The following is a 72,089-nucleotide window of genomic DNA, read 5'->3' on the forward strand; positions in this document are numbered from 1 at the left end:
CTGTCCCATTTACCATTTTGTTTTCCATTGATACAGTTATGTCATCTGACATTGCTAACAAGGCCCGCAGTTTTTTATTGTCCATCTCTAATTGTCCCCTTTTGGAACATTGTGAGCAAGTTTGGGCCCCATACCTAAGGAAGGATGTGCTGGCCTTGGACGGGATCCAGAGGAGGTTCACAAGAATGACCCCAGGAATGAAGGGTTTGTCATATGAGGAGTGGTTGAAGAGTCTGGGTCTATACACATAGAACATAGAACATAGAACATAGAACACTACAGCACAAACAGGCCCTTCGGCCCACAAGTTGCGCCGATCACATCAACACCTACCAATCCATAGACCTATCTATAACCCCCAATCCCATTAGATCCCATATACTCATCCAGAAGTCTTTTAAAAGACCCCAGCAAGTTCGCCTCCACCACCACTGATGGCAACTGATTCCATTCACTCACCACCCTCTGAGTGAAAAACTTACCCCTAACATCACTTCTGTACTTGCCTCCCCGCACCTTAAATCTGTGTCCTCTTGTAGCGACCATTTCAACCCGGGGAAATAGCCTCTGAGAATCCACCCTATCTATTCCTCTCAACATTTTATAAACTTCTATCAGGATAGAGTTTAGAAGGCAGATCTAATTGAAAGTTATAGAATACTGAGGGGCCTATACACAGTGGATATGGACAGGATGTTTCCGCTCGTGGGAGAAACTAGAACTCGAGGGCACAATCTCAGAGTGAAGGGACACTCCTTTAAAACTGAGATGAGGAGGAATTTCTTCAGCCAAAGGGTGGTGAATTTGTGGAACGCATTGCCACAGAGGGCTGTTGATGTCAGATCATTGAGTGTCTTTAAGACAGAGATGGATAGGATCCTGATCAATTAGGGGATCAAGGGTTCGGGAGGGAAGGCAAGAGAACGGAGGTGAGAATCACATCAGCCATGTTCGAATGGCGAAACAGACTTGATGGGCCAAATGGCCTAATTCTGCACCTATATCTTATGATTTTATTGTCCTTGAGAAGGTGGTAATGAGCCACCTTTTTGGATCACTGCAGTCCATCTGGTATTGGTATAGTCGTGGTTCTGTCGGGGAGAGAGTTCCAGGCTTTTTACCCAGTGATAATGAAGGAATATATTTCCATGTCAGGATGTTGACTTCACAGAATCACAGAATCCCTACAGTGCAGAAGGAAGCCATTCAGCCCATCGAGCCTGCACCAACCACAATCCCACCCAGGTTCTACTCCCATAACCCCACATATTTACCCTGCCAATCCCTCTGACATTAGGCTCAATTTAGCATGGTCAATCTCCCTAACCCACGCATCTTTGGACTGTGAAAGAAAACCAGAGCACCTGGGTGAAACCCACGCAGACGCAGGGAGAATGTGCAAACTCCACACAGACTTAGAGAGGAACTTGCTGGTGTTGATGTTCCCATGTGCCAGCTGCCCTTGTCCTTCGAGAAGATTTGGAAGATGCTGTTGAAGGAGTTTCAGCCAATTGCTGTGGTGCATGTTGCGTATGATACACATTGTTGCCACAGTGCCCCAGAAGGAGAGGGAGGTGTTGGTTCAGGAGCCAATAAAGTGGACTAATTTGACCTACAATGCTTGGGCACACACTTGGGCAGCATGGTGCCACAGTGATTAGCACAGTGCCAGGGACCCAGGTTCAATACTAGTCTTGGGTGACAGTGTGTCATAGAATCATGGAGTCCTAGAGGTTTACAGCATGAAAGCAGGCCCTTCGGCCCAACTTGCCCATGCTGCCTTTTTTTTAAAACCCCAAAACTAATCCCAATTGCCTGCAATTGGCCCATATCCCTCGAGACCCATCTTACTCATGTAACTGCCTAAGTGCTTTTTAAAAGACAAAATAGTACCTGCCTCTACTATTACCTCTGGCAGCTTGTTCCAGGCACTCATCACTCTCAGTGTGAAAGAATTGCCCCTCTGAACCCTTTTATATCTCTCGCCTTTCAGCTTAAACCTATGCCCTCTCGTTTTCAAATCCCCTACCTTTGGAAAAAAATATTGATTATCTAGCTAATCTGTACCCCTCATTATTTTATAGACCTCTATAAGATCACCCCTCAGCCTTCTATGCTCCAGAGTAGTGGCGTTTGCATGTTCTCCCCATGTCTGCGTGGGTTTTCTCTAAATAGTCCGGTTTCCTCCCAAGTATCAAAGACTTGTGGCTAGGTGAATTGGCCGTGCTAAATTTCCCTTCAGGGTGGAATTTTCTCATTCCGCTCGCCACAGGAATCAGAGCGAGCAGGATACAAACCTTGTCCATTGGCCTTGGGTAGAATATTCCAGTGTCGGGATGAGCGAGGCCAGAAAATCCCAATCTTAGGAGGTGACTTTATCTTCATGTTCCGCCCATTTTTGGGCGTGATGCGGTGGTAAAGTGGGGGTTAAAGCGATTTGCGCGATTGGAGGGAGACAGGTTAATATATGGAAATTTATTACAATGCTGTTTGACGTCTGCTTAGTGAGCCCGGTGCTCTGATCCCACACCCTTTATAACCTCACCTGGAAAGGTTCGCGCCGGTGAGGAATAAACATGCTCCACGTGAACAGGGAGTGGTCGACTTGGCCTCACTGATGGAACTGGAGGCCATTGACAGCAAGATGGTGTGTGCCTTTGGCAGTGCCAGGCTGGCAGGGCCACCCTGGCACCTGGGCAATGCCCACCAGGCAGTGCCTAGGAGCGGGGCTAATGGGAGAAGTGGTAGTGGTGGGCGGGGTTAATGGGGGAGGTGGCAGTGGGGAGCAGGGCTAATGGTGGGGGTGGCTAATAAGAACATAAGAACATAAGAAATAGGAGCAGGAGCAGGCCATCCAGCCCTTCGAGCCTGCCCCGCCATTCAATAAGATCATGGCTGATCTGTCGTGGCTCAGTTCCACATTCCCGCCCTCTCCCCATAACCCTTAATCCCCTCTCTTATCAAAAACCCATCAACCCGCGTCTTAAAAATATTTAGCGAGGTAGCCTCCACCACTTCAACGGGCAGAGAATTCCAGAGATTCACCACCCTTTGAATGAAGAAGTTCCTCCTCAACTCCGTTCTAAACCGCCTCCCCTTTATCTTGAGGCTGTGCCCCCTAGTCCTACTGCCCTTTCTGAGCGGGAAGAGTCTCTCCACCTCTATCCTATCCATCCCATTCATCATCTTATACGTCTCAATGAGATCTCCCCTCATTCTTTTAAACGCTAACGAGTACAAGCCTAATTTATTCAGCCTCTCCTCATAGCTCAACCCCCTCAACTCCGGCATCAGCCTAGTAAACCTCCTCTGCACTCCCTCCAAGGCCAAAATATCCTTGCGTAAGTGCGGCGACCAAAACTGCACACAGTACTCCAGCTGTGGCCTCACCAATGCCCTATACAGCTAATGGGGGAGGGACTGATGGCAGGACGATCCAATTGGGGAGGGGGGTGCTGGCTGCCACTCTGCAGGGATCAGTAAGCATAGGTCTTGAGGCAGAGACCACCCCCGCATTCTCCGCGACCCCCCCCCCCACCCCCCAGCAAGATCCTTCCGGAAGATTACCTGAGCGGCTTATCAGATGGAACATGTGTGGTGTCATATGCAAAACCAAATTCTATAGTGGCAGCAGAGTTTCGATTTTGGTTGCGAGTCTCGCATCCTTTTGAAGGGAGTGGGAGCTGATTTTCCAGTCTCGCTGTACCTGCTGCAGATCGCACCAGTCCTGGAAAATTGCGTGCAGGCTTAAAAACGGGACAGAATTAGGAGCAGAAGTAGACAAATTCAGCCCTTCGAGCCCATTCCACTATTCAATTGGATCATGGCTGATCTCTCCCTGGTCTCAAAGCTACAAGTCTTAGAATCATGAAGTCACAGAATCATGCAGTGTGGAAGAGGCCCTTCAGCCCATCTAGACTGTAACAATGCGCAAGAAACACCTGACCTCCCACTTAAACCCATTTACCACCACTTGGCCCAAAGCCCTGAATGCTCTGATGTTCCAAGTGCCCATCCAGGTGCTTCTTAAAGGAAGTGAGGCAATTTGCCTCCACCACCCTCCAAGACACCCCATTCTGGACTGTCACCACCCTCTGGATAAAAAAGTTTTTCCTCACAACCTGCCCCTCACCTTGAGCCTAAGTCCCTTCATGACTGACCCTTCAACTAAGGGGAACTGCTGCTCCTTATCCACTCTGTCCAGGCCCCTCATAATCTGATACACCTCAATCAGGTCAACCCTTAGTCCTCTCTGCTCCAGAGAAAACAACTGACAAAGGGGCAAACCCCGAAAGCTTGCGAGTTTACTATCAAATAAATTGGTTGGGCTTAAACCTGGTGTTGTCAGACTTCTTACTGTGTTTACACCAGTCCAATGCCGGCATCTCTACATCCAGAGAAAACAACCCAAGCCGAGCCAAACTCTTCCAGTGGAAACATTCAAGTAAAGGAAACGTGCCATAGTTAAATAAAATAATTTGCATTCATTAAAGAAAGTCTGAATTTGGATATTGGATATAAGCAAATTGTTTCAATTCCATCTGTGCTGAAGTCTTTTTAAAGGAGATCCCGTGAGAACATCACAGCTCAATTATGTTCTATTTTTAAGTTAGTGCACACCTCCACAAAACCAAATTGTGTCACTTAACATTCAGACTCAAAGCAGGACGTTGCTACATAGTCGAGAGATTAGCTTAATCAGCGCTACGTTTGTAAAGTAAAACCCCCCCAATCCTTCCTGGGTTGCTGAATATATTATTTGCTCCACAGGTAATATAGTCACAAAACATCCCCAGTTCTGATGTGAAACAATGTCCTTTATTGACTCCCAGAGACAGCTGATTTTAACTTGGCCCAATGCGGTTGGCACAATGGCTTAGTGGTTAGCACTGCTGGCTCATTGTGTCAAGGACCTAGGTTCAATTCCCAGCTCGGGTCACTTTCCCTGTGTGGAGTTTGCACGTTCTGCCCATCTCTGTGTGGGTTTCTTCCGGGTGCTCTTGTTTCCTCCTAAAGATGTGCTGGTTAGGTGCATTTGCCCTGCTAAATTCTCACTCGGTATTCCTCAACAGGCATCCGACCTTTTGACTGCCTAGACTCAAAATTCAACAGGTCATCTTCCTAAAAGTGGCCCCTGGTTACTAAGCAACATCTCACTCTTATCCCAATCACTTATTTACATTGCATGTCATAAACTCCCTCAGTACAATAGAGACACAGTTTGAACTGCAACCAGAAACCTCCACACACACAATCACCATTGCCTAACATGAATCTAACAAGAGGTTTCCGACACAAAATATTAAATGGAACCCACTTACATCCATTCCTTATTCCTAATATTTAAGAATACAAATAAAGATCATTGAAACCCACCCCTGTTTCCTGACAACTGTCAAATATCCTCTCAAACCTCTTCCCTATGGAGCATAGCTTCCATCTAATTAAATAATCCCTCATCCCTGGAGCCATGCTAGTGATCTTTTTCTGCACTCTCTCAAATGCCTTCAAATCCTTTACAATATGCGATAGGCAGCATGGTGGCACAGTGATTAGCACTGCTGCCTCACAACTTCAGAGATCCGTGTTCGATTCCTGGCTTGGGTCACTGTCTGTACTAAGTCTCCCTGTTTCCACATGAGTTTCCTCTGAGTGCTCCGGCTTCCGCCACAGTCCGAAAGACGTGCTGGTTAGATGCATTAGAAATGCTAAATTCTCCCTCAGTGTACCCGAACAGGCGCTGGAATGTGGCGATGAGGGCATTTTCACAGTAACTTCATTGCAGTGTAAGCCGACTTGTGACACTAATAAATAAACTTCAATTGTCGGAATCAGTGCTCAGTAATAGAATCAACAGTGTAGAAGGAGGCCATTCGACCCAACAAGTATGTACTGACCACAATCCACCCAGGTTCTATTCCTGTAACCTCTCATATTTGCCCTGTAAATCTCCTGACAGTCAATTTAACCTGCACATCTTTTGGACTCTGGGAGGAAACCAGAATGCATGGAGGAAACCAACGCAGATACAAGGAAAACGGACAGGCAGTGACCCAAGCCAGGAATTGAACCCAGGTCCCTGGCGCTGTGATGCTACCATGCAGTCCTCATCGGGGTGGAAAGTTGAGGAGCTGTTCCTGGGACTGAAATTGATCGGAATATTGAAGAAGGCCTAAGGGCGGAGAGCTGGGGGTGAGTGAGCTGGCAGTTGGGTGTGTCTCTGTCGATACCCACCTTACTGATTAACGTAGCCCAGCCAATGCATTAGTCTCCCACTTTATCACGGGTTTGCAGCAATTCTGCAGGATTTCCATCACCTTTAACTCCAATTAGATGCTGCCTCTGGGGTTCTCACTCCTTCTTTCTCTGTGATGGATGAAGGTTCTGCTGTGCTCCTTGAGCACGCTTCATCAGTGCGGATAGAAAATGCCTCAGGAATTGCTTCGCACGGTTTGTTCTTATTTCCAATTTGGAAGTTGCGAAATGAAATAGCAAACCAGACACGTTGATCAAAAGGTGCCATTTATTGTCAAATGGTGTCATGGAATTGGTTCTAAGCTTCTAACATTCTGATTAGCTCAGGTTGTTCAGTGGACTGTACTGCAGTTAGTCGAGGTTTGATTGTCTCCTGTAAATTAGAGCGCTCAGATTAAATTAACTGGGCCAGTCAATATCTTTTTGCTATGTCTTGACAACGGCAGTTCGAAAGGAGAATCTTTTGACACTACATTGCTCTGAAAACAATCTGCTGGTCCCCAAGCTATCAATCTCACAGGGCAGGGCCAATAGTTGCTCTGTCGCAAATTTATGAGGTTATTGTTGGAATTGAATTTTTGGAACATTTTGACTTTTGAACCCGAGGCCTGGGAAATGGGGGTGAAGTCAGTGTTAATCACTGGACCCCGTTCCCCCAGGGTCCATGGAGTCCTGAGATATAACACATGCTGAGTCAGCATACTGTCATAGAGTCTAGAGGTTTACACATGGAGAAAGGCCCTTCGGCCCAACTTGTCCATGCCACCCTTGTTTTTAAATCCCTAAGCTAGTTCCAATTGTCTGCATTTGGCTCATATCCCTCTACATCCATCTTACCCGCGGAACTGTCCAAATGCTTTTTAAAGAAAAAATTGTACCTGCCTCTATTCTACCTCTGGCAACTTGTTCCAGGCACTCATCACTGTCTGCGTGAAAAAATTGCCCCTCTGGACTCTTTTATATCTCTCCCCTCTATGCCCTCTAGTTTTAGATTCCACTACGTTTGGGAAAAGATATTGACTATCTAGCTGATCTGCGCTCTTCATTATTTTATGGACCTCTATAAGATAACCCCTTAGCCTCCTATGCTCCAGAGAAAAAAGTCCCAGTCTATCCAGCCTCTCCTTGTAACTCAAACCATCAAGTCCTGGTAGCATCCTAGTAAATCTTTTCTGCACTCTTTCTAGTTTAATAATATCCTTTCTGTAATAGGGTGACCAGAATTGCACACAGTATTCCAAGTGTGGCCTTACCAATGTCTTGTACAACTTCAACAAGACATCCCAACTCCTGTATTCAATGTTCTGACCAATGAAACCAAGCATAATAAATGCCTTCTTCACCACCCTGTCCATCTGTGACTCCACTTCCAAGGAGCTATGAGCATGTACCTCTGGATCTCTTTGTTCTATAACTCTCCCCAACGCCCTACCCTTAACTGAGTAAGTCCTGTCCTGGCTTAATCACCAAAATGCATCACCTCACATTTATCTCAGTTAAACGCCGTCTGCCATTCTTCAGCCCACTGGCTCAATTGATTGGCTCAAGATCCCATTGCAATCTGAGATAACCTTCTTCACTGTCCACTATACCACCAATCTTGGTGTCATCTGCAGGTGGCGGGGATAGAGATTTTACCGCAGGGTCCTCAGGAACATCCTCCTTCAATACGATCTCAGACTTTGCTTCCTTCGCTAGTAGCTCTGGTGCCTGGTTCTGAGTTGTTCTTCCAATGGTTTTATATTTCTATGTCCCGCTCCTAACTCAGTCCTCCCTCGATGGTGAGCGCAGGTGCACGAGTGTGTGTGTGTGTGTGTGTGTGTGTGTGTGTGTGTGTGTGTGTGTGTGTGTGTGTGTGTGTGTGTGCGCGCGCGCGCTAGGGTGAGGGAGAGAGTGTATAATGAATGGCTGGGGAAAGTCACAATTTGCTGGAAGCTGGTTGTAAATCCCACCAGAACCCCTTCCCTGCCCGCTCAAGTAAATCGCGGGCCCAGATATCAGGCACCTGTTGACGGGGATGAAAGGCTCAGAAGACGGGCTGGTTGGCTTTCTTGTGGGTTGGGGTGGTGGGGGGTGGGGGGGGTAATGGTGTGGGACCCTATTGGCGAGGGGTGCATTCAATGGAAAATCCCATTGAAGATGGCGGAACCATAAGGTTTCCCACCAGCGCCACCTCACGCCATTGTGAAACACACCTCGGAGAGGGCAACAAATCCCACCATGTGTGTTTTCAAGAGGCAATTAGATATACTTCTTGGGATGACGGGGTTCTGAGGACATGGGGTGGGGGAGACGGGATCAGGTGACTGAGCTGGAGGGTTGACCATGATCATAATGAGTGGCGACGGACCAGTCCTGAAGGGCTGAATGGCCTCCTCCTGTTTCTATTTTCTATGAATTGCTGCTTGAGCTGATTTTCCCAAGTTGGAAATGTTGATGAGGTCTGGGATTCTCCAGTCCCGCTGCAGTGAACGGAGATTTGGCTGAGCGCCTGTAATAAGTCCACAGAGGCAGAAATCCCTTCCTTTATTTACAAGTCTCTCAGCAGCATATGGTGTGCTTTCAGTTAGCACAGTACGCTAGGAGTCCCAGAGGAACCGACACGCCTGATTACATACAAATCCCTGATTGGCCCATCAATTTGGCCCTTAATCAGGGAGTTCATATTCTAACAGGCCTTCTTCAATTGCTGGAATAAAGTCATTGCCATGCCTAGTTCTCCATGCCCGCTGGTAGCGTAGCAGGGCGGCGCGAGACTGGAGAATTGCGCCCATTGAGTCCTCAGAGTGGGACAATCACACTGGAATACCGTTGTATCCTCAGAGTGGGAGGACTATTGTTCGCAGCAGTGGTTCTGCTGCAGTGTGTTCCTGCTTCCAATCCCTCTGACAAGAAAGAGGCCGTAAGTATTGACTGACTCACCGAGTAACACTCAAGCAACTCCTAGGGGCTGGCCGCGGAGGAATTAAATGAGTGCGGGCACATGGCCCACCCACCCGCATGATTGAAAAGAAGAGGCGGAGGGGAGGAGGGGAGTGGGAGGGTTGCGGTGGGGGGGTAAAGAAAGATAGCGGGAGAAAATATAAATGAGTTTCGTGGGACTCAGAGTCACAGAACAATTGCTTGCAGCCACAAACATTGTTTTGATGCAATGGTTTGAGGGAAGGCTACAGTAATTCGACCTGGCATAGCTCCAGGCAAAATTATGGTTTCAACATTTGATTTAACGTCATGCAGTTTGATCCCAGAACATTGATCTCAAATGTGACATTTCACAGTGACGCGACAGGAAAAGGTTTTATAAATGGAATATTGTTCAACATGGAACAGAACTTTAAACTTACAGAAGTCCTTTACAGAATACGCGCCCCTTAAGCTGCAAATAAAATTCTCAAATATAAAAGCAAATCACTGTGAATGCTGGAAGCTGAAACAATAAATAGCAACAAACGCTGGAAAATCTCAGCAGGTCTGACAGCATCTGTGGAGAGAGAATAGAGCCAACGTTTCGAGTCTGGATGACCCTGCGTCAGAATCTCATGTTGCCTCAAGTATATTGTTTGACTTTATTCTGTGTGATGTTCACCACAACTACAATAACTTGCATTTATACTTAAATGTAGGAAAATGTGCCAAGGCGCCGTGATCAAACAGAAATAAAAATGGAAATTGCCGGAACAATTAGCAGGTCAGTCAGCGTCTATAGAGGGAGAGACCACGTTAATGTTTTGAGTCTGCATAACCCTTCCTCAGAGAATTTTAGTTATGGGAAAAGGTTGGATAGTCTAGTGTTGATTACTTTATGTGGCGTGGTGGCACAGTGCTTAGCACTGCTGCCTCACAGCTCCAGGGACCCAGGGACAATTCCAGTTTTGTTTGACTGTAAATGGAGATTGCACATTCTCCCCATGTCTGCACGGGTGCTCCGATTTCCTCCCCCACTCCAAAGATGTGCAGGTAAGGTGGATTGGCCATGCTGAATTGTCTCTTAATGTCTGAAGACGGGTATTATAGATGGATTAGCTATGGTAAATGTGTGGGATTACAGGGATAAGGTGGGTGAGAGGGCCTGGGTAAGATACTCTGTCAGAGAGACAGTGTAGACTTGATTGGCTGAAGGCCTCTTCTACACTGTAGGGATTCTATGATTCTATGATCAGAGGAGGGAACTAGTTCAAATCCATCCAAACGTTAACTCTATCCTCTCTCCACAGCTGCTGCTGGACCTGCTGAGTTTTCCAGCATTTCAAACCTCCAGGGTCTGCTTTGATTATTCTTACCATCCAACAGAATCTGGAACACAAGTCAACTTTGGCAATGTGGTGGGAAACCCACCCTGGAATCAAGGTGGGGGGCAGTTTGGTTTGGCCTCAGGTGCTTCCCAGGGAGTGGGGGAGGGCTGCTGAACTGTAGCAAAGTTGAAAAACAATGTCGGTCAGTCTTCTCAACGTCGGAGGAACATTCTGTCCCTTTGGTTTAGGATTCTCGGGAGTTGTCTGACCATTAGATCTGCCCCCAGCTGGGGTGAGAATGGAGCCCGGGGGTTTCATCATGCCAGCCAGTGTCCTGGTTTGCTGACACTGATTTGATTTTGATTTGATTTGTTATTGTCACATAAATTAGTTATAGTGAAAAATATTATATCTTGTGCACTATAGAGACAAAGCATACTGTTCATAGAGGAGAAAATGAGAGAGTACAGAATGTAGTGGTACAGTCATAGCTAGAGTGTAGAGAAAGATCATAGCTAGAGTGTAGAGGAAGATCATAGCTAGAGTGTAGAGGAAGATCATAGCTAGAGTGTAGAGAAAGAAAATAGCTGGGGTGCCGAGGAAGAACATAGCTAGAGTGTAGGGAAAGATTATAGCTAGAGTATAAAGAAACATCAAAACTAGAGTGTAGAGAAAGATCTTAGCTGGGGTGCGGAGAAAGATCATAGCTAGAGTTAGAGAAAGATCACAGCTAGACATAGAGAAGGATCATAACTACATAGCTAGAGTGTAGAGAAAGATGTTAGTTACAGTGTGGAGAAAGATCATAACTAGAGTATAGCGAAAGATCATAGCTAGAGTGTAGAGGAAGATGATAGCTAGAGTGTAGAGGAAGATCGTTGCTGGGATGTAGAGGAAGATCATAGCTAGAATGTACAGAAAGATCATAGCTGGGGTGTAGAGGAAGGTCATAGCTAGAGTGTAGATAATGATCTTAGCTAGTGTGTAGGGGAAGATGATAGCTAGAGTGTAGAGGAAGATCGTTGCTGGGATGTAGAGGAAGATCATAGCTACAGTGTAGAGAAAGATCGTAGCTGGAGTGTAGAGAAAGATCATAGCTAGAGTGTAGATAATGATCTTAGCTAGTGTGTAGGGGAAGATGATAGCTACAGTGTAGAGAAAGATCATAGCTGGGATGTTGAGGAAGATCATAGCTACAGTGTAGAGAAAGATCATAAGTGTAAAGAAGGATCATAGCTAGGGTATAGAGAAAGATTATAGCTGGTATGTAGAAGAAGAACATAGGATCTTGTAGCGATCTTGTAGATCATGTAGAGAAAAATCATAACCGTTTTTGTCAGCAGGAGATTATGTCAAACACACTTGATTGAATTTTTTGAGGAGGTAACTGGGGGTGTAGTGAGGGCAGTGCAGTTGATGTAGACTACCTGGGCGTCAGTAAGACTTTTGACAAGGGGAGACTGTTCAAGAAGGTGAGAGTCCATGGGGCTCAGAGCAATTTGGTAAATTGGGCTTAATGACAGGAAGCAGAAAATGGAGGTCGAAGGGTCGTTTTTGTGACTGTGTTTCTCACCCTAGACAGAGAAAGTTCATAGTTGGAGTGCAGAGAAAGATTAACTTCACCCCCAGAAAAAGTTTGTGGAACTTGTATTGAAACAGATCAATGATAACACTCCTGACTTGCATCAGTCAAGATCTTTTTGGTATTTTACTTTTGAGGAATAGTACATTTTCACCCCCTGGGGTAAATTAGTTCCTCATTTCCCCTTCATTTCACAAGTTCAGCCAATTTACTTCCAGATATATCAGTCTCAGCGAGCTCCCTTGACTTCCAATTCCCTCAGGTCCTGCTTCACAGATACTCAGTCAACCCTCTCACAAGATACAATGCACACAGAGTGATTTAACTATCTGATTTTATTCAGTAGAGAGAAGCACACTCTTCTCCCAATTGCTTTGATTATTATTCCGATGATCTCAGACCTCAATCGGCTGCATTGCGCTATTTTGCACCTTTTATTTTTTGCTGCTTTTGTTCAATCCAGATGTAATTTCAAAAATGCACCAAGAAGTATACAAGAAAAATAATTTTTCTATTTCAATTCTGGTGTGTTCTTGACTGCACAGATACACACGAGCAGCACGGCACATTTCCATCATTGCGTTTCCCTTTCAGTCTCTTGGTCAAGGAAAGAAGAAAGAAAAAGGTGCATTTATATAGCACCGTTCACAACCTGTGTGCTTTCCAGCCAGTGAAGGACCTTTGAAGAGTATTCACTGTCGTGAAACTTGAGTCATGGTGGGGTTTTTGTCAGCGGGGAGTTATGTCTAACGTATTTGTTTGAATTTTTAGAGGAGGTAACTAGGAGTGTAGTGAGCGTAGTGCAGTTGCTGTAGTCTATCTGGACTTCAGTAAGGCTTCTGACAAGGGGAGACAGTTCAAGAAGGTAAAAACCCATAGGACCCAGGGCAATTTGGTAAATTGGATCCAAAATTGGCTTAATGACAGGAGGCAGAGAATGATGGTTGAAAGGTTGCTTTTGTAACTGGAAGCCTGTGTCCAGAGGTGTAGCACAGAGATCAGTGCTGGACCCCTTGTTGGTTTTAGTGTTTGATATGATGTGATATTAATGATATGATGTGAATGTGGGGGCTATGATCAGCAAGTTCTCAGATGATACCAAAATTGGTGATTTGGTATATAGTGAGGAGAAATGCCTTACATTACAGGATGATGTAGATAGGTTGGTCTGATGGGTAGAACAGTAGCAAATGGAACTTAACCCTGAAAAGTGCGAGGTGTTGCATTTTGGAAGGGCTAACAAGACAAGGGAATATGCAATGATCTTGGGGTGCATGTCCAAAGATGCTTGAAGGCAACAGGACAGGTAGATAAGGAAGTTCAGAAGGCATATGGATTATGAACCTTTATTTGTCAAGGCGTAGAATGTAAGTGCAGGGAGGTTATGATGGAGCTGTATAAAAAGCTTGTTAGGCCACAGCTAAAGTACTGTGTACAATTCTGGTCACCACACACAATAGGAAGGATTTTGGGTGGCACGGTAGCACAATGGTTAGCACTGCTGCTTCACAGCTTCAGGGTCCAGGGTTCGATTCTCGGCTCGGGTCACTGTCTGTGTGGAGTTTGCACATTCTCCTAGTGTCTGCGTGGGTTTCCTCTGGGTACTTTGGTTTCCTCCCACAGTCCAAAGATGTGCGGGTTAGGTTGATTGGCCCTGCTAAGAAATTACCCCTTAATGTCCAGGGATGCGTAGGTTAGAGGGATTAGTTGGTATAATATGTAGGGATATGGGGGCAGGGCCTGGGTGGGATTGTGTTCGGTACAGACTCGATGGGCCTCTTTCTGCACTGCAGGGTTTCTATGATTCTGTGATGTGATTACACTGGAGAGGGGACAGAGGAGATTTACTGGGATGTTGCCTGGGCTGGAGCGCTTCAGTTATGAAGAGGGGTTGGTTCGGCTGGGGTTGTTTCCCTTTGAGCAGAGAAGACTGAGGGGGGTAATAGGGTCCATTCATTCCTTTGAATAGACGAAGACAGCACCAGTAGGATGAATTTATTTTATTGAACGGAATAAAATTAAATCATTACAAAAGTGAACAGAAAGAGATAAAGGCTAAAGAGAGAAAAAAAGAGTGACTTTTCCTTCCAGTCTTGTGCTGATCAAAACAGAACTCCAAAAGAGATTGAACCGGTCTCGCAAACAGACTGCTAGCTGAACACACAGTTCCACAATATATCCATCCTTATCTCGCAGTCTTGCAGATATTGTTTATGAAAATCGTTGTTTGCCTGATAAAAAGGCCTGTTTTTGCTTGCATTGTACTTTCAAAAATGCAGTCAATTTTCTAGCTAACCCAGCATGCCTTCCCAGTTTTAAATTGTAGTCAAGTTGAAGCTGAGTCAGCTATTTCTTTAAGCTTAGCATCTAAATATAATTGCATAGGCAGAAATAGCTTAAAATGAAGCCTCTGCATCAATGAAGCAAATCATAGTAGGCCAAACAGGGGACCTGATTGAGGTGTACAAAATTGTGAGAGGCTTAGATAGAGTAGATAGGAAGATTTTGTTTTTCCCTTTAGCAGAGGGATTTAAGGCAAGGAGCAGGGGATTTAGAAGCGATTGGAAGAAATACTTCTTCACCCAAAAGTTTGTGGGAATCTGGAACTCACTGTCTGAAAGGGTGGTGGAGGCAAAGACTCTCAACATTTAAGAAGCATTAAGATGTGCATTTGAAACACAATAGCACACAAGGCTGTGGACCAAGTGCTGGAAAATGGGATTAGAATAGATAAGCAATTGAGGGCCTGTGCAGACGCAATAGGCTGAAGTGCATCTTGCTGTGCTGTAAATTTTTATTGTAGAATTCCATGGCAGTTCATGCCCTCTCATCACCACCAGCAGGAACGCAGTATTTGGCACTCAGCCAAGTCTCCATTCACTGCAGCGGGATCAGAGAATTCCAAGGTTGGGGAATCCAGCCCAATGACTCCAAGAAAAGCTGCAATGCAGTAATAAAAAGGTAATCTCCGGTTGTTGAATAAATATTGGCAGCGACACCAGGGGTAACTCTCCTGCTCTTCTAGGAATAGTTTTTTCCTTCTGAAGATAAGAACATAACATTAGAAATAGGAGCAGGAGTAGGCCATCTAGCCCTTCGAGCCTGCCCCACCTTTCAATAATACCATGGCTGATCTGAAGTGGATCGGTTCCACTTTGGATGTGGACAGTTTCCACTTTGGAAGATGGGTGTGGATGTTGCTGACTGGCCAGCATTTATTGCCCATCCCTAGTTGTCCTTGAGAAGGTGGTGGTGAGCTGCATTCTTGAAACGCTGTAGTCCATGGGGCGTGGGTACACCCACAGTGCTGTAAGGGGGGTGTTCCTGGATTTTGACCCAATGACAGTGAAGGAACGGCAATATATTTCCAAGTCAGGATAGAGAATGGCTTAGATGAAAACTTGTAGGTGGTGGTGTTCCCAAGGATCTGCTGCCCTTGTCCTTCCGGGTGGTAGGAGTCACATGTTCGGAGGGTGCTGCTGAAGAAACCTTGGTAAGTTTCTGTGGTACGTCTTGTAGACAGTCCACAGAGCTGCCACTGTGTGTGTGGAGGGAGTGAATGTTTAAAGTGATAAACAGGATCCTTTTCAAGCGGGGCTGCTTTGTCTTAGATGATGTCAAATTTCTTGCACATTGTTGGAGCTGCACCCATTCAGGCAAGTGGAGCGTATTCCAACACACTCCTGACTTGTGCCTTGTAGATGGTGGGCAGGCGTCGGGAGGTCAGGAAGTAAGCTACTGACTGTTGAATTTCTAGTATTTCTATGGTCAGTCCAGCTCAGTTCCTGATCAATGGTAACTCTAAAGATGTAGAGAGCGAGAACTCCAGTGATGGCAATGCCATTGAGTATCAAGGCTAGGTGAGTAGATTCTCTCTTGTTGGAGACAGACTTTGCCTGGCACTTTTATTATTCCTTCATGGGGTGTGAACATCACTGGCAAGGCCAGAATTTGTTGCCCAGACCTAAATTGCCCTTGAACTGAACGGTTATTTCAGGGGGTAGTTAAGAGTCAAACACCTTGCTATGGGTCTGGAGTCACATATAGGCCAGACCGGGTAAGGATGGCAGGTCTTCTTCCTTAAAGGACGTTAGTGAACCAGATGGGTTTTTCCAACAATCGACAATGGTTTCATGGCCATCAGTAGATTCTTAATTCCAGATTTTTTAAATTGGCCTCAAATTTCACCACCTGCCGTGACAGGATTCGAACCTGAGTCCTCCTGGGTCACAGGATGACAGGATTGTTACAGCGGAGAAGAAGGCCATTTGGCCCATCATGTCTGCACTGGCTTTCCAAATGAGCATCATGACCTAATGCCATTTCCATGTCTTTTCCACATACCCCTAGACATAATCATCCAATGTCCTCCCGAATGCCTTGATGTCTCTAGATTACTAGTCCAGTGACAATATCACTCCACCATCACATTTCCTTACCTGGTCTGGTCTACATATGACTCCAGAGCCACTGTAATGTTGTTGGCACTCAACTGCCCCCCAAGTGGCAACTAGGGTTGGGCAATAAATGCTGACCAACTAGTGATGCCATGATCCATGACCGAATAAAAAAGTAACCCTAAATTCTAACTTACCCCTATTTCAGTTCCAAATAAGTGACATTCTTCTTACAAACTTAAAACACACTTAAAATATAGTTAGCATTCACAAATACACTTGCTATAATGCATGTAGACAGCTTTGGAGATTTTAGAGAGATATAGCACTTTCAGAAACCTGCAGAATTCTTCTAATATCAGCTAAGACAGCAAAGCTCCAACTCATTTCTTTGCAAAAGCCTATTTCTCTCTTCAGATGCGATCTAGGACTTTCACATGATCATGCCAATCAACCTGGTCTGAAATTCTAGGAGAACTTCTTGGACAAACACCAGCTCTTTAGCTGTACAAAGTGGCACATTCCTAGCTGAAATGAGTTATTAACTTGCTTTCACAACACTTGGGCTGAATGTTTTCCAGATGTCCCAGCTGCCTGCAGAATAAGCTGAATTTTAAACATTCCCCTTAAACATAAACTATATCAATAACACTGGATCATCACGGTGTCTTGCACCAGGAACTGCATGACCTGCAGCAGTAGAATACAGCGGGCTTGTACCACTGTATCTATGACAGCTGCCACCCTCGCTGCCTTGACTTGATGGTGTCTTTTCAGACAGAAGACAGCATCTCATTGAGGTGTACAAGATGATAAGGGGAATTGACAAAGAAGACATTAGACAGGATGTTTCCTCTTGTGGGGCAACCCAGAACAAGAGGTTATTGCTTTAGGATAAGGGGTGACAGATTTAAAACGGAGATGAGGAGAAATTACAGAGTGGTGATTCTGTGGAATTCACTACCCAATAGCATGGTGGATGCCAGGTCTCTGAGGAAGTTTGAGGAAGAACAGGAGAGATTTTTAATTAGTAAGCTTTTGAAGCATTATGGGGTGAAGGGGCAGGAAAGTGAAATTGAGGCCAAGATGATATAAGCCATGCATTATATGGGAGAGTAGGCTTGAGGGGCTGAATGACCTGCTCCTGCTCTGAGTTCTTATGTTCTTATGATTCCTCCATTCCACCTTGCAATCTGCGGAGTGTAGCTGACATCACTTCCCGATACTCCCACGTTTGCCTTTGGAATTCCAGCAAATGAGGCAGGACCGAGTCTGGAGGCGTCTCATCTGACTGGGCCTCAGCAGACCAGTGGCCTCCAGCCATCCTCTGAGCACTGGCAACCCAGGCCATCCCTGCCTCCTCCCGTGCGGTTTAAGACAGTGCGATGCGCTCGCCAGATTGTGACCTCCGAGGCTGCTCCAGAACTAGAGCCCACTGCAGTGTGTGTCTCTGCACTTGGGGGTGGGGGGAGGGGTGTGTGTGTGTGTGGGGGGTGGGGTGGCGGAGGCAATGGGTGAGCGCTGTGATGCTTCTTCAACATTCACAACAGAGAAGCCATTGGCACTGGTCTCGAATCTTTCTTGGATCTGGCTGGTGGACTGCTCCCTGGATGAGCCTGAGAGAGGGAAGGGAGATTACATTACTGCATGGTAGAGGCCCGCTGATACAGGAGCCTTGATTCATGTTAGTTTTGTGTGGTGGATGTTGCTATGCCGGATCATCACTTGGTTTATTGACGCCCACCTCACCATCGGCACAGGGACAATCGAATTCCTCCCTAGCCAGCTGGAGGGCACTTTCCTCGAAGCCTGTGAGAATTTTCATCTCTGGCATCCCTCCCTCAGTAAGTCTGCTGTTGTTATATTGAATGATGTGGAACAGTGGCACAGTGGTTAGCACTGCTGCCTCACAGCACCTGGGACCGGGGTTCAGTTCCCAGCTTGGGTCACTGTCTGTGTGGAGTCAGCACATTCTCCCCATGTCTGTGTGGGTTTTTTTCCGGGTGCTCCAGTTTCCTCCTATAGTCCAAAGTTGTGCAGGTTTGGTGGATTGGCCACAATAAATTGTCCTTTTGTGTCAGGGGGACTAACTAGGGTAAATGCATGGGGTTATGGGGATAGGGCCTTGGTGGAATTGTGGTCAGTGCAGACTTGACGAGCAGAATGGCCTCCTCTGTGACTCTATAATTCTATACCAGTGTTGGATTAGGGTGGGCACAGTAAGAAGTCACACTATACCAGATTAAAGTCTAACAGGTCTATTTGGTATCACGAGCTTTCAGAGCGCTGCTCCTTCATCAGGTGAGTGGAGAGGTAGGTTTCACAAACACAGCATATATTGGCAAAGACTCAATTGCAAGGTAATGGTTGGAATGCGAGCCTTTACAGGTAATCAAGTCTTTACAGGTACAAACAGTGCAAGCGGAGAGAGGAATAATCACAGGTTAAAGAGGAGTGAATTGTCTCTCGCCAGGATAGTTAGAGAGATTTTGCAAGCCCAGGCAAGTTGTGGGAGTTACAGATAATGTGATGTGAATCCAAGATCGCGGTTGAGGCTGTCCTCATGCGTGCGGAACTTGGTTATCAGTCTCTGCTTGACAGTTCTGCGATGTTGTGTGTCTTGAAGGCCGCTTTGAAGAACTCTTACCCGAAGATCGGAGGCTGAATGCCCGTGGCTGCTGAAATGTTCTCTGACAGGAAGGGAGCGCTCCTGCCTGGTGAACACTCCTTTTTGCTTAAAACTCACAACATAGTTAGGACACTACATTCCCACAAGGTCTCTCATAGCTCTGAAAACGCTGAACAAAAGAGACATTTTGTCATCTTCCAATTTGGGCTCCAACTTAGGGTACTGAGTTTAAAAATTGGTAAGTCATGTTGCAGCTTCATAGAACCTTAGTTAGGCCACACCTGGAATGTTGCATTCAATTCTGGTCGCCACACAACCAGAAGGATGTGGATACTTTGGAGAGGGTGCAGAAAAGATTTACCTGGATGTTGCCTGGTATGGAGGGCATTAGCTATGAGGAGAGGTTGGAGAAATCGATTTGTTCCCACTGGAGCGACGGAGGTTGAGGGGTGACCTGATAGAAGTCTACAAGGTTATGAGAGGCGTGGACAGAGTGGATAGTCAGAAGCTTTCTCCCAGGGTGGAAGAGTCAATTACTAGGGGGCACAGGTTTAAGGTGTGAGGGGCAAGGTTTAAAGGAAATATATGAGGCAAGTTTTTTACACAGAGGGTGGAGGGTCCCTTGAACTCGTTGCCGGGGGAGGTAGTGGAAGCAGGTACGATAGTGACTTTTAAGGGACGTCTTGACAAATACATGAATAGAATGAGAATGGAGGGATATGATCCCCAGAAGGGTAGGGGGTTTTAGTTCAGTCGGGCAGCATGGTTGGTGCAGGCTTGGAGGGCCAAAGGGCCTGTTCCTGTGCTGTAATTTTCTTTGTTCTTTATATAACTGCTGACTGATTGCCAGCAGTTGGCTTGCACTGTAGGCTTGTAGTCGTTAACAGAGAGAGAAAAAAAAAATCAATGTCCCCGAGGGGAGTTGAAACACTGCAGGATTTACAGTCACAGCAGAATTCACTTACTGCCTTGGTACATCTAGTTAAAGTTCAGCTTTCAACTCTTTCCCTCTTCAACACTTTGTTCAGAAAAAAAAACAATGGCACTGAACCAATTCTGAAAACTCCAGAAGCACACTCAGCAGATTAGGGAACTTCAGCGGAGAGGGAAGCAGAGGTGAAGTGTGAAGCCCGTGGCCCTTCAGGAGAAGCGGGAGGATGAAGAGCTCCTGCGGCCCATAAAGCAGGGGGATAGGATGCCGGGGGGAGGCGAATAGAATAAAATAAAAAGGCTGCGGAAGTGTGAAGGGAATGAAGGATTAAATGTCAATAGGGATGATTGGGAAAGATAGCATGGAACGAGTAAAAAAATAAAGGATGGGTTGAGAGGAGGCTTAGTGGGCTTAAAATCACAAGAGCTAGGAGCAGGAGGGCCACTCAGCCCATCAGCCTGCTCCACCATTCGGTACGATCATGGCCAATCTCATCTCAGCTTCAAGTCCACCTTCCTGTCTGTTCTCCATAACCCTTCAACTCCATTACTAATTAAAACTCTGTCTCCTCCTTAAATTTACTCAACATGTTCGAGAGGTGGCTGGATGCAGCATTTGGGGCGAATGGGGTCAAAGGTTATGGGGAGAAAGCAGGATTAGGCTATCGAGTTGGATGATCAGCCGTGACTGTAATGAATAGTGGAGCAGGCTCGAAGGGCCAAATGGCCTCCTCCTGCCTCTATCTTTTATGTTTCTGTGCCCTGGTATCCTCCGCACTCTGAGGTAGTGAATTCCATAGATTCATTCCCCCACTTGGAGATGAAATTTCTTCTCATCTCTGTTTTAAATCTGCCTCCCCTTTTTCTAACACCATGACCACTCCTTCCAGATTGCCCCACAAGAGGAAACATCGTCTCTATGTCGTCTTCATCAATCCCCTTTCACATCTTATATATTTCAATTAGATCTTCTCTCATTCTTCTAAACTCTAGAAAGTATAGGCCTAAATTGCTCAAATGTCTCTTCATATAAATCAATCCAGTGAAGCTTCTGTGACTGCTTCTAATGCCATTACATCCATCCACATGTAAGGGGACAAGTATCCCAGGTGCGGTCTCACGAATACCTTGGGTTGGCATGGTGGCACAGTGGTTAGCACTGCTGCCTCTCAGCACCAGGGATCTGGGTTCAATTCTGGCCTCAGGTGACTGTCTGTGTAGAGTTTGCACGTTGTCCCCGTGCCTGCGTGGGTTTCCTCCGGGTGCTCCAGTTTCCTCCCACACTCCAAAGATGTGCGGGTTAGGCTGATTGACTGTGACAAATTGTCCCCTAATATCAGGGGGATTAAAAGGGTAAATATGTGGGGTTACGGGGATAGGACAGGACCTGGGTGGAATAGTTATCTGTGCAGGGTCAATGGGCCAAATGGCCTCCTTCTGCCCTATAGATTCTGTGAGTGTACAGATGCAGCAACACTTCCCGACTGTTACAATCTATTTCTTTAGCAATAAATGCCAAGATTCTATATGCCTTCCTTATTACCTGCTGCACCCGCAATACTAGCTTTTTGCGATTCATGCACAAGGACACCCAGATCCCTCTGCACTGAGACATTGCAAAGTTTCTCTGCACTTAGATAAACTTTGCCTTTCAGTTTCTCTGACCAAAATAGATAAGCTCACATTCATCCGCATTAAACTCCATCTGTCACATTTTGACCTACTTATCTAATCTATCCATACCCTTCGTAAATCGTTCATTTTTTAAATCACAATTATCCCCCTGTTTTAGTGGCTTCTGCAAATTTGGCTTTGGGACCAACTGTCCCAGCATCCATGTCATTCATATAGATTGTGAATCGCAGAATCAATACTTGTAGCGGTTGTCCCCACTGATCATAACCCTGTGATCAGCCTGGAAGATGGCAAAATGCCCAAGGGAAAGACGAGGTGTCTTCTTTGAGTTGCTGTTGAGCTTCATTAGAGTGCTATAGGAGGCCAAGAACAGAGAGGTCAGATTGGGAGTGGAATGGAGTATTTCCATTGACGGGGCGACCACTCAGAAGCTCAGGGACACATTTGCACGCTGAACAAAGAAATATCGTACATGGAAACACAGGAATGAGGAGCATGAGTAGGCCACTCGGCCCCTCGAGCTTTCTCTGCCATTTAATGAAATCATGACTGATCTCGTTGAAACCTCAACCTCACTGTCCCAACCCAGCGCCAATAACCTTTCACCCCTTTGTCCAGCAAGAGATTATCCAACGCCGCCTTGAATTTATTCAAAGTCAGCGATTTGTGTCAGCGAGGTGTCACAATGGTGAGAAAACAGGAGCGAGCCGTATTGATCTGATAGGCAATCATCCCACATCTAGGCAGCATTTTTAACATTGCGCATGTTTTCGGGCAGTAGACAATGGTAAAGTCAGGCGTAAAGTGCTGGGTGTGATTGGCACTGGTTTTCACAGTCGTTGCCATTCTATAAGCACCAGATTTCCAGCACGATCAGTCTCTCTCTGGGAATGGGTGGGAGACAGGTTAATACATGCAAATTTATTACAATGCTGTTTTACATCTGCTTAGCGAGCCCGGTGCTCAATCGCCCAGGCCCACCCCCCCTTTATGACCTCACCGGGAAAGGTTCGCGCAGGACCAACGGGATGCAGGAATACAATATCAAGGGTAGGAGTCTTAGTTGGGTTGAAGAGCAGAGGGACCTTGGAGTCCGGGTCCACAGGACTCTTAAATCGGCCTCGCAGGTGGACAATGTGGTCAAGAAGGCGTATGGTGTACTGGCCTTCATTAATCGAGGGATTGAGTTTAGGAGTCGGGAGGTAATGCTGCAACTTTATAAGACCCTTGTCAGACCCCACTTGGAGTACTGTGCGCAGTTCTGGTCGCCTCACTACAGGAAGGATGTGGAAGCTGTTGAGAGGGTGCAGAGGAGATTTACAAGGATGTTGCCTGGATTGGGAGGCATGCCTTATGAATTTAGGTTGAGGGAGCTAGGTCTCTTCTCCCTGGAGAGATGAAGGTTGAGAGGCGACCTGATAGAGGTTTATAAAATGTTGAGAGGAATAGGTAGAGTGGATTCTCGGAGGCTATTTCCCAGGGCTGAAATGGTCACTACGAGAGAACACAGGTTTAAGGTGCTGGGAAGCAAATACAGAGGAGATGTTAGGGGGAAGTTTTTCACTCAGAGGGTAGTGAGTGAGTGGAATTGGCTGCCGTTGGCGGTGGTAGAGGCGAACTCGCCTCTAAAAGAAGTCTTTTAAAAGACTTCTGGATGAGTATATGGGATCTAATGGGATTGGGAGTTACAGATAGTTCTATGGCCTGGTAGGCATAGATGTGATCGGCGCAACTTGTGGACCGAAGGGCCTGTTTGTGCTGTAGTGTTCTATGCTCTATGTTCTATGTAAAAGGAAAGGTGAGGAATTGACACGCTCCTCATGAACAGGAAGCAGTCGACTTGGCCTCGCCAGTGGATCCGGAGGCCATTGAGGCCCCCAGGAAGGCAGAGGGTAAGGGGACGGTGCTATTTGGGCAGTGCTAGATTGGCAGTATCCACCCTGGCAGCTGGGCTATGTCCACCGAACAGTGCCAGTGGAGGGGCTAATGGGACAGGGCCAGTGGAAGGTAGGGCCAGTGGGAGTAGGGCCAATGGAGGAGGGGCTAATGAGGGATGGGGCCTGCTGGGTCTGCGATCGGGAGGTGGGGGGAGGGCGCTGGGTCTGCGATCGGGAGGTGGGGGGGGTGAGCAATCAGCCTGGTCAGTGGGGGAGTGGGGGGGAGAGGGTGAGTCAGCAATGGCTATATCTTAGACTGTGGACCCCCGCAATTGCTGTCTCTCCTCTGTCAGACCCCTGCTGCTGCTAATACACAAGTGCAGCATTACAGGCCTGCACAGGGGCACTGCTTCCCTCTGAAGGCATTTGGGCAAGTTAGGCCCCACCCATCTCAACATTCCCCCCTTCACACCCAACCTTTCATGCCTCATTTCGTCATGGCCACCGTTTCATGACATCCCCCTGAATAGTCCTCCTGTCATAACCCCCCCACCACCTCCCCCCCCACATCATAGCTCCACTCAGACCCCACTCTCTCCAGGCCCCACAACCTCAGCACTGACCCTGGCCACAAAGTGGATGGATGAACCAATGGCTCTATGTAATTTACAAATAAATTTGTCAACTTAAGTATCAAATATTTATGATGTCTGTGACGGTAGAATAACAGTTGCCAGATCAGTAACCCAGAAAGCAGGAGAAATGCGCCAGAGACATGGGTTCAAATCCAAACAATGGAAGCTGGTGGAATTTAAATTCAATTAATTAATAAATCCAGACCGTAAAGCTAGTTTCAGTCATAGACTTGCTACAGTGCAGGAGGCCATTCAGCCCTTTGAACCTGCACCAACAACAATCCCACCAAGGCCCTATCCCTATAGTCCCATTGACATTGAGGGGCAATTTAACACGGCCAATCTACCTAACCCGCACATCTTTGGACTGTCGGAAGAAACCGGAGCACCCGGGAAACCTACACAGGCAAGGGGAGAACTCTGATATCTGGCATTCTTCTTTGATCTGATTTGATTTATTATTGTTGTAATAATAATTATGATGCAGACAGCACACAGGCAGTGACCCAGGCCAGGAATTGAACCCAGGTCCCTGATGTTATGAGAACATAAAGAACATAAGAAATAGGAGCAGGAGTAGGCCATCCAGCCCTTCGAGCCTGCCCCGCCATTCAATAAGATCATGGCTGATCTGTCGCTGCTCAGTTCCACTTTCCCGCCCTCTCCCCATAACCCTTAATCCCCTCGCTTATCAAAAACCCATCAACCCGCGTCTTAAAAATATTTAGCGAGGCAGCCTCCACCACTTCAACGGGCAGAGAATTCCAGAGATTCACCACCCTTTGAGTGAAGAAGTTCCTCCTCAACTCCGTTCTAAACCGCCCCCCTTTTATCTTGAGGCTGTGCCCCCTATTTGACAACCAATCCTCTATCCACGCTAACACCCTACCCCCAACTCCATGTCCCTCGACCTTCTGCAATAACCTCTTGTGAGGCACTTTGTCAAACGCCTTCTGAAAATCTAGAAAGACCACATCCACCGGCTCTCCTCTATCCACCGCCCTAGACACATCCTCATAGAACTCCAGTAAATTTGTCAGACACGACTTCCCTTTAATGAAACCGTGCTGCGTCTGCTCTATCAAGCAATTCCCTTCAAGATGCCTCGCAATTTCCTCCTTAATGACAGATTCTAACATTTTACCTACCACAGACAACAGTGTTAACCACTGTGCCATTGACAGTGGCTGGACCAGAGAATCCCGCTGGTAGCAAACAGTACAACATCTCCTGCCAGCAGGAAAAACTCAGCTGGGAATCCAGAGAATCTCACCCAATGTATCTGTAGCAGAACAGCAGTTGGATTCAGTTTATGTATGGAAATGTACAGAGGCAGACCAAAAGTAAAATGTCTTCAACTGATTAATATTCAATTTTACCGAGCTTTAGATGCGGTTTGGCAAAAGCGCACTGGAAACAGAGACTTGAAGGCAAACAGTTATCAAAGGTATTCAAAGAAAAAGATAGCGACAGCTCAGAACAAATATCCTTCCACAGAAAGAAAGGGCAGAGCTTTCAAATCTGGAAACCACCCGCTGCCTTAGAAAAACAGCCAGTATAATTAAGGACCTCACACACCCCGGGCATTCTCCCTTCCACCTTCTTCTGTCGGGAAAAAGATACAACAGTCTGAGGTCACGTACCAACTAATTCAAGAACAGCTTCTTCCCTGTTGCCATCAGATTTTTGAATGGACCTACCTTGCATTAAGTTGATCTTTCTCCACACCCTAGCTATGACTGTAACACTACATTCTGCACTCTCTCTCCTTTCTTTCTCTATGAACGGTATGCTTGGTCTGAAGAACGCAAGAAGCAATACTTTTCACTGTATGTTAATCCATGTGATAATAATAAATCAAATCAGAAAAGAACCCCCGATATCAGAGTTTCCAGGGTAGACTGAGGCAACAAAAAGGGGAAGTATGTGGCAGATGCTGAGGGCTCAACACTGCAGCAAGCTTAGAGTACAGAAAGTGAAAGGGGTACAATTGAAAGGACAATCAGGGAAGCAAAGAGAAGGAATGGAAAAATGTTGCAATGTGGAATCGAGCCAAATACAAGGATGCTTTATAAATGCAGAAAGAGCAAGAGAATAACTATGGAAAGAGTAGAACTGATAAGGGACTGAAATAAATAACGCGTGTGTGTGTGTGTGTGTGTGTGTGTGTGTGTGTGTGTGTGTGTTGGGGGTACGGTGGGGAGGGTGGAAGGTGTGAGTATAGTCTGTACAGAATACTTTGCTCTGTTTTCACTAAGGAGTGGGACAGAACAACCATTTCAATCAAGGAGGAGAGTAGAATATTGGATGGGATAAATATAGTGACAGAGGAAACACCAAGGGTTTAGCATCTTTAAAAGCAGATGAAATGAATTCCAGGCAGTGCAGAGAAGTGAAAGAAGAAATAACAGAGGCTCTGGTTCTCACTGACTACAGTGAGAAGTCTTACAACACCAGGTTGAAGTCCAGCCAGTTTATTTGATAGTAATCTCACAAGCTTTCTCATTGACTACAGGCAGCCTGTTGGAGTGTTGGAGGACTGCTAACATTGGGTTGTCATTCTGAAAGGGATACACCCATCAGCATCACCTCGGTGCTGGGAATATCACTGGAAACATTTCTGGGGGACGTTACCAGTTTGTCATTTAGAGAGGCAGGGATTAATCAAGCACAGTCAGTGTGGATTTGGTAAGGAAAGGTCATATCTGACAAACTTGATTGAAGTTTTTGAGGGGATTTAGAAGGGTTGATGCGGGTAATGTGTTTGATGTCATCTTCATGGATTCTAGCAAGACTTTTGATAAGGTCCCACATGGCTAACAGGTCAGAAAAGTAACAGCCCATAGGACCCAAGATAAAGTGGTAAGTTGGATCTAAAATTCGTTCACTGGCAGGTAGGAGAGGTTTATGGTCAATGGGAGTTTTTGTGATCGTAAGGCTGTTTCCAGATTGATTCACAAGGCTCCGTACAATGTCGCCTGCTGTTCATGGTCTATATCTGTTATGTAAGTGTGCTATTTTTCAGTGGCTTACTGAGCACTGCTGTATTAATATATTCATACATCCCCAGTGTAGGAAACAGAAAAGAAGAAATATTTATGTCAGAGAACATGCACCTGTAATTAAATATCTGCTGTTTTACCACGGGCAGCATGGTAACAATCAGAAAGCAAAAGTTTCCACAAATGCATAAAGCGAAAAAGAGTGGCTAAAGAAAATATTGGTCCTTTAAAGGATGTCAAGGGGGATGCAATAACGGGAAATGAGAAAATGGCTGAGGCATTGAACAGATATTTTATGTCGGTCTTCACAGTGGAAGACACAAATAACATGTCAAAAATTGATGACGGGAAGGCTATGGCAGAACCCAGAAACTATCAACCTCACGAAAGAGGTAGTTTAATGGGGCTAAAAGTAGACAAGGCTCCTGGGGCTGATGGAATGCATCCCAGGGTGCGAAAAGAGATGTTGGGAGAAATAGCAAATGCACTAGTGGTAATTTATCAAAATTCACCGGAGTCTGGGGTGGTTCCCACAGATTGGAAAACAGCAAATGTGAAGCCACCGTTTGAAAAAGGAGGTAGACAAAAGGCAGATAACTATTGGCCAGTTAGCATAACTTCTGTAGTAGGGGAAATGCTTGAATCTTTCATCAAGGAAGAAATAGCAAGACATCTGGATATAAGTTGTCCCATTGATTAGACGCCATAGGGGTTCATGAGGGAAGGTCATGTTTGACTAATTTGGTGGAATTCTTTGAGAACATTACACAAGCAGTAGACAATGGGGAACCTGTGGATGTGATGTATCTGGATTTCCAGAAGACATTTGACAAGGTGCCGCACCAAAGACTGCTACATAAGTTAAAGTTGCACAGTGTTACGGGTAATGTAATAGCATGGATAGAGGATAGGTTAACTAACAGAAAGTAAAGAGTGGGGGTAAATGGGTGTTTTTCTAGTTGGCAATCAGTGATTAGTGATGTGCTTCAGGGATCAGTGTTGGGACTGCAATTGTTTACGATTTACATAGATGATTTGGAAATGGAGGCCAAGTGTAATATGTCAAAACTCGCAGATGACACTAAGATGAGTGGCAGAGCAAAGTGTACAGAGAATGGTGAAAGTCTGCAAAGGGATATAGATAGTCTAAGTGAGTGGGCGAGGGCCTGGTAGATGGAGTACAATGTTGGTAAATGTGAGATCATCCATTTTGGTGGGACTAACAGCAAAATTGACTATTACTTAAATGGTAAAGAATTGCAGCATGCTGATGTGCAGAGGGACCTGGATATCTTTGTGCAGGAATCTCAAGTTGGTTTGCAGGTTTAGCAGATAATTAAGAAGACAAATGGAATTTTGTCCTTTATTGCTCGAGGGATGGAGTTTAAAACAGCGAGGTTATTTTGCAGCTATATTAGGTGCTGGTGAGGCTGTACTTGGAATACTGTGTACAGTTTTGGTCTCCTTACTTGAGAAAGGATATACTGGCACTGGAGGGGGTGCAGAGGAGATTCACTCGGTTGATTCCGGAATTGAGAGGGTTGGTTTATGAGGAGAGATTGGTGGCATAGTGGATAGTGAAGAAAGTTATCTCAGATTGCAATGTGATCTTGATCAATTGGGCCAATGGGCTGATGAATGGCAGATGGAGTTTAATTTAGACAAATGCAAGGAGATACATTTTGGTCGATTGAACCAGGGCAGGACTTACTCAGTTAATGGTAGGACATTGAGGAGAGTTACAGAACAAAGAGATCTAGGGATACATGTTCATAGCTCCTTGAAAGTGGAATCACAGATGGACGGAGTGGTGAAGAAGACATTCGGCATGCTTGGTTTCATTGGTCAGAACATAGAATACAGGAGTTGAGACATCTTGTTGAAGTTGTAAAAGATATTGGTAAGGCCACACTTGGGATACTGTGTGAAGTTCTGGTCACCCTATTGTAGAAAGGATATTATTACACTAGAAAGAGTGCAGAAAAGATTTACTAGGATGCTACTGGGACTTGGTGGTTTGGTTTATAGGGAGAGGCTGGATAGACTGTGACTTTTTTCTCTGGAGTGTAGGAAGCTGAGGGGTGATCTTATAGAGGTCTATAAATTAATGAGGGACACAGATCAGCTAGATAGTCAATATCTTTTCCCAAAAGCAGGGGAATCTAAAACTAGAGGTCATAGGTTTAAGGTGAGAGGGGACAGATACAAAAGTGTCCAGAGGGGCAATTTTTTCACACAGAGGGTAGTGAGTGTCTGGAACAAGCTGCCAGAGGAGGTAATAGAAATGGGCACAATGTTAACTTTTAAAAAGCATTTAGATAGCTACATGGATAAGGTGGTTCAAGAGGGATGTGGGCCAAATGTGGGCAATTGGGATTAGCTTAAGGATTTCAAAAAAAAGGGCGGCATGGACAAGTGGGCCAAAGGGCCTGTTTCCATGGTGTAAACTTCTATGATTCTATGAGAGACAGAGTAGACTGAGGTTATACTCATTGGAATTCAGAAGAATGAGGAGAGATCTGATAGAAACATATAAGATTATGAAGGGAATACATAAGATAGAAGCAGGGAAGTTATTTCCACTGGCAGGTGAAGCTAGAACTAGGGGGCATGGCCTCAAAATAAGGGGAAGCAGATTTAGGACTGAGTTGAAGAGGAACTTCTTCACCCAAAGGGTTGTGAATCTGTGGAATTCCCTGCCCAGTGAAGCAGTTGAGGCTACCTCATTGAATGTTTTTAAGGCAAATATTTGAACAGTAAGGGAATTAAGGATTATGGTGGGCAAGTAAGTGGAGCTGAGTCCACGGAAAGATCAACCATGATCTTATTGAATGGTGGGGCAGGCTCGAGGGGCCAGATGGCTTACTCCTGCTCCTAGTTCTTATGTTCTTATGTTTTTATATTCTTATGGTGGCACAGTGGTTAGCACTGCTGGCTCACAGCTCCAGGGACCTGGGTTCAATTCCCAGCTTGGGTGACTGTGTGGATTTTGCATGTTCTCCCCATGTCTGCATGGGTTTCCTCTGGATGCTCTGGTTTCCTCCCACAGTCCAAAGATGTATGGGTTAAGTTGGTTGATCAATTGCCCCTTAGACCCAGAATGCATAGATTAGAAGGATTAGTGGGGTAAATATTTGGTGTAGGGTCTGGGTGGGATTGTTGTCAGTGCAACTCGATGGGCTGAATGGCCTCCATTTGCACGGTAGGAATTCTATATCATCCATGCTCCTATCATCATTTTCCAGTGTATAACATAAAAACTGGCATTGAGACCAATGAACAGCGCTTGCAACACACCCAGGAAAATTTACTTACTGAGGAAAAAGTTGGGAACAGAAAAGTTAGAGAATAACCTTTCCATATGTGCTCTGGACTTAACGGGTTAGGTGGATGTGAATAACAATGATCTGCTCCAGAGTACTGAAAGAACTTGGGTGTTAAATAAGAGGCTGTCACTTGGACTGTTGCCTTGGCTCAGTAGCACAGTAGTTACACTACTGCTTCATAACTTCAGTGATCTGGGTTCGATTCCTGGCTTGGGTCACTGTCTGTGTGGAGTTTGCACCTTCTCCTCGTGTCTGCGTGGGTTTCCTCCGGCTGTTCCGGTTTCCTCCCACAGTCCGAAAGATGTGCGGGTTAGATTGATTGGCCATGCTAAAGTTGCCCCTTAGTGTTCTGAGATGCTTAGGTTAGAGGGATTAGCAGGTAAAATTTGTATGGATATGGGGGCAGGGCCTGGGTGGGATTGTGGTTGGTGCAGACTCGATGGGCTGAATGGCCTCTTTCTGCACCGTAGGGTTTCTATGATTGTGTGAGAAAAGAATCATGGTATCTACTGGATATGCTTTGCAAAGTGCGCGTATGGGAAACCTCCATTTGTAAGAAAAATGGCGCGTCTTTTCAGTGTCATGGGACTTTTTGATGAAAATATGGAGTGATGGAGCTCGTAGACTGAGCATTTTGACTATTTTGTGCAGGAAAACAAATTAGCTGAAGACATTAGGGTGCCAAATTTACTGAGCATGATGGGGTGTGGAGGATGGGGGCAATGTTTAATCTCCTTCGAAGCTTAGTGCAACCTGAGAGGCCAGACACTAAAATATATGAACAGATTGCCTGCATTTTGCAAGCACACTTTGCATCAAAGCCTTTGATGATTGCAAAGCATTTTAGATTCCATAAAAGAAATGTGATGCGAGGGAATCAATTGTACAATTTATGTGTGGCTTTGCTTAAAAGGCTTTCACAGTATTGCGAGTTTGGAGATGTGCTGAATGACACAATTCGGGACAGATTTGTCTGTGGGAAATGGAGCAAAACAATACTGAAATGTTTGCAAATGCAGAGTAAATTCAGGCCATGGGAATTGCTATTTCTACAGTATTAGCTGCAAAGGAAACTCAGCATTTGAGTTTCTGTACTCAAATACACAAAGCAGTGGCTGAACTGATACCCAAGAACCTTGAAATTCAGACATGTCATCCGTCTGCAATCCTGGAGGGTTAGTATTAAAGGGTAATGGCCTTCCTCAGTCCCTTCTTCAGGATGAAGCATGTAGCTCTCAGAAGTGGAAGCAGTGGTTGATTGTTGGACTTGCAAAAGACCTAATGGAATTTTACAGCATAAAACAGACCATTCAGCCCTTTATGCATGTGTTGGCTCTTTGAAGGAGCTTCCCAACTAATCCCAGCTCTCCCTCTATAGATTTGCAAATATTTTCCTTTTTAAGTCTATAATCACTTTCCTTTCAAATTTTAGTGTTGAATCTCTTTCCACCACTATTTTAGGTCAAGTCTTCCAAAGATTATTGCCCATTAGTCACAGGGATTGTGTTGGGGTAGGGCCTTTCTAAGGGAATATGACAATACATGATGTTTCAGTATTTTCAAGATTTAGAAGTCTTGAGTGACACTGTTAGAATTCAGGTCAGAAACTCCAAAGTGTTTATGGATCATAAATTCTGCACTTTGAATTTGGCTAGTGTGAGCATGAGATGGTTCACTCGAAGTATGATTCGAATGACTCACTAGGGAGCTTTTATCAAACAAAGTTTATTTAAGAGTACAGTTAAAACGTAAAGAAGAAAAATTAGCAATAACTTTTATCAGTTGCAAACAAAAACAAAACAACGATGATAATGAATAACCCTAAACAAATATATCTAAAATGTTCTAATCAAACAAAGCTTTCCATTGACGAAAACCTTTACACAGGTTTGCACAGCAAAGACTAATGCTCACGTGATACTGGAACTGGGTCCTTTGGTTGGAGAATAGAAACCCTGCCTTCTCAATCTTGTAACTTCTAGCAGCCCTCTGAAAGCATCCAGAACAGTCTGAAGTCAGAACAGCTTCCCAGAACACCAGGGAGAGAGAGAAAAGCACTGCTTTCAGTCTGATGTCCACTCTCTTCTATTAGCCAATTCACTAAGAAGGAAATAAAAACTGTCCAAAACACATGATCTGCCAACCAATCTTCCTCCTAATACTGCATAGAACATAGAACATTACAGCGCAGTACAGGCCCTTCGGGCTTCAATGCTGTGCCGATCAGTGGAACAAATCTAATGACCCTCTAACCTAAACTATTCCAATGTCATCCATATGCCTATCCACTGACCATTTGAACACTCTTCAAATGCAGGATCGTAAAACAATCCCAGGAAGTACTTGAGACCCCTGGTTAAACGTAAACAAAACCTCATTTAGATCACGGATGGAACAATAAAAGGACTTCTACAGACAACTCAACAACAATGAAATAAGCTAAGGCTGTGACAACTGCAGAGAACATGATTTAAAAAAAAATCTTAAAGGTACACTAACATCACAGCTCCCCCTTAAGAAAGAAAAGATCCATCCACATTCAAATGTGGTTTCAATTTTCTAACCCTTTCAGTTTCACACTCCGGTACTCAACAATAAATATACACACAGTTTACAAAATCAAAACAATGAAATAAGCTGAGGGTGTGAGAGCTGCAGGGAACAGGATTTTAAAAAAATCTTAAAGGTACGCGTCACAACACTTACATAAAAGAAAGAGCTTCAACACATGGACAGAATTGCACGCACATATGGGTGTAAAATTATAGAATTTGCATTTAAACTACCTTTCTCAAACTTGGGATACGCCTAAGCAGTTTGCAGCTGATGGAGTATATTCGATATTCAGTCATTGCTGCTACACAGGAAAGGCAATGATCATTTTTTTGCAAAGCAAGATTCCCACAGAGACCGATAAAACAGTGAGTAGATAATGTATTTTGGTGATGTTGTTCGTGAGTCAAACCTTGCCCAGGACATTGGGGAGGATTCCTCTGCCCCTCTTCGGATAGTGTTCATTTGAGATGGTCCCTCTCTGTCTATGGTACTATCCACGATTTGATATAATTAATAATTGTAGGTATCTAGATATCAAAGCAGATAGGGAACAATGTGACAGCCACGTAACACATGTGACTATAGTGTCTCAGATAATTAAAATCCTTTCAAGTTGATCCTGCGATCATGAATGTCTTCTGCACAGCTGTAGCTAAAAGTGCCATCCCTTTTTGGGTGTCCACCCTTGTATTGCTATCTTGGAAAAGGAGGCACTCTGCGGTCAGGGAGTTCTTGGAAACATGCAAGAACTGTATTTGATAAAGAGATCTTTCCTGACCAAATCTGCTCTTGTATAATTTTGATGGAAGTGTAAGGAACTCTAAAGATGTAAGAACTCTAAAGATAAGGTTGATACGCCATGGTAAATTGACCCTCGTGTCAAGAGGATTATTAGCAAGATAAATATATGGGTTTACGGGAATTGGCCTGAGTGGGATTGTGGTTAGTGCAGACTCGGTGGGCTGAATGGCCTCCTCCTGTACTGTAGGATTCTATGATTCAATGAACAGTGTTACTGTTTGTTTCAGTGTTACTTTATGGAGACAAATACCGAACATCTTTGGTGCTTTTGTTCTCCTATAAAAGACCTACAATAATTTAAAATTGCTCTAAATTTTAGCTTTAGCCCCCACAAGGACCTACAAACCCAGCATGCAAAACTATAACAGGCTGGGAAGTGTGTTTAGGGGGAGGGCAGCAGGGCACATCAGCTGCAGGGGTAGTTTGTGCCCTTCTCTATAGGAATGTTTGACAGGAGTTTGTTCATGGATGAGCTTACCCACTCAGAATGGAACTCAGTGACTGCTTATTTTAATATATTGAATAATTTTTAATGTATTTGCATTAATTAAAGTTATGTCTCTGGGACAGGATGATTTTCTTCCTTTTATTGTTATCACTTATTTACATGCAATATATGCAATACATATTTACACAGGCGGCACAGTGGCACAGTGGTTAGCACTACTATCTGGATTTGATTCCTAGCTTGGGTCACTTTGGTGTGGAGTCTGCACATTCTCCCCATGCCTGCATGGGTTTCCTCCCACAGTTCGAAAAATGTGCTGGTCAGATGTGTTGGCTGTGCTAAATTCCCCCTCAGTATACACGAACAAGTGCAGGAGGATTTTCACAATAACTTCTTTGCAGTATTAATGTAAGCCTACCTGTGACATAAATAAATGAATACCAATTGACACTAAGAAACTGCATACCAATACATGTGACAATAATAAATCAAATATAGGAGTTGGAACATCTTGTTGAAGTTGTACAAGACATTGGTAAGGCTACTCTTGGAATACTGTGTACAGTTGTGGTCATCCTATTATAGAAAGGATATTATTAAACTTGAAAGAGAGCAGAAAAGATTTACTAGGATGCTACTGGAACTTGATGGATTGAGTTATAAGAAGAAGCTGGAAAGACTGGGACTTTATTCCCTGGAGCATAGGATGTTTAGGGGTGATCTTATAGACGTCTATAAAATAATGAGGGGCATAGATAAGGCAGATAATCAATATCTTTCCCCAAAGGTAAAGGAGTCTACAACTATAGGACATAGGTTTAAGGTGAGAGGGGAAAGATACAAAGGGATTCAGAGGGGCAATCTTTTCACACAGAAGGGGTGAGTGTCTGGAACAAGCTGCCAGAGGTAGTAGTAGAGGTGGGTACAATTTTGCCTTTTAAAAAACGTATAGACAGTTACATGGGTATAGAGGGATATGGGCCAAACGAGGGGTATTGGAACTAGCTTAGTGGTTAAAAAAAAGGTGGCATGGATAAGTTGGGCTGAAGAGTCTGCTTCCATGCTGTAGATCTCTATGACTCTAAATCAAATCAAAAAATTTCTTTATACGCAATATTTTAATAAATGGGCAAGGTATCCGAAATTAATTTCAGACGTGGCAATAAAGTGAATTCAATTGAAGATAGAAAATTGCAACATAACTGTAAAGTTCAATCCTTGCTTAGCAGAGCAATGCAAGCTTGGTCACCGAACAGATCTCTCTCACTGTTGGATGCCTTGGGCACCACGCACTGTCCGAACATCTCAATATCACCTTCTACAAGTTCACTCTCCCTTTTGACGATTGTTTTATCAGGATCACCCTGGAAGAATCATGAATATATTATATTTGTATATTATATACATGAAATATTATATTTGTGAATTGACTTTAGGTTATATATGAATAATAGGCTCTTAGAGTGAGACTTCCAGGCAGCAGAAAGCCAATAACTAATTTATTTGCTTAAAGCAGGACAAGTAATTATAGGCACTGGGAATTTTAAATGGGCATTTGTAAGTGGCTAACTATTATTGACGTTCTTATTATGGGATGCTTTACTACGATATTATTTATTATTCATACATGAGTTTAGCGATCATAGTGCCAATAAGTGTGCAGTTCTGTTCTCAGTAATGCAAAAAGGTTATGGAGATACTGGAAAAGTTGAAAAGAAAGACTTACAAGGATGGTACAAGAATTATAGAGGTGAGGCCTATCAGGAAAGGCTGAGCAAGCTGACGTCCGTTTGTCTAGAAGGTGACCTGGTGAAAGGTTTTAAAACCGATCTCTTTGACCAAGTTATTCACCACCTGTCCCAAAGTCTCCCTAATCTGATTTAGTGCCAAATTTAGTCTGTTAATGCCCCCTGTTGAACCTCCTTGTTCTTTTCATTATTGCATTACTGATCATTCCTGTTGCTATTCTTTCACAGTATAGCTACTACTTTCTGAGCAGGCCAAAAGAAATTCAACATGTCAGCTATGACTCTCATCAACTTTTACAGAAGCACCATAGAAAGCATCCTTTCTGATTGTATCACAGCTTGGTATGGGCTCCTGCTCTGTCCAAGACTGCAAGGAGCTGCAATAGGTCGTGAATGAAGCCCAATCTATCACATAAACTATTGACTCTGTCTACACTTCCTGCTGCCTCGGCAAAGCAGCCAGCATGATCAAGGACCCACATATCCCGGACATTCTCTCTTCTACCTTCTTCCATCGGGAAAAAGATACAAAAGTCTGAGGTCATGTACCAACTGACTCAAGAGTAACTCCTTACCTGCTGCTTTTGAATGGACTTACTGCACATTAAGTTGATTTTTCTCTACTCTCTGGCTATGACTGTAACACTACATTCTGCAGCCCCTCCTGTCCTTCTCTATGAATGGCATGCTTTGTCTGTATAATGTGCAAGAAACAATACTTTTCTCTTTATGCTAATACAAGTGACAATAATAAATCAAATGGTCCAGTGGTATTATTGCTGCACTATTAATCCAGAAACTCAGCTAACGTTCTGGAGACCTGGGTTTGAATCCCATCACGGCAGATGGTGGAATTTGAATAAAAATTAGCTGTAATTAAAAATCTACTGGTGACCAGAAAACCATTGTCAATTGTTAGGAAAACCCATCTGGTTCACTAACATCCTTTAGGCAAGGAAATTTGCTATCCTTACCCAGTCTGACCTACATGTGACTCCAGGGCCACAGCAATGTGGTTGACTCTTAAGTGCCCTCAGGCAACTAGGGATGGGCAATAAATGCTGGCCCAGCCAGTGACACCGTGTCCCACGAATGAATAAAATAAAACAAATCAAATCAAATAAATTTATCAGGGACAAAGCCGAAAGACTTACACATACTTTGGGATAACATTGCTTCATATTTCACAGGAACCTGTTCCTTCAACGTTGCCCGCTTGTAACATTGTGGAGTTATCAAACGCAACACTCAATGTGTGCACTCAGAACCCTTGCTTAATGATCTTTGACTGCCTGAAGCAAGAAAACCAAGGATCTCACTGCAGCTGTTAGCACTCCTTTAAGTGAATCACCCTCAAGAAAAGTTATAACCGCTACCATTCATCCGGAAGAGGATGAGCTCACGGGATGCAACCCGACTGATAGAAACCCCAGCTGGGCCAAGCGCAGTCAAAGGCAAGATCAATCTCCAGCATTCCGATTGTACATAGGACTTCACCTTCACATCTTCTTTCACACTGGATTCATCAACAAGGTGCCCTTCAACGCCAATGAGTGTGAAAAAAACTCGTCAGCAGGAAAATCAGAACGAAGAGGTTAATACCATCGGGAAAGATGGCACGGTGGTTAGCACTGCTGCCTCACGGCGCCGGAGATCCCGGTTCGATTCCCAGTTTGGGTCACTGCGTGTGCGGAGTCTGCATGTTCTCCCCATGTCTGCGTGGGTTTCCTCTGATTTCCTACCTCGGTCCGAAAGACCTGCTGGTTAGGTGAATTGGTCATCTAATTTCTCCCTCAGTGTACCCGAACAGGCACCGGAGTGTGGATTTTCTGAGTAACTTCATTGTAGTGTTAATGTAAGCCTACTTGTGGAACTAATAAATAAATTCAAACTCAAAAGCAAAATACTGTGGATGCTGGATTCTGAAACTAGTGCTCTGACAAAGGGTCATCCAGACTCGAAACATTGGCTCCATTCTCTCTCTGTAGATACTTTCTGACCTGCTGAGATTTCCCAACATTTTCTTCTTTTGTTTCAAACAAGCTGGAGCTCAAGGGATGACATGATAGAGGTCTTTAAGATTATGAAAGAGTTTGGTACACTGGGTGCAAGGAAGTCCTTTCCAATTGTGTGGACCCCAAGTTATTTGATTTGATTTGATTTATTATTGTCACATCTATTTGTATACAGTGAAAACTATTGTGTCTTGCGGGCTATACAAAGCATACCATTCATAGAGAAGGAAAGGAGAGTGCAGAGTGTCGTGTTACAGGAATAGCTAGGATGTAGAGAAAGATCAACTTGGTGTGAGGTAGGTCTATTTGGAAATCTGATGACAACAGGGTACAAGCCATTCGAGAATTGATTGGTCCTCAATCTCAGACCCTTTTCCCGATGGAAGGATGCGAAAGAGAAAATGACTGGGGTGTGTGGTGTCCTTAATTAAGCTGGCTGTTTTTTGGAGATATGTGGAAGTGTAGGCAGAGTCAATGGATGGGAGGCTGGTTTCCATGATGGGCTGGGCTACGTTCCCATCCTTTATACTTTCTTGCTGCCTTGGTCAGAGCAGAGGCCATACCAGGCTGTAATACATCCGGAAAGGATGATTTCTATGATGCATCTGTAAAAGTTGGAGAGAGTCGAAGCTGACATGTCGAATTTCTTTAGTCTCCTGAGAGACGTAAGAACATAAGATCATAAGAAATGGGAGCAGGAGTAGGCCATCTAGCCCCTCGAGCCTGCCCAGCCATTCAATAAGATCATGGCTGATCTGTCGTGGCTCAGTTCCACATTCCCTCCCTCTCCCCATAACCCTTAATCCCCTTGCCTATCAAAAACCTATCAACCCGCGTCTTAAATATCTTCAGCGAGGCAGCCTCCACCACTTCAACGGGCAGAGAATTCCAAAGATTCACCACCCTTTGAGTGAAGAAGTTCCTCCTCAACTCCATTCTAAACCGCCCCCCCTTTATCTTGAGGCTGTGCCCCCTAGTCCTACTGTCCTTTCTGAGCTGGAAGAGCCTCTCCCCCTCTATCCTATCCATCCCATTCATCATCGTATATGTCTCAATGAGATCTCCCTTCATTCTTCTAAACTCTAACGAGTACAAGCCTAGTTTATTCAGCCTCTCCTCATAGTTCAACCCCCTCAACTCCAGAATCAGCCTAGTAAACCTCCTCTGCACTCCCTCCAAGGCCAAAATATCCTTGCGCAAGTGCGGCGACCAAAACTGCACACAGTACTCCAGCTGCGGCCTCACCAGTGCCCTGTACAGTTGCAGCAAGACCTCCCTACTTTTATATTCAATCCCCCTCGCTATGAAGGTCAGCATCCCATTCGCCTTCCTGACCACCTGCTGCACCTGCAGGCTGGGTTTTTGCAACTCATGCACAAGGACCCTGAGGTCCCTCTGCACCATTGCATGCTGCAGTTTTTTGCCATGTAAGTAATAGTCCTTCCTACCATTATTCCTACCAAAGTGGACAACTTCACACTTGCCAACATTAAATTCCATTTGCCAGTTCCTGGCCCATTCGCTCAGCCTACCTAGATCCTTCTGCAGACTTTCCACACCCTCCGCACAATTTGCCGTTCCCCCAATCTTGGTGTCATCAGCAAATTTCGACACCATACACTCGGTTCCCTCCTCCAGATCATCTATATAAATGGTAAATAGCTGAGGCCCCAGCACCGACCCCTGGGGCACTCCATTAGTCACCAACCGCCAATCCGAATAGCACCCATTGACCCCCACTCTCTGTCTCCTATTTGACAGCCAATCCTCTATCCACGTTAACACCCTACCCCCAACTCCATGCCCCCTGGCCTTCTGTAATAACCTCTTGTGCGGCACCTTATCAAACGCCTTCTGAAAATCAAGAAACACCACATCCACCGGCTCTCCTCTATCCACCGCCCTAGGCATTGGTGCGGTTTCTTAACTATAGTGTTGGCATGGGGGGGACCAGGACAGGTTGTCCATGGCCTGGACACCTAGAGACCTGAAGCTCTCGACCATTTCCACTTGATCACCGTTGAAGTAGACAGGGCCATGCCCTCCTCAAATTGATGACAATCTCCTTTTTGTTGACATTGAAGGAGAGATTATTGTCATCACGCAAATTCACCATCTTCTCTTTCTATAAGAACATAAGAAATAGGAGCAGGAGTAGGCCATCTAGCCCCTCGAGCCTGCCCCGCCATTCAATAAGATCATGGCTGATCTGCCATGGCTCAGTTCCACATTCCCGCCCTCTCCCCATAACCCTTAATCCCCTTGCCTATCAAAAACCTATCAACCTGCGTCTTAAAAATATTGAGCGAGGTAGCCTCCACCACTTCAACGGGCAGAGGATTCCAGAGATTCACCACCCTTTGAGTGAAGAAGTTCCTCCTCAACTCCGTTCTAAACCGCACCCCCCTTTATCTTGAGGCTGTGCCCTCTAGCCCTACTGTCCTTTCTGAGCGGGAACAGCCTCTCCACCTCTATCCTTTCCATCCCATTCAACATCTTATACGTCTCAATGAGATCTCCCCTCATTCTTCTAAACTCTAACGAGTACAAGCCTAATTTATTCAGCCTCTCCTCATAGCTCAACCCCCTCAACTCCAGAATCAACCTAGTAAACCTCCTCTGCACTCCCTCCAAGGCCAAAATATCCTTGCGTAAGTGCGGCGACCAAAACTGCACACAGTACTCCAGCTGCGGCCTCACCAGTGCCCTGTACAGTTGCAGCAAGACCTCCCTACTTTTATATTCAAGTTAGGGATCTTCAGTTAGGGATCATAAAAAGACAATCAAGAAAGAAATTAAGATCGAAAGACTGCAGGTGTAGGCCATTCGGCCCATTGAGTCTGCTCTGTCATTCAATGAGGTCATGACTGATCTGTTGTGATAATCTTCAGCCCTGTTTTCTTGCCTTACCCCCATCAGTCGATGATTCAAGGGAAACCTTTTCACTCAGAGAGCCATGAGAATTTGGAACTCACTGCCATAATGAGAAGTTCATGCAAACAGCACAGTTGTATTTAAGGGGAGGCAGATAAACAAATGAGAGAGAAAGGAATTAAAAAAAACACGTTAAATGCACAGGCTGATGGGGTCTGAGAAATTTGCTTTTTTGGAGAGACAGTGCAGACATAGTGGGCCAGATGGCTTCCTTCTACACTGTAGGATTTCTATGATAGTGCGGTGTAGGATGGGAGGAGTCTTCATCAGAACCCAAAGACCGAGATGTTGGGCCAGATGGCATCTTGCTGAGCTATAAAAGTCTTTGTAAGAAATCCAGCGCTCTGAGATTGGTCCCTTCTGTCTTGGATTCCAGTCAAAGGACAAGTACAGGAATGTGAAAAGATTCCGTTCAGTGGAACTGAAAGCAAGGGGCAGAGGGAAAGGCTCTGAATTAAAGAGACAAAGCTGTAGGGAAAAGACATAGAGCACCCTTGGCTTGGGAGAGGCCAGAAGGTCTAAAGAGACGGCCAAAGTTTGGTGACCCCTTACTGTGGGCTTTGGGAGCAGTGGCATCCTGTTTGACACAGCGGAATGCCTGAGAGTGTAAGTGGAGGGTGAAACCTGATAGTATGGGGAGATGCAGAGGAGGAGAACATCGGAAGGAGAGTTCAAAGCTTTGGAGGTGGATCCCTGTTCCAGATTTTCAAATGAAAGCATCATAGGAACATTGGAATTAGTTCTGGTCTCCTTATAGAAAGGATATTATTAAACTAAAAAGAAAAGATTGGCCAGATGAGGAGAAATTTCTTCAACCAGAGAGTGGTAAATATGTGGAATTCACTACCACAGAATATATCTGAGGCCAAAATGTTGTGTGATTTCAAGAAGAAATTAGATATCACTCTTCACGCTGAAGAGATCAAGGGATATAGGGGGAAGGCGGGATCAGGATATTGAATTTGGTTTACTCGGATAATACCAGGATTTGATGGTTTGAGTTATGAGAAGCTGGATAGACTAGGATTTTTTTTTCCCTGGAGCATAGGGGACTAAGGGGTGATCTTATCGAGATCTACAAAATAATGAGGGGCATAGATCAGTTCTCCCAAAGGTAGGAACCTAAAACTAGAGGGCATTGGTTTAAGGTGAGAGGGGAGAATACAGAAGGGTCCAGAGGCACAATTTGTTCACACTGAGGGTGGTCTGGAACAAGTTGCCAGAGGTAGTAGTAGAGGTGGGTACAATTTTATCTGTAAAAAACATTAAGACAGTTATATGGGTATGATGGGTAGAAAGAGATATGGGCCAAACGCGGGCAATTGGGATAAGCTTAGGGGTTTTAAAAAAAGGTGGCGTGGACAACTTGGGCCGCAAGACCTATTTCCATGCTGTAAACGTCTATGACTTGATGGTTCTAAAAGGGGTGGGCTCAGAAAGAATCTTCCGAAGGAGTCACCTTATCTGAGGAAGGATGTCCTTGCTACAGAGGGAGTACAGCAAAGATTTACTAGGCTGATTCCTAGGGTGGCAGGACTGTCATGTGAGGAGAGACTAAGTCGTTAGGATTATCTTCACTGGAGTTTTGAAAAGTGAGAGAGAATCTCACAGAAATTTCTAACAAACTAACAGGATTAGACAGGGTAGATTGAGAAAGAATGTCCCCGATTGTGGGGGAAGTCCAGAATTATGGGTCATAGTTTGAGAATAAGGGGTAAACCTTTTCGTTCTGAAGTGAGGAGAAATTTCTTTACCCAGGGAGTGGCGAATGTTTGGAATTCACTACCACAGAAAGTAGCTGAGGCCAAAACGTTGTGCAATTTCAAGAAGAAATTAGATATCGCTCTTGGGGCTATAGGGATCAAGAGATATGGGGAGATAAGGATATTAAATTCAACGCTCAGCCATGATCAAAATGAGTGACAGAGCAGGCTTGAAGGGCTGAATGGCCTACTCTGCTTCTAGTTTCTATGTTTTGACAGACTGGCCTACATTACCCCTCAACCAACACTGCTGGATGAAACTATCAGGTCACCTCATCGTCCTTGTTTGTGGAATCTTGCTGTGTCAAAATTGGCTCCAGCACTGCAATGATGACACGTTTGAACTGGGGTGGGACAAGCCGAGATAGTGAAAAGCACGGCACGAATAAGGGTCTTTTGTTGGTCTGCCCAAAGCAGGCAGCAGAGTTAATCGAGATCCTTATCTTTCAAAGGCAATCATTCATAGGACGATAGCAGGGAAGCATTTAATTGTTACTTGGCTCAAATGAAAAGCAATCTCGTGTCAGGCGTCAAGATTTTATTTTGTTTGAGGACGGCGCTTGTAACGAAACCAGAGCTGCGACCTTTTAATGTGACAAATTTTGACATTTCCAAGTTATTAAGTGCTGAAGACAGCAACACTTTATTGGCTTGATTCCACTCATTTGCATAATGTTGGGGTTAATTTAGATCAAACAAAGCTACACATATCAAATGATTCAGTTCCATGTTTGCCTGAAAATCTGTCACGGCGAAGATGAAAGATTGCCATGGGGTTCCTGCGGAATTTCAAATCATGAAACTCCTTTGACACCCTCGGTAATGTATGTCAACACAACCAATATGTAAGTAAAAGGGAAACAGTTATTTTGAGAGATACTTGACAAACCCTGGAAAGAGCAGCGAGTTAAATTGTACTTCAGCACAATTGCTTTCAATGCAAATGTGCGTCAAACACTGTTACATGTTCAGCTGCGTGGCTTTGGGAAGGTTCAAAGGTGACCAAGGCAAATGAAGAGTGCCCACGACTCTTTTCAAACATCTGACTGTATTTTAATATAACTGGGACCGAAACTTGTGGCAGGGAACACGAGTGCTAAAATACTATTGTATTCCGATAAATAAAAGCAAAACACTTGCCGATATGGACTTGAAGCATTAACTGTGCCTCTCTCTCCACAGATGCTGCTAGGCATTCTGAGTTTTGCCAGCATTTGATTTTATTTAACTTATTATTGTCACATGTATTAGTGTACAGTGAAAAGTATTGTTTCTTGCGTGCTATACGGACAAAGCATACCGTTCGTAGAGAAGGAAAGGAAAGAGTACAGAATATAGTGTTACAGTCATAGCTAGGATGTAGAGAAAGATCAACTTAGTGTGAGGTACATCCATTCAAAAGTCGGACAGCAGCAGGGAAGGAGCTGTTCTTGAATCAGTTGGTACGTGACCTCAGACTTTTGTATCTTTTTCCCGATCGGAGAAGGTGGAATAGAGAATGTCCAGGGTGCGTGGGGGTCCTTAATTACGTTGGCTGTTTTTCTGAGGGAGCGGGAAGTGTAGACAGAGTCAATGGATGGGAGGCTGGTTTGTGTGATGGACTGGGCTTTGTTCATGACCCTTTGTAGTTTCTTGCAGCCTTGAACAGGGCAGGAACCATACCAAGCATTGATACAGCCATTGTTTTCCAATTATCTCTCTAGGATTCAGATGGAATATGGTGTTTTTATTGCTCTGAATAAGTGGACATTCAAAAACAATTTGTTAAAGACAGGCAGCCAGGGTTCAGGAAAGGTTGTTTTTCGTCCATTGTCATCGATGAGGACCTCAACACCATTAGTCATTTTGAGGCTGGTTGCGGTGTGTCCGAAGATGGCTGATCAGGCCAATTCAGGCATGGAATGTCCTGGCACATATTGGGCAGACTTGTGTAGACACTGTGGTTGTTGCGCTGATGGCTCTGGACTTGCGCAGCTCGCGCTTAAGTTGTGCTTCAGCAATACACCTTGCACAGTGAGCTTGACAGCCTTTGTGGATGAGGCAGCACCAGGTAGGGCAGTTTTGTGCCAGCGTTTCCCAGGTGGTCGTGTCAATGTCAAGCGACTTCAGGGAGGCCTCGAGTGTGTCTTCTGCCCTCCATGTGAATGTCTTCCAGCAGAGAGTTCCCCAAAAAGGAGCTGCTTGGGTATGCGCTCGTCCGACATACGGATGACATGACCTGCCCACCAGGTCTGCACCCTCATCAGCAGTGTGTGGACTGATGGTAGACTTGCTCTAGAGAGAACTTCAGTGTCTGGTACTTTGTCTTGCCATCTGATGCATAATATTCTGCAAAGACAAGTCATGTGGAAATGATTGCGTTGTCTTGCATGCCTTCAATACACAGTCCACATTTCACAGGCATACAGGAGGGTAGTGAGTACCATGGCGCTGTTGCTGGGCTGATTCCTCAACGTTCCCATACAATGCAGCACGGTCTACCGAAAGCAGAACTTGACATTGCTGTTCTGCAGTTAACTTCTGCATCAATAGTCACTGCTTGGGAGAGGGTGCTGCCAAGACAAACGAACTGGTCTACTGCCTGTAGTTTCTGCCCTTTGATTGTGATTATGGGTTCTGTGTACGGGGCATGAGGAGCAGGCTGGTGCAAGACTTTGGTCTTTTAATGTTGATGGGTGAGTCCAAAATTGTCACAAGCCATGGGAAATTTATCCACACTGACTTGCATCTCAGGCTCTGAGCCAGCATACAGGGCACAGTCATCGGCAAAGAGGACGTCTTTCAGACCCGTTCCCTTCACTTTGGTAATAGCTTGAAGTCTCCTCAGGTTGAAGAGCTTCCCATCCACTCTGTACTTGAGGCTGATTCCAGCAACACTGTCCTGGCAGGCATCGTTCAGCATGGCAGTAAACATCAGGAAAGGCAAGCTTCAAATGGCCACAGTGGAGCTCGGAGGTTAATAAGTGCTCTCTTTTGTGTGTATTATGATAAGGTAAAGGCAAATATCGTTCAGGAGGGCTAGTGCAAACATGTTGTGGGTTTGTTTATTAATTCTAGGCACAGGTGAACAGATACCCATGGACAAAAATCTTGAAGACAACAGCAGCAGGGCTGTGTGTCTGTCCTCTGCTCCGGGCTTCTAGTGGTGCCATGCTGCTATGCCTTAAAGGCATTTTACAACACGCCCCTTTCTTGTAAGAAATATATTTCCCCATTTCCAATGAGGCACTGCTATTACAATATGTGGTCATTTCTGGCTAACTTTGTATGAATTCTGAGGCCACACTTGGAGTATTGTGTTCAATTCTGGTTGCCACATTACAGGAAGGGTTTGGAAAGGGTGCAGAAGAGGTTCACCAGGATGCTGGACAGATGAGGATTATTTTCTCTGAGGCAGCAGAGGCTGAGGGGAGAACTGATAGATGTCCATAAACTTGATGAGAGGCATAGATCAGTTTGAAATTCAGAATCCTTTCCCTAGAGTTGAAATGTCTAATACTAGGGGGCATGCACTTAAGGTGAGAGGAGGAAAGTTGAAAGGAGACGTGAAGGGGAAGCTTTTTTTTGCAGAGAATGGTAGGTGTCTGGAACGCACTGCCAGGGGTGGTGGTGGAAGCAGATATGATAAGGACAGAGAAGTGGCTTTTAGTTAAGCACATGAATATACAAGGAATAGAGGGATATGAACAAGGGCAGGTTGGAGGAAGTAGTTTAATTTGGGGTCATGTTGGGCACAATGGTGTGAGCTGAAGGGCTTGTTCCTGCGCTGTTCTATGCTTTATGTTTGTATGTATGTTTTACATACGTGTTTTGGACTGGTGAATCTATGAGCCTCTAAAGCAGAGAGATTATCTACTGGTACACCAAGGCTTGTAATGATAATCTAATCTAGCAGTTTCTTTTATTCCTCATAGTGATCTGTGGGATTGTCATTCTTGGATGTTGTTCCTGCTTGCAATGGGATCTTGATCGAGATACAATAGGACTAAACAATAGTTGAAGAGCTGGTTTGGATATGATTTAGATTTTGTTGTACGTCACCATTGCATCTTTCACTGTAACGACTTCATAGGACTTTGGGTCCAAACAAACCCTTGCCACCTCAGCTGGGATCCCAAATGGAAACTTGCTGTCCCAACGGTAAATCTGGCAATTCAGTACCCGCATTTTTATCACGCACACTCCCCTACAGACTTAAAAGTTTCTGAGTATAAGGTAGGTCCATTCAAAAGTCTGATGGCAGCAGGGAAGAAGCTGTTCTTGAGTCGGTTGGTACGTGACCTCAGACTTTTGTATTTTCTTCTGGTCAGAAAAAAGTGAAGAGAGAATGTCCAGAGTGCGTGGGGTCCTTGATTATGCTGGCTGCTTTTCCGAGACAGCGGCAAGTATAGACACAGTCAATGGAAGGGAGGCTGGTTTGTGTGATGGATTGGGCTACGCTCACAATCCTTTGAAGTTTCTTGCAGTTTTGGTTAGAGCAGGATCCCTACCAAGCTGTGATACATCCGGAAAGGAACGTAGTGGAATAAATCCCAGTGGCTGTATCACATTCCCACTCAGGAGCTGCAAAAGAGAAAGTGGAAGAAGCACGGAAGATTGTTTTCACACTAAGAAAGCCAAAGTGTTACTGAATAATCCTGCAGTGCCAATATTTGTCCGTCGAGCATCTCCTTGCTTATTTAGTCAGATAAGGGGCACTTTATTCTAATAATCCAGTACATGTTAGTGAATATTTTTCTTTGTATTTTGAGCTACCAATTGACTTTAATCCAAGGTTGGAAACCATAGTGTGGCGGATAACTTATTGTCAGACAATACACTGGATATGACTTCATCTTCTTCCCATTGCATCCATCAGATAGCAAATAAGAACAGATCTGGGGTTATTGATCCACAACATGCTAGAAGATTGCAATCAGTTTGGTCCTCTTCAGAATGCATTAAAAACTTGGCAAGCTGAATGCGCTGCTCCTTTTGAATAATTCATATGTAATTGCTATCATTTTAACAACAAGATACAATTGCAGATAAGCGAACTGTGTGCAGTGCTGCTGATAGCTCTGTCTGTAGGTGGGCTTCTACCATGATAGAGAAACCACTTGAAGAGTTTGCATTTGTATGACATTGTCAGAGTCAAAATGCAGAAGGAGGCCATTGAGCCATCTATATTCTGCAGCAGTTCAGGGTTACGCTACCTTTCCTGTGCTTCCATACAACTCCACATACTGAGTCTTCAATAGATGCGAGCTCATGCAAAACCATGTTGCCCGTATCCTAATGATGATGGCCCAGTGGTATTGTCGCGAAACTATTCATCTAGAAACTCAGCTAATGTTCTGGAGACCAAAAGCAGAAAAATGCTGGAAAATCCCAGCATGGAATTTAATCCAGACAAATGAGGCGAAGCATTTTGGTAGATACGATTGAGATGGGAGCTATAAAATAAATGGCAGAGCCATCGGGAGCACAGACACAGAGAGATCTGGAAGTACAGGTCCACAGATCCTGAAAAGTGGCAGCACAAATGGAAAAGAAAGGTGGTGAAGAAAGCATATGGCAAGCTTGCCTTCATTAGAACATAAGAACATAAGAAATAGGAGCAGGAATAGGCCATCTAGCCCTTCGAGCCTGCCCCGCCATTCAATAAGGTCATGGCTGATCTGAAGTGGATCAGTTCCACTTTCCCACTTTCTCCCCATAACCCTTAATTCCCCTGTCTATCAGAAATTTTTCTACCCGTGACTTAAATATATTCAGCGAGGTAGCCTCCACCACTTCAGTGGGCAGAGAATTCCAGAGATTCACCACCCTTTGAGTGAAGAAGTTCCTCCTCAACTCTGTTCTAAACTGCCCCCCCCCCCTTATTTTGAGGCTGTGCCCTCTAGTTCTGCTATCCTTTCTAAGCGGGAAGAATCTCTCTACCTCTTCCCTATCTAGCCCCTTCATTATCTTGTAAGTCTCTATAAGATCCCCCCTCATCCTTCTAAACTCTGGCGAGTACAGACCCAGTCTATTCAATCTCTCATTCATCAGACGGGGCATCAAGTATAAAATTTGGCAAATTCTGTTACAGAAAGGTTTGCCAGAATGTTGCTTGGCATGGGGGGTATTAGCTATGAGGAGAGGTTGAATAAACTGGGATTGTTCTCCCTGGAAAGACGAAGGGTGAGAGGTGACCTGATAGAAATTTATAAATTTATGAGAGGTGTAGGGTGAACAGTTGGAAGCTTTTTGCCAAGGCAGAGATGACAATCACAAGGGGGCACAAGTTGAAGGTAAGGGGGTAAAGGTTCAGCGGAGATGTGCGGGAGAAGGTTTTTACACAGAGGGCGGTGGGAGCCTGGAATTCACTGCCAAGTGAGGTGGCTGAGGCAGATACATTAGCGACAATTAAGACTTATCTTGATAGATACATGAACAGATGGGGAATAGAGGAATATAAGCAGTTGGTCTCGATAGGGAAATATGATCAGCACAAGCTTGGAGGGCAGAAGGGCCTGTCCCTATGCTGTGCTGTTCTTTGTTTTTTGCAGTTTGTCTGACAGCATCTGTGGAGAGCGAATAGAGCCAATATTTCGCGTCAGGATGACCCTTCATCAGAGCTGAGAGGAAGGAGAGTCAGCAGAGTGAGAGGGGGGAGGGTTGGGAGGGGTGGTGGGGTTAGACGAAGGGAATGTAAATGAGCATGCAGAAGGCTGAGAAGGCGTTGAATGTGTTCATGAAGTGGTCAGAATGCGTGAAAGGCCAAAAAAAAGGTCCAGCTTGATAAAGGACTGCCTGAGGAACATGGCAGTTGGCCTGATGAAGTGGGGATTGGATAGAAAGAAGGAGAGCGATAAAATGGAGAATGTTCTGGACGCGGGTTGATGGGTTTTTGATAAGAGAGGGGATTAAGGGTTATGGGGAGAGGGCGGGAATGTGGAACTGAGCCGCGACAGATCAGCCATGATCTTATTGAATGGCGGGGCAGGCTCGAAGAGCTAGATGGCCTACTCCTGCTCCTATTTCTTATGTTCTTATGTTCTTATGAATCACACCACAACAGATTAAAAAATGGTACTGGAGCAAGGTGGCTTTTTGTGAGCTGTCTCCAGCGCACCTTCAAATTCTACCTTTTACTCTCATTCTATGCTCTTAAAACTTAACTCTAACTCCTTTAAACTAATAGTGTTACACCTTAGCTGTAACTGTAACATTATGTTCTGCACTCCCTCCTTTCCTTCTCCTATGTACTCTATGAATGGTATGTTTTGTCTGTACAGCGTGCAAGAAACAATACTTTCCATTGCATGCTAATACATGTGACAGTAATAAATCAAACCAAATCAGATGGCGGGATTTGACTTCAACAAAAAATATCTGGAATTAAGCATTTACTGATAACCATTATCGGAAAAATCCATCTGGTTCATTAATGTCCTTTAGAGAAGGAAATCTGCCGTCCTTACCTGGTCTGGCCAATGTGGTTCCAGAGCCACTGCAATGTGGTTGACTCTCAAATGCCCTCCAAGGATAGCTAGGGATGGGCAGTAGATGACCAGCCAGCAATGCCCATGTCCCACAAATGAATAAAAAGAATCTCTCACCAAGTAGGCAGGTTGTTTTGTGCAGAAAGGTTGGAGAGGTTTGTATCCACCAGAGTTTAGAAGAGTAAGAAGCAACTTGGTCGAAGCCTTTAAGATCTTGAGGGGTATTGACAGGATGGATGTGGAGAGGATGTAAGAGAACCTAGATCTCAGGGGTCACTGATAAAGGGTTGCCCATTTAAGACAGGGATGATGCGACATTTTTTTCCTCTCAGAGGGGTGTAAGTCTCTAGAATTTTCTTCTTTAAAAGTCACTGGAAGCAGAGTCTTTGAATGTTTTGAAGGCAGAATGTGACGGCACATCCCCTTCAAGGTGCAATCATTCATGGGTCATGTGACTTGTTTGGGAACTATCAGAATGGAACACGTGAACCTCAATCAATAGGATGGCAGAGCATGGGTCCAGGGAAGAGAAACCCTCACTACAAGCCAGGGAGTTGGAGGGACAAGACTGCAAGAGTTTTGGGCTTATGCACAATGTTTTGCTGCTGTCATTTAATAAATCAACTTGATTTGATTTGATTTATTACTGTCACATGTATTAACATACAGGGAAAAATATTGTTTCTTGTGCATTATACAGACAAAGCATACCATTCATAGAGAAGGAAAAGAGAGGGTGCAAAATATAGTGTTACAGTCATAGCTAGAGTGTAGAGAAAGATCAACTTAATAGAAGGTAAGTCCATTCAAAAGTCTGATTATGGCAGGGAAGAAGCTACTGTTGAGTCAGTTGGTGTGTCTTTTTCCTGATGGAAGAAGGTGGAAGACATGTGCCTGGGGTCCTTGATTATGCTGGCTGCTTTTCCAAGGTAGCAGAAAGTGTAGGTGGATTCAATGGATGGGAGGCTGGTTTGTGTGATGGGCTGGGCTTTGTTCACAACCCTTTGTATTTTATTACAGTCCTGGGCAGAGAAAGAGCCATATCCAGCTGTGATAGAACCAGGAAGGATGCTTTCTATGGTGCATCTGTAGAAGTTGGTGAGAGTGATAGAAGTACTCTCTTCCATTGATCTGATTGTAACCTCAAATAAACATTTCCCCTACCCTCAGTAAGCTTTTACCCCATTTGTTAATCAAGAATCTATCTCTCACTGCCTTAAAAATATACAAAGACTCTGCTTCCACTGCCTTTTGACAAAGACAATTCCAGGGACTTATCGAGTCATAGAGGTTTGCAGCATGAAAAAAGGCCCCTCGGCGCAACTTGTCCGTGCTGCCATTTTTGTTAACCCCTAAGCTAATCTCAATTGTCCGTGTTTGGCCCATATCCCTCTATACCCATCTTACTCAAATAACTGTCTGAACACTTTTTAAAAGACAAAATTGTACCCACCTCTATTACTACATCCGGCAGCTCATTCCACCCTCTGTGTGAAAAGATTGTCCCTCGAGACACTTCTGTATCTATTCCCTCTCACCTTAAACCTATGCCCTCTAGTGTTAGACACCACTACCTTTGGGAAAGGATATTGATCAGATATTGAAAAGATATGCCCCTCATTATTTTATCGACCTTTATAATACATAGAACATAGAACATTACAGCGCAGTACAGGCCCTTCGGCCCTCGATGTTGCGCTGACTAGTAGAACCAATCTAATGACCCTCTAACATAAACTATTCCAATGTTATCCATATGCCTATCCACTGACCATTTGAACACCCTTAAAGTTGGCAAGTCCACAACTGCTGCAGGCAGGGCATTCCACGCCCTTACTACCCTCTGAGTAAAGAACCTACCTCTGACATCCATCCCATAATTATCACCCCTCAATTTAAAGCTATGTCCCCTCATGTTAGCCATCACCATCTGAGGAAAAAGGCTCTCACTGTCCACCCTATCTAATCCTCTGATCATCTTGTACGCCTCAATTAGGTCACCTCTTAACCTCCTTCTCTCAAATGAAAAGAACCTCAAGTCCCTAAGCCTTTCCTCATAAGACCTTCCCACCATACCAGGCAACATCCTGGTAAACCTCCTCTGCACCCTTTCCAGCGCTTCCACGTCTTATAATGTGGCAACCAGAACTGTACACAATACTCCAAGTGCGACCGCACCAGAGTTTTGTACAGTTGCAACATGATTTCACGGCTCAGAAATTCAATCCCTCTACCAATAAAAACTAACACACCGTACACCTTCTTAACAACCTTATCATACTACCCCTATGCCTCCTGTGGTTCAGGGAAAAAGTCCCAGTCTATCCAGCCTCTCTTTATAATTCAAATTGTCAAGTCTCGGTAGCATTCTAGTAAATCTTTTCTGCATTCTTTCTAGTTTAATAATATCCTCTCTATAACAGGTTGATCAGAACTGTATTCCAAGTGTGGCCTTAACAATGTCTTGTACAACTTCAACAAGATGTCCCAACTCTGTATTCAATGCTCTGACAATGAAACCGAGCATGCCAAATACCTTCTTCACTACTCTGTCCTCTGTGACTCCACTTTCAAACAGCTATGAACCTGCACCCTTAGACCTCTTTGTTCTATAACTTTCCCCAACGCCCTACCATTAACTGAGTAAGTCCTGCCCTGGTTCGCTCTACCAAAATGTATCACTTCACATTTATCTAAATTAAACTCCATCTGCCATTCGTCAACCCACTGGCCCAATTGATCAAGGTCCCATTGCAGTCCTGGATAACCTTCTTCACTGTCCACTATGCCACCAATCTTGTTGCCATCTGCAAACTTACGAACCATGCCTACTGAATTTTGCCTTTTAAAAATGCTTTTTCCGATAATTGACAATGGTTTTGCAAAGTGCGGACTGAGGATCTGGGGAGGGAGTATGAGAAGCTGGGAATGGAATTAAAAAGTAGAACCGACAAGGTGGTCTTCTCTGGGCTACTGCCTGAACCGAGTGCAGACGGGCGTAGGGTTGACAGGATAAAGGAAGTGAATGGGTGGCTCAGGGATTGGTGTGGGAGGAATGGGTTCGAATTTATGGGGCATTGGCACCAGTATTGGGGTAGGTGGGACTTGTTCGGGCGGGATGGGGTTGGTCTGAATCGTGCTGGGACCAGAGTGCTGGCGAATCGAGTAAAGAGGACTGTAGACAGGGCTTTAAACTAATTAGGGGGGGGGAGGGTGCGAGGGTAGGTGATGTTAGGAGGTCTACAGTTAAGGATAGGGTACAGGTAAGGGAAGAGGCTGAGGATGTCCCAAGTGGTGGCGTTACGGCAAATAGGGTCCAGAAGAAGGCTGGGATGAAAGCGCTTTATCTGAATGCACGAAGCATTCGGAATAAAGTGGATGAGCTGGTGGCGCAGATCGACACAAATGGATACGATCTGGTGGCCATTACAGAGACGTGGCTGCAAGGTGACAGGGACTGGGAGATGAATGTACAGGGCTATCAAGTGTTTAGGAAGGATAGGCAGGAGGAAAGAGGGGGTGGCGTAGCTCTGCTGATTAAGGACAGCATCAAGGTGGTAGCAAGGGATGATATCGGAGCCAAAGAGCAGAAAGTGGAATCGTTGTGGGTGGAGATTAGGAACAGCAAAGGGAGGAAGACGCTGGTGGGTGTCGTCTATAGGCCCCCGAATAATGATCTGGAGGTGGGGCGGGCTGTTAACGCGCAAATAAGTGCGGCGTGCAGGAATGGGACGGCAGTAGTTATGGGGGATTTCAATCTGCATATTGATTGGTCGACCCATGTTGGACGAGGTGGGCTCGAGGAGGAGTTCTTGGAATGCTGCCGGGATAGTTTCCTGGAACAGTGTGTGTTGGAGCCGACGAGGGAGCGAGCTATCTTGGATCTGGTGCTATGTAATGAGGCGGGTAGAATTAGGGACCTTGAGGTGAAGGATCCTCTTGGAGAGAGTGATCATTGTATGGTGGAGTTTCTGTTGCAGATGGAGGAGGAGAAAGTGGGTTCCCGGACACGTGTCCTTTGTTTGAATAGAGGGGAGTATGGTAGGATGAGAGAAGAATTGGCGAATGTGGACTGGGGGAGCGCGTTGGAAGGTAGGTCTGCTGAGGAGCAGTGGAGGATCTTTAAGGAGATCTTTCTTGGTGCTCAGCAGAAATTTATTCCGATGGTTAAAAAGGACAGTAGGAAGAGAGGTAATAAGCCGTGGATAACGAAGGAGGTGAAGGAAAGTGTTAAATTAAAAGCGGAGGAATTTAGAGTAGCTAAGAGCAGTGGGCGAGAAGAGGATTGGGAGAGGTTTAAATGTCAACAAAGATTGACAAAAAAGTTGATAAAGGAGGGTAGAAGAAGCTATGAAGCTGGGCTAGCGCTTAATATAAAAAAGGATAGCAAGAGTTTTTATAAATATATAAAAAGGAAGAGGCTGGCTAGGGTGAACGTTGGTCCCTTAGAGGATGAGAAAGGGGACCTAGTGGTAGGGGATGGGGATATGGCTAAGGTCTTGAATAACTTTTTTGTTTCTGTCTTCACGGAGGAGGACGTGAATAATTTGCCGGGTGTTAGCGATGGAAAGGTGGTAGGACTGGAGGGTCTTAATGACATTACTGTTACTAGAGAGGTGGTGCGCAACAGACTGGAGGGGCTGATTGTGGACAAGTCCCCAGGACCGGATGGAATGCATCCGAGGGTTCTGAAAGAAATGGCGGAGGTGATAGTGGATGCCTTGGTGGTTATTTTCCAGACGTCGCTGGATTCCGGGGAAGTGCCGGAGGATTGGAAAACGGCTAATGTTACGCCGTTGTTTAAGAAGGGTGCCAGGCAAAAGGCGGGGAATTACAGGCCGGTTAGTTTAACGTCTGTGGTAGGTAAAATGTTAGAATCCGTCATTAAGGAGGAAATTGCGAGGCATCTTGAAGGGAATTGCTTGATAGGGCAGACGCAACACGGTTTCATTAAAGGGAAGTCGTGTCTGACAAATTTACTGGAGTTCTATGAGGATGTGTCTAGGGCGGTGGATAGAGGAGAGCCGGTGGATGTGGTCTTTCTGGATTTTCAGAAGGCGTTTGATAAGGTACCTCACAAGAGGTTACTGCAGAAGGTCAGAGGACATGGAGTTGGGGGTAGGGTGTTAGCGTGGATAGAGGATTGGTTGTCAAATAGGAGGCAGAGAGTGGGGGTCAATGGGTGCTATTCAGATTGGCGGTTGGTGACTAGTGGGGTGCCCCAGGGGTCGGTGCTGGGGCCTCAGCTATTTACCATTTATATAGATGATCTGGAGGAGGGAACCGAGTGTAGGGTGTCGAAATTTGCTGATGACACCAAGATTGGGGGAAAGGCAAATTGTGCGGAGGGTGTGGAGAGTCTGCAGAAGGATCTAGATAGGCTGGGCGAATGGGCCAGGAAATGGCAAATGGAATTTAATGTTGGCAAGTGTGAGGTGGTCCACTTTGGTAGGAAGAATGGTAGGAAGGACTATTACTTACGTGGCGAAAAACTGCAGCAGGCGACGGTGCAGAGGGACCTCGGGGTCCTTGTGCATGAGTCGCAAAAACCCAGCCTGCAGGTGCAGCAGGTGGTCAGGAAGGCGAATGGGATGCTGGCCTTCATAGCGAGGGGGATTGAATATAAAAGTAGGGAGGTCTTGCTGCAGCTGTATAGGGCACTGGTGAGGCCGCAGCTGGAGTACTGTGTGCAGTTTTGGGCGCCGCACCTGCGCAAGGATATTTTGGCCTTGGAGGGAGTGCAGAGGAGGTTTACTAGGCTGATACCGGAGTTGAGGGGGTTGAGCTATGAGGAGAGGCTGAATAAACTAGGCTTGTACTCGTTAGAGTTTAGAAGAATGAGGGGAGATCTCATTGAGACGTATAAGATGATGAATGGGATGGATAGGATAGAGGTGGAAAGACTCTTCCCGCTCAAAAAAGACAGTAGGACTAGGGGGCACAGCCTCAAGATAAAGGGGGGGCGGTTCAGAACGGAGTTGAGGAGGAACTTCTTCACTCAAAGGGTGGTGAATCTCTGGAATTCTCTGCCCGTTGAAGTGGTGGAGGCTGCCTCGCTAAATATTTTTAAGAAGCGGGTTGATGGGTTTTTGATAAGAGAGGGGATTAAGGGTTATGGGGAGAGGGCGGGAAAGTGGAACTGAGCCACGACAGATCAGCCATGATCTTATTGAATGGCGGGGCAGGCTCGAAGGGCCAGATGGCCTACTCCTGCTCCTATTTCTTATGTTCTTATGTTCTTATGTTTCATGGTTATCAGTAGATCATTAATTCCAGATTTTTTTTATTGAATTTGAATTCCACCATCTGCAGTGGCAGAATTCAAACCCAGGACCCAGAACATTAGCTGAGTTTCTGGATTAATAGCCCAGCAATAACATCACAAGGCCATCACCTCCCCTGTGTCCCTTTGTAGTCTCCTTTCTGCTTCACTACTTACTTTTCGACCTATCTTTGTATCATCATCAAATTTAATAACCATACCTTTGGTCTCTTCACCCATTCATATAACTTGTGAAAAGTTGCCCCAGTACTGTTCCATGTGGCACACTTCTCATCACATCTCAATAACCAGACAAAGACTCATTTATGTCAACTCTGTTTCCTGTTAACGAGCCAATCTTCAGTCCATGCCCCCTTACACAAACTCATATTTTGTGCACTAACCTTTGATGTGGCACCTCATCAAATGCCTCCTGGAAATCTAAGAACAGGACATCCACCAGTTCCCCTTTATCCACGGCACATGTGAAACCTTCAAAGAAACATAGAAACTGGAAGCAGGAGGAGGCATTCGGCCCTTCAAGACTACTCAGCCATTCATTTTGATCATGGTTGAAATCAATATCCTGATTCCCCCCTTCCCCAATATCCCTTGATCCCTTTAGCCCCAAGAGCTATATCTAATTTATTTCTGAAATCAGACAACATTTTGGCCTCCACTACATTCAATGAAAGCAAATTCCACACATTCACCACTCTCTGGGTGACGAAATTTCTCCACATCTCAGTTCTAAAAGGTTTACCCCTTATTCTCAAACTATGACACCTAGTTCTGGACTCCCCCACCATTGGGAACATTCTTTCTGAATCTACCCTGTCTAACCCTGTTAGAATTTTAGAAATTTCCCCTCTCACTTCTCTAAACTCCAGTGAATATAATCCTAACCAATTCAGTCTGTCCTCACATGGCAGACCTGCCATCCCAGGAATCAGCCTGGTAAACCTTTGCTGTTCTCCCTCTATAGCAAGGACATCTGTCCTCAGATAAGGACACCAAAGTCGTACTCAATATTCCAGGTGTAGCCTCATCAACACTGGATACAATTTCAGCAAAACATCCCTCTCTCGATACTCAAATCCTCTTGCTATGAAGGCCAACGTACCATTTGCCTTTTTTCCTGCCTGTTGCACCTCAGAGAACCTCAGTGAACTGGTGGGTTACACATGATTCTCCTTTCACAGAACCATGTTATCTGTCAAATTGTCTTGAATTCATCCATATGTCCTGCTATAGCATTTTAATAATAGCTTCTAATATTTTCCTTATGACAGATGTAAGCCTAACAAGCCTGTATTTCCTGCTGTCTCTCACCGTTTCAGAATAAAGAAGTTATATTCACTATTTTTCAAACAAACGAAACCTTCTCTCGATCTAGGGAATTCTGGAAAATCAAACCAAATGCATCAACTATCTCTCTAGCTATTCTGCGGAGTCGCAAGGATAAAGTCCATCTGGACCTGGAGACCCATTAGCTCCCAGTTGACATAAGTAATCTAATTTCTTGCCCATTGTAAGCGTCTCACAACATATTATAAAATTTCAAGCAATGGTAAATTGCAAACTGGAGAAAATATTGTGAAGTGTAATTCCAACAAACAGCAGGACTTTCTGGCTGCGATTGCTCCAAGGCCAGAGATCCCCGCCTGAAATCAACGGACCTTTCCACGGTCTTGTCACGCCCGCTACAGTTCCCATGGGATGGGAAAATTCTACCCAATGTGCCATGAATCCCTGGCAGGGAGGGAAGGGAAGGCAGGGGTTGCCATTGAGGATGGTTTCAGTGCAGACTCAATGTGTGTACGTCTGATGGATGGCTTGCTGCTAATGTTCTGCATGATCTAAGCCAACATTCTCACTGTGGAAAATATCAATGCAAGACAGCCAGAATAATCCTGCCCGCTCGCTCACACTGGTGCGAGATTGAATGCAAATGGAATTACAGTTGACTTGGATTGACTCTTAATTGCAGACGTACAAATGCTGTCGCTCCAGAGAGGATGGCGCGGAGACATTTGTTTTTGCTAAAGGGTGGTAATAATTAAGCCAAACGGATACTTGTGTATTCCGATTCTGCTCAGCACATCATCCATCCAGCAACTCATCTCAGCGCACTGCAACTGCCCTACGCAATTATGCCGGAGCCTGTTGCTGCAGAGTAATTAATTCCCGCATCTTTTGATTTAATTAGACTTTGTTGTGTTCCGTTATCCTGCTGATCGCCGTCGACTCTCTTGGCAAGTTTGCACAGCGCAGTGTGTGCAATGTGCTGCCTCGATTCCACCTGAAGCATTGCCAGACAAAAAACACTGTGTAAATAAGCAATAATCCACCTCAGAACACAGTAATCTGCTGTAAACCCTCTACTAAGCACTTCACCATATGGAAAGAGACCCACAGAAGGCAACATTGATAAATGCTCAGTGTCTGCTGTACAAATACCTGTCACTCCACTGAGTAATGGCTTCCTCTGCATGTTTTGGACCGTGACTGGATTTCTTTTCAGCTTCCACAATATACCGGGATGATGAAGGAGATATTGTGGCTTGCATTTCTTCCACTTTGATTGCTTTTCACTTTATCAAAACGTTACAACGTTCGGATTCTTCAACTTTCACGGGTGATATGGCCTTCCCTTCCCTCGTTTCTCTCGTAATAAAGTATTCAGCCGGATTTCAAGTTTTTATTTAATGTAGCCCAATAAATCTCACAGGGCGACGCAAGCAATATACCAACAGGCAAATGGGGTGAGCGTGATTTAAAGGGTTTTAGATGTATCGATATACGCTTATGCATTTTATCTATTTTTGTAATGGATAGCAGGCTGCACAGTCTGTTAACCCTTTCTTTGCACATGGGATCACAATGCGTGATCTGCCCACATGCTTTCCCTTAGAGATAGAAACATTGAACCTAGAATCAGGACCAGGCCATTCGGCCCTCTGAATGGCCCTCCATTCGGCCACTCATCTCGATCATGGCTGATCATCAAATTCAATATCCTGATCCCCTCTTCCTCCGTATCCTTCAATCCCTTTAGCCTCAAGAGCGAAATCTAATTTCTTCTTGAAATCAGACAACATTTTGGCCTCAACTACTTTCTGTGGTGGTGAATTCCACACATTCACCACCCTCTGGGTGAAGAAATGTCTCCTCACCTCAGTTCTAAAAGGTTTACCAATAATCCACAAACTCTGACCCCTAGTTCTGGAACCTTCCACCATTGGGAACATCCTTTCTGAACCTACCCTGTCTAACCCTGATAGAATTTTATAAGTTCTTACGAAATCCCCTCACACTCTTCGAAATTCCAGTGAATATAATTCTAACCAACTTTGTCTCTCTTAATATAACAAACCTGCCATCTGAGGGATCAGCCTGGTAAACCTTCACTGTGCTCCCTCTATCGCAAGGACATCCTCCCTTCGATAAAGGAGCCAGAACCGCACACAATACTCCAGGTGTAGCCTCACCAATGCCCTATACAGTTACAGCAAAACATCTCAGCCCTAATACTCAGAGATGAATATTCAGATGACCAGTGTATACATTTTGGGTGGGATTCTCCAGCCGCACTTTTGCCACAACATCGGAAAATCCCACCCAAGGTCAATGGACCTGTGCATGGTCCGAGCCCCCTGCCTGCTACGATTCCTGTGCCGGGCGGAATGGGAAAATTCCACCCTGGATGTTTCAGTCTCATTATGCTAACGGATTCCCAGGGTAGGATAGATGCTGAGAGATCATTTTCTCTTGTGGGAGAGTCTAGGACCAGAGGGCACAATCTCAGAGTAAGGGATCATCCATTTAAGATAGAGATGAGGGGGATTTTTTTCTCTCTGAACTTGGAGCTCTGTGTACAGTTTTGGTCTCCTTACTTGAGAAAGGATATACTGGCACTGGAGGGGGTGCAGAGGAGATTCACTAGGTTGATTCTGGAGTACAGAGTGTTGGCTTATGAGGACAGACTGAGTAGACTGGGGCTATACTCATTGGAATTCAGAAGAATGAGGGGAGATCTGATAGAACCATATAAGATTATGAAGAGAATAGATAAGATAGAAGCAGAAAGGTTGTTTCCACTGGCTGGTGAAACTAAAATGAGGGGGCACAGCCTCAAAATAAGGGGAAGCAGATTTAGGACTGAGTTGAGGAGGAACTTCTTCACCCAAAGGGTTGTGAATCTGTGGGATTCCCTGCCCAATGAAGCAGTTGAGGCTACCTCATTGAATGTTTTTAAGGCAAGGATAGACAAATTTTTGAACAGTAAAGGAATTAAGGGTTATGGTGAGTGGGCGGGTAAGTGGAGCTGAGTCCACTAAAAGATCAGCCATGATCTTATTGAATGACGGAGCAGGCTTGAGCGGCCAAATAGCATACTCCTGCTCTTAGTTATTATGTCCTTATGTTTTTATGTTTTCTTAGAGGGTGGTGATTCTGTGGAATTCTTTCCTGTGGAAGGCTTGGAGACTGAGTCATGAAGTAAGTTCAAGGCTGATCTCATTGAATGCAGACTCGATGGGCCGAATGGTCAACTACTGCTTCTATGTCTTGTAGCCTTTTTGTAGCATAGGGCCAAGGGACTGCCTTGCTGATGCATCCTCTTTACACTACCGGCAGCCTCTGAGATCAGGAGGGGTGTCCCTGAGTGTTGCTCAGTGGTGCAATCAACCTGTTCTTCTTAAAAGCAGTCTGTTGCTCTTATAAAGGAAGCAGTGAAAAACATTGCTGGAACTTAAAGCATGGAAAATGGAATGTTAGGATATGGAAAGGACTCTGGATAGGGTGTTGATATTGGCAACCGATAACTCAGCCATTCACACTGCAGTCACCTCGATGATAAATGTAGAGTGTGAACCTTTGGACATATGTATCCTCAGTTTAATGTCTCAGCTGAAGAATAGCACTTAGTGGGTGGCATGGTAGCACACTGGTTAGCACTGTTGCTTCACAGCTCCAGGGTTCTGGGTTCGATTCTCAGCTTGGGTCACCGTCTGTGTGGAGGTTGCACATTCTCCTTGTGCCTGTGTGGGTTTCCTCCCACACTCCAAAGATGTGCTGGTTAGGTGCATTGTCCATGCTAAATTTTCCCTCAGTGTACCTGAACAGGCGCTGGAGTGTGGATAAGTATGGCAAGTTTTGGGAACGTTGTGAGCCTAGTCGAAGAGAAAAAGCAAGTGTTTGTCAAAGCTAGGAGGTTGGGAACACACAAAGCAAGTGTGGAACACAATGAAAGTAGAAAGAAACTGAAGCAAGGAATAAGGAGGGTAAAAAAGGGTCACAAGAAAACATTGGCCAGCAGGATTAAGGAAAATCCCAAAGCTTTTTATACATATAAAAAGAGCAAGAGGATAGCCAGGGAGAGGGTTGGCCCACTCAAGGACAAAGGAGGGAATCCATGCATGGAGCCAGAGGAAATCGGTGAGGTATTAAATCAGTACTTTGCATCAATATTCACAAAGAGAAGGGCTTTGTGGATGATGAGTCTGGGAAAGGATGTGTAGATAGTTTGAGTCATGTTGAGATGTTGGGGTTCTTGAGAAACATTAAGGTAGACAAGTCTTCAGGGTCTGATGGAATATACCCTGGAATACTGAGAGACAAGGGTGGAAATTGCTGAGAGAAATCTTTGTATCCTTAATGGCTTTAGGGGAGGTCCCAGAGGATTGGAGAATAGCCAATGTTGTAACTTTGTTTAAGAAGGGTAGCAAGAATAATCCAGGTAATTACAGGCCAGTGAGCCTTAAGAACATAAGAACATAAGAAATAGGAGCAGGAGTAGGCCATCTCGCCCTTCGAGCCTGCCCCGCCATTCAATAAGATCATGGCTGATCTGTCGCTGCTCAGTTCCACTTTCCCGCTTTCTCCCCATAACCCTTAATCCCCTCTCTTATCAAAAGCCCATCAACCCGCGTCTTAAAAATATTTAGCGAGGCAGCCTCCACCACTTCAACGGGCAGAGAATTCCAGAGATTCACCACCCTTTGAGTGAAGAAGTTCCTCCTCAACTCCGTTCTAAACCGCCCCCCTTTTATCTTGAGGCTGTGCCCCCTAGTCCTACTGTCTTTTTTGAGCGGGAAGAGTCTCTCCACCTCTATCCTATCCATCCCATTCATCATCTTATACGTCTCAATGAGATCTCCCCTCATTCTTCTAAACTCTAACGAGTACAAGCCCAGTTTATTCAGCCTCTCCTCATAGCTCAACCCCCTCAACTCCGGTATCAGCCTAGTAAACCTCCTCTGCACTCCCTCCAAGGCCAAAATATCCTTGCGTAAGTCTGCTCTATCAAGCAATTCCCTTCAAGATGCCTCGCAATTTCCTCCTTAATGACAGATTCTAACATTTTACCTACCACAGACGTCAAACTAACCGGCCTATAATTCCTCGCCTTTTGCCTGGCACCCTTCTTAAACAATGGCGTAACATTAGCCGTTTTCCAATCATCGGCTAGTTTTTCAATCATCAGTGAGCCTTACCTCACTGATAGGGAAATTATTGGAGAGGATTCCTCGAGACAGGAATTATTCGCACTAGGAAATAAATGGACGTATTAGTGAGAGGCAACATGGTTTTGTGAAGGGAAGGTCGTGTCTCATTAACTTGTTCGAGTTTTTTGAGAAAGTGACAAAGACGATTGATGAGGGTAGGGCAGTGGATGTTGTCTACATGGACTTCTGTTCTGGGACCCTTGCTGTTTGTAATTTTCATAAATGACTGGATGAGGAAGTGGAGGGATGGGTTCGTAAGTTTGCCGATGACACGATGGTTGGTTTTGTTGTGGATAGTTTGGAGGGACGTCAGAAGTTGCAGGGTACTTATCCAGATAAGCCTTAAACGTCCCTAACGTATCTGCTTCAACCACTTCAATTTGGAAGTGCATTCCAGGCCCCACCACCCTCTCTAAAAATGTGGCTGAACCAAGAATTTGTGTAGCCGCAACATGATTTCCCAACTCTTGTACTCAATGCCCCCACCACCCTCTATGTAAAAAACTTCTCCCACTAAACCTTCCTCCCCTTACCTTGAACTTGTGCACCCTTGTAATTGTCATTTCTGCCCTGGGAGAAAGCTTCCAACTATTCACCCTATCTGTATCCCTCATAATTGTATAAATTTCTATCAGGTCGCCCCTCAGCCTCCATCTTTCCAGGGAGAACAATCCTAGTTTATTCAGTCTCTCCTTATAGCTAATACCTCCATACAAGGTAACATCCTACTAAACCTTTTCTATGCTCTCTCCAAAGCCGGGTTTACATTTTGGCTGCTGGGATAGGAGCTCTCTCCTGGGAAGAACAGTCTTTCAGACAGTGTAACGGGACACCACCCAGGCTAGGACTGACGCTCTGCAACAGGACTGGGGCAAAAGCGAATCTTAAACTGTATGAACGCATCAGTCAGTACGAGGTATTGAGATTTGGGAGTCATTGGTGGTCCCTCAATGGAAAAAACATATGGGAAGAATGGGTGGTATTTCCATCACGAGTCTGACCAAAGGAAGTGAGGGACCTCGGGCAGATCCAGTTTTCGTATCTGATCCCTGTTTGAATCTTTCAGAGGCAGGATATCAGGGCTGGATTTGATATCGTAAAGGAACAACAGTGTTCCAATCTGTTTCTAATGATTGGTCACGGGTCGCAAACAGCAGTGTGTCAGCAGTTTAGTATTTGGTTTGACTCCACAGCAGTTGGAAATTAAGTTTAAGCTTATTTATTAGTGTCACAAGTGAGTTTATATTAATAATGCAATGAAGTTACTGTGAAAATCCCCTAGTCATCACACTCTGGCACCTGTTCGGGTACACTGAGGGGGAATTTAGCACGGCCAATGCACCTAACCAGCATGTCTTTCAGGCTGTGGAAGGAAATCGGAGCACCCGGAAGAAACCCACGCAATCACATGAAGAATGTACAAACTCAGTACAGTGACCCAAGCCAAGAATTGAACCCAGGTCCCTGGCACTGTGAGGCAGCAGTGCTAATCGCTGTGCCGCTGTGCCACAATTAGGAACAGAGAAACAAAATACTTTTCCCCTTGGTGGAGGGATCAATGACTAGGGGGAATAGATTTAAGAGGAGGGGCAGGAGGTTAACAGGGGATGTGAGGAGAAAGATTTTCACCCAGAGTATGGTGGGAATCTGAATCTCACTGCCTGAAAGGGTGGTGGAGGCAGAGACACTCATAAAATGTGGGTGGTCTTGTTTGTAAGTTTGCGGATGGCATCAAGATTGGTGGGGTTGTTGATAGTGCTGGGGATTGTCAGAAGATACAAAAGATATAGGTAGATTGGAGACTTGGGCACAGAAATGGCAAATGGAGTTTAATCCAGACAAATGCGAGGTGATGCATTTTGGAGGATAATTTTTGGTGTGAATTATACTATAAATGACAGAACCCTGATGAACATTAGCATTCAGAGGGTATGCAAGTCCACAGTTCCCTAAAAGTGGTAGCCAAGGTGATTAACAAGGCATAGGGCATGCTTGCCTTCATCAGCCGGGGCATTGAGTACAGGAGTTGCAGCCACATAAAACCTTGGTTCGGCCTCATTTGGAGTATTGCGTGCAGTTCTGGTCACCACACGACCAGAAAGGTGTGGATAGCCAGAGGCTTATTCCCAGGGTGAAAATTTCAAATGACAAGGGTGAGATGGGAGAGATACAAAAGTGTCCAGAGGGGTAATTTTTTCACACAGAGTGTGGTGAGCATCTGGAACAAGCTGCCAGAGGTAGTAGTAGAGGCAACAGTCCAGCTCGTGGTCGAGCAACAACATTTGAGTAGTCACAAATAAACAGAAAGATATGTAGGTGCAGCATTTTGATCCAATCAAAGTGCATGTTCCTCCTCTTGCTGCAAGAATGAAGTCCAAAGCCATTCCATTCTGTAACACAGCTGTACGCATTGCTACCATTTCATCCTGGATTTGTGATAAAGCAGTAGCTCCGTCGCTGGCTACCCTTTTTAAGATAAGCAGCATTGTCCAACTACATTGTCCGTCTTACTTGTGAATATCCTGGCAGCATTATTCCAAAGAAATACTCTATGCCCACTGCAGTACATCAACATCTGATAGTTTCCTCTGGTAGTTGTGGTAAATTGTGAAACTACATATTCTAAGTAACAAACTCCTTTCCAACTTTTGGGTAGCCATGGGTAAGCTTTGTTTCTAATCTAGTAAATTCCATTAAGTATTGGGTGTATTTACTGTTGCACACGTGATTATCTCTGACGGCCTTAAGCAAATCCTGCTCCTGATGTCTATGGCATAGATTTAATTTACTAAACCCAATACCTATGCTTCCCTGATCACCTTGATGCATAAGGTTCCTTGTTCCTCTAATCCTGTATCAATTAGAATCAAATTGGGTGATTGTTTGGTTGTATTGAATACAGGTGAGTATCTATTCAAGTTAAAAAAAACTACACTTTCACACTCCTTTGTAAATCCCACAATCCTTCCTCAGATTTCCTGAACAATTGGGTTAATTGATCTCATATTATTAATTCCTCCCACCTTAAAGAGTTTGTAAAGGAAACCTCTTCCCCGCATTAATTGGTACATGATGGCGGACCCAACATTTAAATACATTAGTTGTTCCAGCATAACTGTACACCAAATACAGGTAAGTGTTTCTGTTAAACTCCTGATAATCTACTTGCACTATACAAAACATACATATTATTACTAGATGTAATATAATCATTTTTTTACCATTTGTTATTACTCAAATTGTGTTGATGTCAATAACAGTAATGTACTTATTTTAACCACGCTCTGTTTTTGTTCCTTGTCCAAAGATTGTTCTAGCTTGTTATTCACTGATGTTTTCTTTATAGAGTCATAGAGGTTTGCAGCATGGAAACAGGCCCTTCAGCCCAACTTGTCCATGCTGCCCTTTTTTTAAACCCCTAAACTAATCCTAATTGCCTGCATTTGGCCCATATCCCTCTATACCCATCGTACCCATGTAACTATCTAAATGCTTTTTAAAAGATAAAATTGTACCTGCCTCTACTACTACCTCTGGCAGCTTGTTCCAGGCACTCACCACCCTCTGGACACTTTCGTATCTCTCCTCTTTCACCTTAAACCTATGTTCTCTAGTTTTAGCCTCCACTACTTTTGGGAAAAAAATTTAACTATCCACCTTGTTTATACCTCTCATTATTTTATAGACCTCCAAAAGGTCACCCTCAGCCTCTTACGCTCCAGATAAAAAAGTCCCAGCCTATTCAGCCTCTCCTATAACTCAATCCATCAAGTCCCGGTAGTAATTTTTTCTGCACTCTTTCTAGTTTAATAATATCCTTTCTATAATAGTGTGACCAGAATTGCACACAGTATTCCAAGTGGGCTTTATCAATGTCTTGTACAACTTCAACAAAACGTCCCAGCTCCTGTATTCAGTGTTCTGACCGATGAAACCAAGCATGCCGAATGCCTTCTTCACCACTCTGTTCTCCTGTGACTCTACTTTCAAGGAGCTATGAACATGTACCCTTAGATCTCTTTGTTTTGTAATTCTCCTCAATGCCCTACCATTAACTGAGTAAGTCCTGCCCTGGTTCAATCTCCTAAAATGCATCACCTTGCATTTGTCTAAATTAAACTCCATCTCCCATTTGTCAGCCCACTGGCCCAATTGATCAAGATCCCGTTGCAATTGGAAATAAGTTTCTTCATTGTGCACTATGCACTATATCTTGGTGTCATCTGCAAACTTAATAACCAAGTCCCCTATATTCTCATCCAAATCATTAATATAAATGACAAATAACAGTGGACCAAACACTGATCCCTGAGGCACACTGCTGGTCACAGGCCTCCAGTTTGAAAAAAATAAAGCTCTCCAACCACCTTCTGGCTTCTGTCAAGAAGCCAATCTTGTATCCATTTAGATACCTCACTCTGGATCCCGTGAGATTTAACTTTATGTAACAAACTACCATGCGGTACCTTGTCAAAGTCCATGTAGACAACATCAACCGCATTGCCCTCATCTACCTTCTTGGTTACCCCTTCAAAAAACTCAATCAAATTTGCGAGACATGATTTTCCACTCACAAAGCCATGCTGACTGTCCCTAATCAGTCCTTGTGTCTCTAAATGCCTTTAGATCCTGTCTCTCAAAAATGGATAGTTGATTTTTTTTCGTATATGCAATTCTGCAATTTTACACACAATATGGCCCTAAGGCCTCGCTATTAGAATCAGTAATCATAAATTTAAACATTTGCTAGATTGCTTACTATACCATCTGATTAGACTAAAAGATCTAAAACATTTCTGTACAAATTTGTCCAGCTTTCTATTTTAATCCTTTGGATAAGGTTTTAACTGTGTCCAGTGTCTCCATCTAGGACTATGTTTTTCATCAACCAAAGCACATGTTTCTCTTGCAATGATTATTTCAAATGGCCTCCCTCGTCTCGTACTTAATCCCTTCTTTTCAGACATTAATTGTACCATAATCCTATATCCTGCAGTTAGTAAATTTGGATTTTCTTTCTCTGCCAATTTCATCCGATCTTTATATTGTTAATTGGACTACTACTTATATTTTTTAAAGGAATGTAATTGGGCTATTAAGTCTGTCATGCATCGCTTGACTGCTTCTTTTCCATTCATTAATTCCCCTCCCCCAGGTGATAACATCCTCTGGGAGATGCATTGCTCGACCTGTCTTCAGCTCAAATGGGGTTAATCCTGTACCTCAAGATGGACTGGCTGTTTGTCTTAATAGTAATATTAGCAGGTTAATATTAATTAATATTAGTATTAATAGCAGGTGAAGCTAGCACCCCATTAATTCCTCCTCCTGATATGGTTTTAGCCAAACTTTTAATGTTCTGTGGGTGATACGGTAAGTGAAATTTCTGTTTAATCTCTAACATTCTACATATTTCTCTCAGAACTCTCCGGTGAAGTGGGTTCCCTGACCTGAGTCCAATTCTAATTGCATTCCCCATCAGGGTATGATTTCATTGGCTAACATCAAAGCCACAGTTTTGGCTGTTGCATCTTTACATCGAGTGAATTGATCAATAGTCGCTAAAGAATACATTTTCCCTTTCTTCCTTGGTAAAGGCCCTGTGAAATCCATTTGTAAGTTTTCCCATATTCCCTTGGGTCTGGGTTAGTTTCCCATTTTTATTTTGCACTGTCGTCCCGGTTCTATTTGAGCACACTTAATGCATTTTTGCAGAACTTGGCGATCATTTCTCCACCTCTGCTAGTGTGTGCCATTCCACGATATAAATTCATCAGTGTTTGATGCATTGTTCACAGAGGTGTTACTTTCTTATCTTTCCTCCATATTCCACCCCATTCTTTCTTTCCTCCCAATTATTTCCAGCTGTTTTTCTCTTCCCCTGAGACCTGTTCTTGAATCTGTTTCAGGTCTAATTTCAGTGTCATCTTTCGTTTGTATAGCAGCTATATCAGTTAATTGGGCTTCCTCTAACTTTCGTTCTAATAATCTTCTAGCTGCGAAACCTGCTTTGCAATTCCCTTCTTGGTCCTTTCTAGTGATTCGTCTGTGCGCATGAACTTTGATCACAGCTGCTTGTATTCTATCAGTTTCTTGGAAAAAGAATGTGAAATGATTTACTGAGATTTGCTAATCCTAAAGCTGGAGCCTTAACAATGATTTTAGTAAAAGCCTATATTTCCTTGTCTTTCCATTCTATTCTTTTCTCTACTAAGCCTTTCTCCATTGATCGAATCTTGCAACGCTTTTGCTAGTATTCATAATATTCCACAAAATTCCTACAATAATTGAACAATCCTAACTCACTCCTTTCACTGTGTGTGCTAAGCCTTCTTTCGATCTTCTGGAATTTTTCTTCTCTGCTTTGTGAAGCAATCAAAACGTCACCAACATATTGTAGAGTGGTGGTTCCTGCATATTTAACAGGCTCAATCATTTGTGCCATGTGTCTATGAAAAACGGTTGGACGTTTGTGAAACCTTTGTGGTAGATGCGTCCAAGTGCATTGCTGATTTCCCACTGTGAAGGCAACTGATGTTCTTTCGCTGTTGGAATAGGCCAAAATCCATTGGCCACATCTAGTACAGTAAAAAATCGTTCGATCTGTCCCAGTTGTGTTTAGATCGCTAACAGGATTTGCCACTATTGAGTGTGTACATGTTGCATACCTGTTTAGGAATGTTTAGGTAACTTCTAACTTCCGTCTTTTTTTTGTAATCAGCCATTTAAGTGAATTAGTAAAAAACACAGGGCCCAATATTACCATTTTCATTCTAAATGCTGAATCTGGGCACAATGAGAACATAAGAACACAAGAAATAAGAGCAGGAGTAGGCCATCTAGCCCTTCGAGCCTGCCCCGCCATTCAATAAGATCATGGCTGATCTGAAGTGGATCAGTTCCACTTTCCCGCCTTCTCCCCATAACCCTTAATTCCCCTGTCTATCAGAAACCTATCTGCCCGTGACTTAAGTATATTTAGCGAGGTAGCCTCCACCACTTCAACGGGCAGAGAATTCCAGAGATTCACCACCCTTTAAGTGAAGAAGTTCCTCCTCAACTCTGATCTAAACTGCATCCCCCCCCCTTATCTTGAGGCTGTGCCCTCTAGTCCTGCTATCCTTTCTAAGCAGGAAGAATCTCTCTACCTCTACCCTATCCATCCGTTTCATTATCTTTTACGTCTCTATAAGATCCCCCCTCATCCTTCTAAACTCCAACGAGTACAGACCCAGTCTATTTAGCCTCTCTTCATAGTCCAACCCCCTCATCTCCGGTATCAGCCTAGTAAACCTCCTCTGCGCTCCCTCCAAGGCCAAAATATCCTTGCGCAAGTGCGGCAACCAAAACTGCACACAGTACTCCAGCTGCAGCCTCACCAGTGCCCTATACAGTTGCAGCAAGACCCCCCTACTTCTATATTCAGATCCGACTTGGAAATCTGCTTTCAGGCACCCCCATATACACGCAGCCTGGAAAAAAATTCGTGAGTCTGAATCGTGCTGTGTGTAGGACTTAGCGTGGCCGAAATGATCAGAACTCTGAACTGCGCATCTGCAGTTAAAAAAACTTTGAAAATCGCATCCCTGTCACATCGCTCCCGGGCCACAAAGAGCGGATAAAGTGGCCCAGGAACGAAAAGTGGGAGCGATGGTCCCCACAGACATCGCCCCACCCCCACCACATAACTGTCCCCCCCCTCTTATCCACCCACCTCCCTGCTACCCAGATCGATTGTGACCCCCTGCACCTTCCCCCTCTCCCCCCCTCCACCACCAATTGCTTGCAGGATGGCAGCAGTCCCTCCTGCTCCAATCCCCCTATCTCCCCCCTTTCCCCCAGAGAATGATCGGGCCTCCCCACCACCCCCCCCCCCCCCTTTCCCCCAGAGAATGACCTGGCCTTCCTCCTCCCAGCACCCCCCACCAACCAGAGGGTGATCTGCTCTCCTCCCCCCTTCCCCCCCCCCCCCCACCGCCCACCCCCCACAACCGCCCCCCCACCACCAAACAACAATCTGGCCTCCCTCTGCCCTCCTCCCCGCCCCCCCCCAACCAGGCAATGATCTGTCCTCTCTCCGTCCCCCCGTGAGAGATACATCTGACCCAGCCCCCCCTCCCCCTATTCCCCCAACCAGAGAATGATCTGGCCTCCTTCCCCCCTCCCCTCCTTCCCCAGAGAATCATCTGGCCCTCCTCCCCTCTGCCTCACCCCCTCCTTCCCCCATTCTCCACCGCCAATCTGAGTCAGAGAGCCGCTGGAAGCTCTGAACTTACCTTTTCCGAAGCTGAAGCTCCCGAAACGGATCTTTGCCGAGCACGTGTTTCGCGCTGAATCTGGACGGGCGAACACGATGATAAAGGGGGACAGCCCATTAATTCAACTTAAACTCATGCAAATAGAACATAGAATTTAAATACGTTTAAACCGCTGTTGCGCACGTTTCGGGTGCGATTTGGATCGGGACCATTTTCGGGCCTTGGTAAAGTGGGCATCAGCACAGATGTGGGCGTGGGTACAGATCACATTAATGGCCTCACGCACAACTTTGCCACATTTTCACGCCCAAAGACGGACGCAACGCAATGGTAAAATTGGTCCCACTGTCTCTGTCACTGCTCCTTGTTTTCCCTATTGTGAGATAATGCATCTAACAGCTCAAGCTTCTCCCAGAATCTTTTCTGGTGGGACATTTAAGTTTCCACAATCTTTTTTATTTCTAGCCCCAATTCAAGGGTGTTATACAGCCATTTTGAATGATAGTGGGATTAAGGGTTACGGGGAGCAGGCGGGTAAGTGGAACTGATCCACTTCAGGTCAGCCATGATCTTATTGAATGGCAGGGCAGGCTCGAAGGGCTAGATGGCCTACTCCTGCTCCTATTTCTTATGTTCTTATTTTTTTTCCAGATTGATCTCTTTTCCCAATCTGTTTGAAATGCTGCTACCCCAGAAATGCTCCAACATTTCCTTTTTTTCTATTTATTCTGTTTGAATATGTGGTGCCATTTGATGTTTCCTGTTCTGACACCAATTATCACCCCTAACTAGACAGTAACTATCCCCAGAACACTTCCTTCTTTAT

Source organism: Carcharhinus amblyrhynchos, chromosome 8 (assembly GCF_965287045.1).
Source record: "Carcharhinus amblyrhynchos chromosome 8, sCarAmb.v2.hapA, whole genome shotgun sequence".
NCBI lineage: Eukaryota > Metazoa > Chordata > Chondrichthyes > Carcharhiniformes > Carcharhinidae > Carcharhinus > Carcharhinus amblyrhynchos.